Source organism: Bactrocera tryoni, unplaced genomic scaffold, assembly GCF_016617805.1.
Source record: "Bactrocera tryoni isolate S06 unplaced genomic scaffold, CSIRO_BtryS06_freeze2 scaffold_11, whole genome shotgun sequence".
Classification (NCBI taxonomy): Eukaryota; Metazoa; Arthropoda; class Insecta; order Diptera; family Tephritidae; genus Bactrocera; species Bactrocera tryoni.
Window position 1 is genome coordinate 529,683 of NW_024395824.1, and position 72,089 is coordinate 601,771.

Genomic DNA, 72,089 nt, shown 5'->3' on the forward strand with positions numbered 1-72,089 from the left:
TGTTTCTTACTTCTATTTATACTAACTAGTATGTTTAATTATTACTAGTTGATAGTTTGTCTAAATACAGATTGTATTATTTGTTTAGGTTTGTTTACATATGTATTGTTTGCCTAGATATATTTGCTTTGTTTTAAGATAAGGTTGTTGTGGTATTCAAACTCAATGTTGTTTTGATACTTGTTTGTTTAGGATTGTTTGTTGTAGTGATAGTGCATTTCAATTGTTTGAACTCAAGGTTGTTTTGATGCATTCTGTTTACTGAAACAAAAGGTTGTTTTAATGTTTGTTACTATTATAAGGAATACGTTCCTTAACTCGCTCATTCAGCAGTGTCATATAAAAAACGTATATCAGTCCTGCTCTAATATCCCCAATCGACGGCTGATGCGTTGTTGCATTTTCTCTTTTTAAACAGCTGATGCAGGGTTTCATTTTATGATTCCTGCTTTTAAAATTTCAAACAAAACTTTTTAATTTGTATTTTATTTTTTACATATTAATAAAATAATCATAAAATTTATTATAATTTATATAAATAAAAATATGTTTAATTTAAAAAAATAATTAATATCTGAAAAAAGATTTATTAAAGAGAAACATTGTTGATACGTGAAAATTAAAGACAAATATCTTAAAAATATAATAATAAAATGAAGGTTATTAATACCTGATAATAAATAATAATTACATTGAATTTGTACTATCTAAAAAAAAGAAAGATTAATTGTATAAAATGATAATAATATCTGAAAGTAAAGACTAAATTATCTGAAAAAATAAAATATATTAAATACAAATAGAATTTACTCTGAAAGCAAAGATTAATTAAATAAAAATAGTGATAAAATCTGAAAAGAAAGAAAAATTAAATAAAAATAATAATAACATCTGAAAGAAAAGATACATATTTTCTGATCATTTAAAATATGATTTGTTTTCACATATTATATTCAATTGTGCAGGCCGTCTTAAACGCATAAAATACATACTTATGTATGTAGTTATTTTTGCGTATTATATTGGACTGCGCAATCCAATTTCAAACACACACTTATTTTCACATACTTAACAATTTATATTTGCTGCTTCTGATGATATTGCTGTTGCTGCTATTTACAGTTCAGTTCTGATTTTCAATTCAATAAAAACAAATAAAGTAATTATTTGCAAATTATTAAAAAAAAAATCACATAAAAATCATTCACTCACCTTCTTGTTCTACGAGCCTCCTTTGCATAGAGAAAAAATGTGTAGTTGTATTGAAATATTAAAGAAAAATGGTTAGCCGTGGTTGGCAGGGCTTTATATGTACGTACACACATATGTGCGCATGACATTGCCACACAAATAATTCACCTACCTACATATATACTGTATATTTGTGTATCGCCCGCAAAAACTACAAATATTGTTCTACAAAAACAACAATCGTCTCAAACATCATCAACATACTTATATTCGTACACATGTAAATACGTGCGTATGACATTCCCACACAAATAATGTATACATTTTTTTTTGTTTTTTGTAAGTAGGGGGAAGCATCAAAAGCCGGAGTGCGGAACTTTAATCCGCTAAACCTTACATACTCCCAACTCCAGACTCTCCCACGGAACCACCTGATTAAGTATTACTTCGTGGGAGTGATAAGACATTTAAGTCTCTTCTATGGCACGAACTGACGGACGCCTACTCTGTTCTATATGTCTCAGTTTTTTCATGATTGAGGCTGCCGCTTCGCTGACAGCTCTCCAGTTCTCAGTGGACTAATACATGAGTGTCGTCAAATTTTCCACCGTAAAACTACCACCGAGTGTAGTTTTAAGTTTTTCCCTTGTACTTATAAAGCGCGGGCAGTAAAAGAAAACATGCTCAGAGTCTTCACAGCACTCTGAACACGACGGACAATTCAGACTAATGTCGTGCTGGAATCTGTACAGATAGCTTCTAAAGCATCCATGTCCACTTAGTATTTGGGTTAGGTGGAAATCCAGGTCCCCATGTTGTCTGTCGATCCATGAACGGATATCCGGTATGAGTCTGTAGCTCCCTTTGAGTGAGGTTTGCCACCGCTGCCGCCGTATAGTTAAGTTTTCACTCTCTCTCTTCTTTTGGCTCCTGTAGTTGGTTCTGATAATTTGTACACTCGCTCGTATTATTCGTCACCCTGGATGTCAATGGACATCATACTGGCTATTTGTACAGATTAAGACAGTCTTTGCTTAAGTCTGTACTGTGAGAGTTCACTTTTGACTCTGGTTTTCTTTATTAAAATTTCTTCCCTCAATACATTTCTTAATTCTAATTTCTTAAGTATTTTTTTTTTTTTTTTTTTTTTTACGAGGAGGAAGCATCGAAAGCCTGAACCCATGTCAGTGTGGAACTTTAATCCGAACTAAACCTCCTACTGTCTTGTACCAAACCCCCCGGTACCACCGTCAAGTATTACGTCGGGAGGAAGGTTGAGTATTACTCATACGTACGTGATGGTCTCAATGCATTCAGTAACAAGCTGCATTTACTTGGCCCTACCTCGGTTTGTCTTATACCCCCCTAGTACAGTGATTGTCACCAAAACCTTCTTGTCTGCTCCAGTCATAGTTTGTGTGTCGCGTCTTAGTTGTTCGTTGGAATTTGAGTAGTCTTCACGTTGTTGTTCTCCAGCTCTTTGTCGTTTCATGATTTTTGCTGCCACTTCGGACACGGCTTTCGACTTATCTAGGTGATTCTACCATTTGAGACACTAGGTTTTCTGGGGTTGGGTCTACCCCGAATGCGTTTCTCAAAGATTGCCTTTCTTCGTCGTATTTCGCACATAGGAAAATTGTGTGCTCCACATTCTCGATGATCTCGCCTCCGCAATAGTCGCATACATCGTTGTCTTCATGATTGAATCGCTTCAAATATGATTTGAAACAGCCGTGTCCAGTGAGAACTGGGTGAGGTAAAAATCTACTTCTCCGTGCGATCTATTAAGCCATAGTTCCAATTTAGGGATTAGTCGGAATGTCCAGCGGCCATTTCGGCTGTCTTCCCATCGTTTTTGCCAGCGCTTCACCGTATCTGCTCTGGCTTCCTCTTTTTTGGGTTCTGAGCGTTACTATCTCATTTGAACGGTATGTGAGCTCTTTGGCTAAGAGGTCTAGCGGGTGTAAGCCCGCGATCACTAGGGCAGCGTCTTCGGATACCGTACGAAACGCGGAGCATACTCTCAATGCGCATATGGTGTACGTGGAAAAATAGGCCGCGTCGGTATGATTTGACTTCAAGAGCTTTCTCCCATATTTGGGCACCAAATAGAGCAACTGACTTTAATACTCCGGCTAGTAGTCGTCTCCTATTTTGTTTTGGTCCACGGGTATTGAGCATTAGCCGGGTTAGAGCTCTGCATATTTTCGTAGCTTTTTCACTTGCATAAGCCACGTGTTCTTTAAACGATAGTCTTGCGTCGAGAACGATTCCCAAATTTTCTTAAGTATGTATATATGTATATGTGTGTATGCTTAGTGTGCATACACATGTGTAAATATGTATTATATTTTTATTGCATTTTTGAGATACCAACGCATTGATATTTTATAGTTTTTTAGATTAGTGCATCTAACGCACTTATACACATACGTACACACGCTTGATACTTTCTTATCTGTTGCTTGTGTGCATTAATATTTCGAGTATGTATATTTTGTATTTTAATATTAGTATTATGTATACTCTAATTTACTGTATACACTTTTTATTTAATTTATTGTTTACATGTATATTTTTATGTATTAATGTAGTTGTGTCAAAAATATAATTTTGTATATATAATTCTATCTTAAGGTTACAAAACTTTCATGTTCATATCTTTATGAACATTCTGCCAGGGGCCAAAGTTGTATCTTAACTTTACTTGTATATTATGTTTTATTATTAATATTTTTTAATTATGTCTAACTGGAAGTTCAAATGGAACAGTCACAGTTCTTGTTACACATTTGGATCTTATATATAAAATAGTAATGATTAATGCTATTATCAAAACTATTGTTAGCGAAACGTGACCACTTACGTGATGAAAATTTATACCTTTTAATTTTATATTTTCTGTTTTGAAGAGTTCTATTTGTTGTTTCAGATGTACGATATCTTTGGTATTGTTTATTAATGTTGAATCAAAAGGTTTTATTTGTAGTTCTGGAATATCTTCAATATCTTTAACCCAAGAAGAGGATAGCAATTCTTTTTTAATTTCAGATTGTATGTGATGAGATGCTGTTACAGTTACTCCTTCATGCCGGACTGTGCATCATTCTCTTATTGTCATAATGCCTTGACTAGGGATTTCTATATGCATTTGTTGATTATTATCACATTCTAGATATATCATTGCTTTGCTAAATAATTTGTAAAGCCACCGATTTTGAGAAGATAATTTTATCCAAACGTTTTCATTTGTAGAAGGTTTGAAATCACATGCTTCATTTTCTGATTGTTTTAAAGCTGCTACTTCACATGAATTATCCGTCGCTGATTTCCAAGCTAAATTTCCAGGACATTGGTAATGATTCTCTGAGTTAGTAGAACATTTATCTAGATCTACTTGGTTTATAAGTGAATATTGATTCAAATCAAACTTGTATATTAAATATTCTGCCTTTATTTCTGGAATAATCATATTCCCTTTGTAATTTATTTGAAGTGGATTAATTTATAACTAGCCGTGAATCAACAATTAAACCTTTAGCAGTCATCGATTTATAAATTTCTTTTAATTCGTTACCCGATTGTCTTCCAGGTAGTATTAATTTGTGTGGTAGTTTGTTTCTAATAAATTCAATTTCTTTATTAAGTTGCGAAGGCTTTTAATAGTTTTGGATTTATGCGACCATGATTTATGTCAATTAGAAGATTAATTATTGAAGTTTGATTTCTTCACATTCGTCCATAACTATTCCTATTGAAATGGTTAATACTTTGAAACATCAAGGTCATTCGTTCAGCATTTTGATCTTTTATTAGTTCGTTATAAAATTTATTAAGTTGTTGATTCATTTTCTCAAAATTACGGTTAACTTCATCTGTTGTCTTTTTTAATATATTTATGGTAGAATCAACTACCGATGTCTGCCTTTTAAACAATTTTGCTATATCTTTTTGGTTGTCGAAAATATTTCTAATATTTGATTCCATATTTTCTCGGTCATCAGCAACCATAATTCCGAATAATATATGGTAAATTGAACCAACGAATTCGAATGGTGCTCGCTTTTTTTATTTTGTTTTTTCATAAACAATTCATTATTTGTTTTAAGACTATTATATTTGTCATTTAAAGTTGCAGTAATCATTATGCAGGCATCTTCGTAATAGGTCAATATTTTGCATTGATTTTCAAGTCTGTTAATAAATTCTTGTATTTTATGCATCCGATCATAATAAGTACCTAATTCGTAATAGACTATTAAATTCCATTTTGAATTTATTATGTCCATTTTACTAATCGGTTCCAAATATATTGCTGTATTATTTTTTAGTTTAGTCACTGAAGCTCCTGATTTAGATGTATCATTAATGTATAATGACAGTTTGTGTTGCTAGCATGAGTATCGTTTAGAACCACATCATCAATTTGCTTGATTTACTCGGTCGTTCTGAGGTTGCAGTATTTTTTGTTATTTTCGAAGTCAGCAAACTTGTCACATGATTTGCTTCCTCTGCTCTACTGCTGTTTGTTACCTCCAGTGGGCATAATTTGTGAACGGGCCGTTTAAGTATGCCATTTTGTAATTTTAGAGTTACAACTCTTATATTTCCATCCTTTCCCGGATGAGTTTCAATAAGTTTTCCTAATGGCCATTTGGCTGGATGAGTTTCTTCATCTTTAATAATAACTATTTGTCCTTGTACGGGATTAGCTTGTTTGGTTTTCCATTTCATGCGTTGTTGCAACATTACAACATATTCGCTTTCCCATTGTTTCCAAAAGTCTTTTTTAAGTTTTTGTATTAATTTCCATCTATTTAATGAACCTATTTGGTTATCATTAATTGCTTCAGGACAATCTATTATTGGACATCCTATTAAAAAATGGCCAGGCGTTAAAACGTCTATATCGCTTTCACTTTCTATCGCACATAAAGGTCGTGAATTCAGTATTGCTTCAATCTGTGATAGCAAAGTAATCATTTCTTCAAATGTCAATTTAGTTTCGCCTATCACTCTTTTTAAATGATATTTCACCGACTTCACTCCTGCCTCCCAAACTCCTCCGAAGTGAGGAGCTGCCGGGGGCCCGAAATGCCATTGAATTTTATCTGCTTCTAATTTGGGAGCTACGGCTGAATTATTTTTGATTGCCATTTTAAAATCTCGGTCTAATCTTCTACAAAGCTGCGACAAAATTTGTTCCATTGTCCGAATATATATGTTGACTTTTACCTCTTCTAGCAAAAAATCTTTTCAAAGCAGCTAGGAACGCTTCGGTTGTTAAATCACTTACTGCTTCTAAATGAATAGCTTTTGTTGCCATACAAACAAATACAGCTATATATCCTTTAAATGTTTTTTGTCATCGTCCTTTTGAACATTTCATATGAATCGGTCCTGCATAGTCTATACCAACGTGTGTAAATGGAATTGACATAGATACTCGGAATTCTGGAAGATTTCCCATTAATTGTTTTGCTACTTCTTTGCGGTAACGTACGCATCTACTACAAGTTCGAATTGTCTTTTTTATAGAATTCTTCAATCCAACAATCCAGTAATTCCTTCTAATCATTGATTCCATTAACTTGTTTCCTCCATGTAAAGCTTTTTTTTCAATTATCAATGATGACAAATGTGACTTATTTAATATTATTGGGTGCTTTTGATTAAATTGAAGATTTGAATTACCCAATCTACCTCCTACACGAAGGATTCCCTTATTATCCAAAATTGGATTTAAGCTTGCAATGCTACTTTTATGATTAATTTCTTTTTTTATTTCTAAACTCTGAATTTCCTCTCTAAATTGTAATTTTTGCTGATATCTTATTAACATTTCTTCAGCTTCCTTCATTTCCGATTTAACTAAGTATTCAGGGCATTTTTTCCCCTCTTATTCTTTTTACAAATCGCAGAATATAAGCTACTACCCTTATTAATTTGCTTAAACTAGACTATTTAAGTATTACCTTATCCAAGAAATGTAATTCCTCTGAGGTTGTCACATACGTTGCATCGATTTGAATAATCTTCTTTATTGGCCAATGATGTTCCTCTTCTCGCAACCATTTTGGTCCCTTCCACCATCGATCGTGTTCTATTAGTTTGTTCGCCAGTACCCCTCTGGTTGCTACATCAGCTGGATTGTCCTTTGTTCCAACGTGTTGCCATTTCGCATTGGAAACAAGTAATTTGATTTCTTCTATTCGTGTTCTAATAAATCTGTCTTTACTTTGGCAATTATTTATCCATGCTAACGTTATAGTTGAATCGCTCCAAGCAAATATTTTCATTTCTCTGTTGATGACTGTTTTTATCCTTTGCAGCAATTTAGCAAGTAGGTGAGCCGCGCAGTTCCAGTTTTGTAACGTTTTCTTTATTTTTAATTGGATTCACTCTTTAGTTTTACCAGCAACAATTGTTATAACTGATCCAACTTTAGTATATACAACTGCTGCATAAGCTTTCTCTGAAGCATCTCCGAATCCATGTAGTTCAAATTTAAAGTTGTTTTTAGTTTCAAACCATCTAGGAATTTTTATTCGTTTTATCCCAGCGCTAAATCAGACAAAGCTTGTCTTTTTGTAACCAGCTTTTGCGTTGAAAGATTCGTATTAAATCCAAACATGTCTTTGGTAGGATCCCATTGAATACCCAATGTCTTTATTGTTTCGTCTTCTGCTATTTTTATTACTTCATTCGCGTTATTTACCGGAATTGTTGCTGTTGTTGTGTTGTGTTGTTGGAATCTGCTCCTGTCATTAAATCGTCCATGTAGAAGTCGTTTTCAATGATGTTTGAAAGCAAATAGTTGTGGGGCTCGCATAGTTTGGCAATTTCTTGTAAAGTTCTCGTTGCCAAAAAAGGAGCTGATGCTGTCCCATATGTAACTGTTTGTAGTTTGTATTCTTCTATCGGCTCTCCTTTTGTTTCTCTCCACAATATACGTTGGTAATCTTGATCACTATCTGTTATTTTAATTTATCGAAACATCTTTTCAATATCATTAGTTAATACATATTGCCAAAGTCTCCATTTGATTATAATGTCAAATATATCTCTTTGAAGTCTCGGTCCTATGAAAAGGATGTCATTTAAACTACTTCCATTTGTAGTTTTTGCAGACGCATCGAAAACTACTCGTAGTTTAGTCGTTCTACTGTCTTCTCGAATCACTGCTTGATGTGGCAAATAGTATTTTCCGCATTTATTTTCACTTGCTTTTTCCATGTGGCCCATTTCTGAATATTCTTTCATAAATTGCACATATTGTTGTTTTAACTCGTAATTTGTAGCGAACCTTTTCTCAAGATTAAGAAACCTCGCCATAGCTTGTTTGCGAGAATCGCCTAATTCTTTTTTTTTTTGTTTAAAAGGTAGATTGACGACAAATCGATTATTTCCATTTCTTACTGTTGTTTTTTCAAAAATTCTTAGGCATTCATCATCATCTGCTGTATCTGCTGGAGTTGTAGTGTCTTCTATTTCCCAAAACTTCTCCAATGTTGTAGTAACCGCTGCTAAAATTGTATTGTTTTTTCTCGGTTGTTGTAAAACTCCCGACAATATCCAGCCCAATTTCGTGGCTTGACCTAGTATTCGATCCTTTTTAAATATACCTTCTTCTAGTATGTCGGCATATATGTCACTTCCAATGACAATATCGATTCGATCTGATTTATTGAAATTGGGATCAGCTAAAGTGTAGTTTTTCAATTGTTCTATATCCCATTTAAACGTTTTGTCTGGTTGAGCACTCGCTAATTTCGGCAAAATTAGTGCTTCGACATCGTACGCCTCGTTGCTTAGGAATCTCGGCTTGATTTTAATGTTGATTTTAAATTTGGACACTCCCACTGTGGTATTTCCTAAACCTTGTAGCTCAGTTACTTCTCTTCTTCTTGGTAAATGAAGTATTTGAGATACTTCTTCGGAAATAGTAGTTTTTTGGGATCCTTGATCGATTAGAGCTCGCAATGTCACTCTCCATTTGCTGCCTTCACCCTTATCTGTGCTGTTGCTAGGAGTATCGCCATTTCTGAATGTTTCGTCATCATTGTGGAAGATGTTTTTGTGACATTTTCTTCACTTCCTCCTTTTCCTTTTTGGAATTCATTGAAGTGCAATAAATTATGATGATTTCTTTCACACTTATTGCACTTCTTTTTATTATTACATTTTCCTTCATATACGTGATCAAGGCAAATGTAGCATAACTTGTTGTTTGTTATGAATCTTCTTCGATTCATCGTAGTCACGTCTGAAACTTTCTGCATTCACCAATTTGATGCCCAGGAACCTTGCAGTATACACAATTATTTTGTGCCGCTGTATAAAATGTAGGTGTTCGCTGTGGCTGCTTTTTGATTGTTCCATTTAGTTGGTTTTCTGTCGCGTCATATGCTTCTAGAGCTTGATATTGCTGTTCCAGAAAACTGAAGACGTCATCTAGGCTTTGTATATCCTTTACTTTTTTTTACGTTTTGCTCGTATAAACGTAGACTTTCTTTGTCTAGTTTTCGAACCACTATCCGAGCTATGATGGCTTGTTCGTCATTTAAATTTAGATTTAGCCCTTTTAAAGCATAAATGCATTCTTTGGTGGTATCTAACAGCTGCTTCATGCTTTGTGTACTTTCTCCATTTGCTGTCGGTTGATCAAGTAGTCTGTCTACTTGTGCTGTAAATTGTAGCCTTCTATTCTCATACCTTTCCTTGAGAATTTGCCAAGCAGCTTCATAATTTGTTGCTTTTACTGGTAGATGTTGAATTAATCTACCAGCTTCTCCACCTAATGATGTCTTCAATCGGAACATCTTTTCCACTTCTGTAAAGTGCTTTGAATCATGCACCAAACTTTTAAAAAGATCGTGGAATGACGACCATTGTTTCATTTCACCGTAAAACATCGGAATTTTAATTTCCTGCAGTTTTATATTGGAATACATTGTTTGTGGTGAATTATAATTATTTTATTTCTCCGTTATCCTTTCGATGATGATTTTGTATTCTTGACGAAATATATCTATTTGTTCCTCAATAGATTCTTTAGTTGTTTCAACTAATTTGATATTTTGAGTTTCAAAATATGATTCTTCAACATTTTCAAATTGTATTTTAAGCTTGGTTTTGAATTCTCTCATTTGCTCGAGAGAATCCAATGCATTTCTTCGTATTTCATCCATCGTGCTTTTGAGCATTTTTGCTCGACGTTGATATTTTCTTTCAACGCCAGACGCGGCTTCAGGTGATGCGACCTGAATAGTTTGTGGCGTAGATTCTATTTGCCACATGCTGCTCACTGCTGAAACACCTTCGGCAGTACTTTGAATTCTTAAAATCTGAATAGAATTCTCCATTGTTTGCATTACATGCTCGAAGTAGTTCTTCGCAATGTATTCCTCAGCTTCTTGACTCTTCTTAGCCATTATTTTATTATGATTTGCAGTAAACTCTTTCATAACAGTCTGAATATGAGCCATATATTCCAGACATGAAGCCTTTCTTATTTTTCTGCTCAGGATTTTCTGCTCCTCCAACGCAGCTAGATCTCCCAACTCCTTCTGTCGTGTTAGCAAATTGTTCATATTTGCTTCTTTATAGATGGTTTTGTATATATATATATTTTTTTTTTGCACTGTTCTTGTTGTTATAGCCACAAGGACGCTTTAAAAAATTTTTTTTTTTTAATTTTTACTAAAAGTAATTTTTATAAATGCGGGTAGTCTTTGCTATTCCGGCTTACATTTATTTTTACTTGGCTAAGTAATGCTCTTTTTCATTTAAGAGGCTTCTAGTACTTGCACTTGCTCGATTCTTTTTCAATAAGAGGATTGAAGGACCAAATTTACAGATTAAGACAGACTTTGCTTAAGTCTGTACTGTGAGAGTTCACTTTTGACTCTGGTTTTCTTTATTAAAATTTCTTCCCTCAATACATTTCTTAATTCTAATTTCTTAACTCATTACATTCACCGTCGAACTGTCATCGTAACCGGTTGCTTTTCGCTCTGTGCTTATTGAGTTTGTTAAAACGGTATAACGGTTTGTTCTGCGTTTATATTACGCTCGTGCTTTGTTTGTGAATTAATTTTTTATCGTTTTATATCTTTTCAATCACTTAATTTCTTAATTTGTTAAACTAAAATTCGCGTTTACTATGGCCCCTGGGGCCACCAAATTAGGGGATAATAGGTTTTCCCTATTATCTCCAATAATGAAAAAGAAAAGAAAAAAACCAAATCCGATCCCGTTAGACCAATTTCCAGAATTACCAGTCTCAAACACGGATGATCCAAAATTTTTGGTCATGTCATCGCTGGACGACAACAAGCCACTTAATTCGTCATCATGCTTCGCTACGTATAAAGGTATTCAAGCAATCAGTAAGGAAGTAAGTAAAGTTACTGAGCTACGTGATGGTAGCCTACTGCTCTTTGTAAATAACAACAAAACAGCTAGCAAATTTCTTTCTGCAAAAATTTTACCTGGCGGAGGTCATATCAATGTCAAGCTTCATAATACTTTGAATACGGTTAAAGGCACCATATACGCCCCATTCCTGAATAACTTATCAGAAGAAGATATTGTTGATGGTCTTAAGGAGCAGGGTGTTTCTGCTGTACATAAGTTTTCACGAATTGCTGACGGCTCCCGTAATCCTACGGGTGTAGTTTTATTAACTTTTGATAAATACAAATTTCCTGAAAGAATTGATGTTGCCTGGAGGAACCTCACTGTCCGTCCGTATTACCCTAATCCTATGCGTTGTAAGCAATGTCAATTAATTGGCCACACAGCAAAATACTGCCGTAATTCACCTTCTTGTGTCTCATGCAACCTCCCTTCCGATCATACCCCACCTACTGAATGTAAGAGAATAATGTGTGTGCAAATTCGTATCACAAGGCGACCACCCGGCATCATCTAATACTTGCCCTAAATATCAACAATCCAAAGAAATATTAAAAATTAAAACTAGTATTTATAAATGTAGTATGCGTGAAGCTGTTACCAAGTATAAAATTCAATTTTCTCATACAACTTCTAATGCAAACTCTTTTGCCTCTATAGCTAAAATTTCTAACAATACTAATCAAATCAATAATGAAACAACACCTAATAACAAATCCAACAATCCTACCAAAACTAATCTAACAACAACTACAGACATCAATTCATCTAAACAATCCCTTTCAACCCATCCTACCTCCTCTTCTGTCACTTCTCCTTCCCCTCTCTTTTCCCCCTTTATCCATCTCTGACTCTCTCCTCAATATCCTTTCCTCCTGTCCTATCACACCCTCCCCACCTCTCCTGCTCACAAGATCCTCTTGCATTACCCAATTTTCCTTCTTACAATGAAGACATTTAGTTTAAATAAAATATTCGTAGCTTAACTTTTTTCTTTTATAAGTTTACATATGATATGATTACACTTCTTCAATGGAACATTAACGGTTATGTTAATAATTATATTAACTTAGAGTTACTTTTATGGGATCGTACAATCCATCTATTATCCTGTTGAATGAAACTCACCTATCTTATAATGCTCTAGCTTTTACCCCTAGGGCTTATGTGGGATATTTTATTAATCTCCCACATAACACCACCAACAAGCAGGGAGTTGCCATCCTAGTTAAAAGAAATCTACCTCACGTATTACTTCCCATACCCCTTTCAATTTTTTCTTCTGTAGCTATTGAGATCCTCGCCCCCTATAAAATTTCAATCATCTGTGCTTATTCCCCTCCTGATCAATCATTTTCTACTACTGAATTTTTAAATCTTATTCCTTCCGGTTCAAATCCTTTTATCTTTGTGTGGTGACTTCAATGCTTGGAGTCCCTTTGGGGCTCTGCTTCGGCTAACTCAAGGGACGTAGCATTGAGGATGCCTTACTAAGATCCAACTGCATTGTTTTAAATGATGGTTCCCCCACCCATTTTTCCACTCACTCTACCTTCACTAATATTGATCTTTCCATATGTTCTGCCTCCCTCTCCTCAAAAATATCCTGGTGTTGTATTGATGATCTCCATGGCAGAGTGATCATTTTCCCATCCTTTTCCAAAATATCTGCCTTCTCGCCCTCATTCATTTTTAAGCCCAGGATTCGGTTTAAAACTGATTCGGCTGATTGGGATAGGTTTGAAGAAGCCTGTTTTTCGCATTCACGATTTCCTTTTCTTCCAATATAAATCAAGAGGCTTCTAGAATCCAAAAAATTATACGTTCTGCTTCTAACTATTCTTTTCCCCTTTCTTCTTCTAAACCAGTCAAGCTTGCTCCTCTTTGGTGGAATAATGAGCTTTCTGCACTAAGAAATCTGAAACAGATCGCATGGCATCAATTTAAACGTTTACGTTCTAGTGCAAACTTAATAGCTTACAAAAAATCCAATGCACTTTTTCGCCATAAAGCTAAGGCTGCTAAGGTTCATTGTTTCCAAGAATTTACAGATATAATATCACTTCTTCTTCGGATTCTAGAAAAATCTGGACCGATATGAAAAGACTGGCTGGTTTATCACCTTCTTCTCCTATCACTTATTTAAATACTTCTCGGGGCACTCTACTATATCCCAAAGATATAGCCTTAGAGTTTGCCACCCACTTTTCCAATATTTCTTTGGACTCCAATTTCTCTTCTGATTTTTCCTCTAGTAAACTTTCTTCTCTTTGCTCTCCTTACCTTCCTCCTTCTACCTTATCTCAATCAGCTGAATATTTAGATGCCGATATATCTGAACTTGATTTTAATTTAGCCCTCTCGTCAGTCAAGGGCAAAACTCCTGGCATTGATAAAATCTCTTACCTTATCATCAAGCACCTTCCTCCATTCCTTATATCCCGTCTAGTCAAACTTTACAATAGTATTTTTCTCAGTGGCAACTACCCTGTCCTCTGGAAGACTAGCGCGATTATTCCTATTTTAAAACCTGGTAAACCTCCTGGTGTGGTCAGCAGTTATCGTCCCATTTCCTTCTTCCTTGCCTTGGTAAATTGATTGAAAAGATTATTGCTACTTAGACTCGCCTGGTATGCTCAATCTAATAATCTCATTTCGCACAACCAAGTTGCGTTCAAGAGGGGGCAGGGTACGTTGGATGCTCTCCTGCACCTTGATCACTTTATCTCTGATACTCTGTCCCACAAAATCATGTTTCTATTCTTTCTTTAGATTTCCTAAAAGCATTTGACAGGATTGGGATTCATGTAGTGTTAAGACAGCTTAGTAGGTGGAGAGTGGGTTCTCGTATTTTTAACTTTGTCAAATCTTTCCTATCCAACCGTAAATTAAAATTGTTATCCATATCCAATGTTTCATCCTCTGTTCTACCATTAGATAATGGTACCCCACAAGGGTCACCGCTCTCGGTGATCCTATTTACTATTGCATTTGATGAAATCAGTACCATTCTATCAGATTTTGTTACTATCCGGCATCAGATTTATGCTGATGATTTAATTTTATTCTCAAAAACTTCAAATTTGACTTCAGTAACAATTACTTTCTCTGAAATTTTATTGCGTCTTTCTCGTTGGTCCTCTACTTCAGGCACATCAATATCTTTTCCTAAATCGAAACTTTTTCATATTTGTAAAAAACATCAATGTACTATCCCAACGCTCACATTTGATAATACAAACATTTTGTGTACAGATAGTATTAAGTTCCTTGGTATTGTATTAGATTCTAAGTATACATAAGACTTTTTGTTAATTTAAATATTATTAAATACCTCTCATGTAAGCGCTCACTCATCGGCTCGGCTTTACTGGTCAACGTCACTAAAGCCCTCATCTCATCTGTAATTAATTATGGCTTGGAAATTTATGGACATCATTCTAAGAATCATCTAAAGATGCTTGCTGCGCCCTATCATTCTTCAATTCGTTGTTCTCTTCGAGTGTTTCCAACATCGCCAATTAAAAAACATACTGACGGAAGCTGGCCTACCTTCTCTAAAAGATGCAGTGGAAGATAGCTTAAAATAAGCTTTATTCAAAACTCATACTCAGCAAGAATTTTACTATGCAAAAAGGACTTTCAATCATCACTTTGCAGAAAGAGGTCTCCTAAAATACCGTCTTCTATTTTTAAAAGTGCTTTGTTTGCTAAAACCAATGAGTTGCCGCTTAAAATATTGCTGCCTTGCAGTAAATATATTCCACCGTGGAAAGTAAATGAATCTTCTTTCATTAGTGATCTTACTTTTCTTCGCAAATCCATCACTCCAAGCACTGTGTATAAATCTCGATTTTTGGAATTATCTGCGCACTTCAAATCTTTTGGTTGGCAGTTTATATATACTGATGGCTCCAAATCGTCGCATACATCTTTTGCTGTAGTTGATGATAACCAACAAAGAATATCCATTATGGTTTATTATGCTGCATTTTGTTCAATTTTTACCGCTTCGAAGCTTCTGGCAAGGTATTCTCAAAGAAAAACTGTCCAGTATGCCCAGCTAAAACCTTGGTAAATTCATCATCATGTACAGATAGTCCTATCGTGTTTTCAAGCTTTAAAAAACCACCAGCAACTACCAATGGCAATCGTTATTGGCATTCAGATCGCTGTTGTTTTCGTTAGCACATAGACTAAAAATAATGTGGATACCCGGTCACTCTGGAATCATTGGAAATACTTTTGCGGACTCGGTGGCTAAGGAGGTGTGCATCACTCCAACAACTACATCTGCCTTGTTTGTTAAGAGTGATATAAAACGGCTTATTATTCAACAAAGATCCACTAAATTGGCGCTTGATTGGATGAATTACAGACACCACTACTCTAGAATAAATTCAAATCGTATCAAACCATCCTTTCCGTCATCGCTTTCATCTAATTATATCATTCCATATATCAGACTTCGCATTGGCCACTCCATTATCACACACGCTCACATACTAAATGGCACTCAGATCAACCAATGCCCATTTTGTGATTCAGATTTAAATCTATTGCATCTTCTGCAACATTGTCCAGCACTTCAAACTCATAGACTGTCAAACTTCAATAATACTGATCCAATAATTTTATTGATGGATCCCTCAAGCAACAACATTTCGAAAATCTACAACTTTTTGAAAGACAGCGACCTTCTTCGACGCATATAACATAACCAGTCGGCCGATAGCCCATGATGCTAGTGCTGCGTATTTTCTTAAGTTTGTATAATAATTGTATTATTATGTAAGCTTTTATAAAATAAAAAAAAAAAAAAAAATAAAATTTCTTAACTAAGTATATATGTATATGTGTGTATGCTTAGTGTGCATACACATGTGTAAATATGTATTATATTTTTATTGCATTTTTGAGATACCAACGCATTGATATTTTATAGTTTTTTAGATTAGTGCATCTAACGCACTTATACACATACGTACACACGCTTGATACTTTCTTATCTGTTGCTTGTGTGCATTAATATTTCGAGTATGTATATTTTGTATTTTAATATTAGTATTATGTACATATACTCTAATTTATGAGTTTTCTTTTATGTGCAATGATTTTCACATTTTTATGAGCAAGTCTCATATTACAATTTTGTTGCTTACCATTGCACTTGACATTTAGTGGACTGTATATACTTTTTATTTGATTTATTGTTTACATGTATATTTTTATGTTTTAATGTAGTTGTGTCAAAAATATAATTTTGTATATATAATTCTATCTTAAGGTTACAAAACTTTCATGTTCATATCTTTATGAACACTATTACTTCAGCCGCATTGCTTGAAACTGTTCGAAAAGCACTGATAACTCTTAGTGCCGACAACCCTGTGCACTGTGTTTATTTGTCTGGCATATGCTTTAATGCCTAGCGCCTGGATCCACATTGGAGCCGCATATAATATAACCGATCTCATTACCTTTGCAAGTAAAAACGCCGGCTGGAACGCACGCAGTCTTTATTTGCCATCATTCTTGATAAGGCATTCAGGATTTTATTCGCTTTACCCGCAGTGTATTCTAGGTGGTCCTTAAATTTGAGCCTTGAGTCTACTACTACTCCCAGATATTTTAGGTGTGGCTGTGAATGAATCTGGCACTCCCCTATGGTGAGAGAAATACTTTCCTTCACTTTTCTTGTACTTATGAGCAAGACTTCAGTCTTCTGCTCCGCCCGTTCTAAACTCATTAAGAAGAACCATTGGCGCAGACCGTTTATGCACTCGTTGCATTTGCTCCGGAGGTCATCGAGGTGTTTAGCAACTGCTACCACAATAAGGTCGTCTGCGTATGCAACTAATTTAATAGCTTTTGGTTGGTGTCTCCTTAGTACCCCATCATACATTATGTTCCATAAAAGGGGGCCTAGTACGGTGCCTTGCGGTACTCCACTCGAGATAAAGTAGCTCTTGGTGCCTTCATCTTTATCGGATAAAAGTCGCCTGTTTTCAAAATAGCTTATGACAATTTCCATAAGATATTGAGGAGCGCGCATGTCGTACAGAGCCTTGATTATGTTTGCCCACTTTGCTGAGTTGAAGGCATTCTTCACATCCAGGGTGATCAGCGCACAATATTTTTTTGTTCCGCCTTTCCATCGCTTGCCACTTACTGCGCATTTCGCAGTATCAACGGCATCGTATAATACGTCAATGGTGGACCTCTTTTTCAAAAAGCCGTATACTATGCTTTCATATACTTTGCCAAACGTGTCAAGCATGCACAGAGGTCGATATGATGAAGGTTCCTCCGGAGGCTTTAGGAGTAGAACCAAACGCTGGACTTTCCATGGGTCGGGAAATATTCCTTCTTTTAAGCACGCATTATACATTTCTGCATTTGGTTTCAAAGGCATGGCTTCCTTTAATGCTCTGTTTGGTATGCTCTTTGCTGCTTTTAATTTTTTCAGTTATGGCCAATATTTCTTCTTCACTAACTAACAGTGGTGTCTCTACGACTTCGGTTCGGGGCTTAGCATAAGAAATAGTGTGGTGTTTTGGGAACATGGTTTCCACGATATTTCTCATAATGGATGCGCTTTTGGGTTGATATGCCTTATTTTTAAATTTAGACATACAGATTTTGTATGCTGTTCCCCAGGGGTCTTCGTTTGCTTCCTCACAGAGTTTTTCAAAACACTTCTTTTTACTACGGCCAATGGCTGATTTTAGAAGCTTCTTCTGACTTTTAAATATTTATCTGAGACTGCTTTCATTTTCTTCCCGTTGATTTCGTTGTAAGCGGCGTCTAGCTGAATGGCAGAGCTTTCTAAGTCCAGCTATTTCTTCATTCCATCAATACGCTGGCTTCCGGTTGTTGTGGTGTACTGTCCTACGCATGGTTGCGTCGCATGCTGTGAACAGTTCTTTTCGCACTGAGGATACCAAGTGCATGGCGTATTCGCCTTGTACATTTGCAGAACTCCAGACCACCTCAAAAAGTTCGGCATCAAAATCGTTTTGTTTCCAGTTTCGTTTTTGGCATGTGCTCCTGCTGCGGCGTTCCGTTCCTCCGGCATAAGAGACTTCAGCAATAATATGCATGTGGTCACTATATGTAAATATGTCCGTCACCGCCCACTTAATGCGCCTGCTAAGAGCGTCGTTGGCGAACATGAGGTCGATTATAGAGCCTTTGTTTCCCTTTTGAAAAGTATTTTGCGTTCCGCTATTGAAGATCGTAAGATTCGTTTGGCCGAGGAGTTCAAGTATCAGACCCCCACGATGGTTCGTGTGCCTACTACCCCAAGCGGTCGACCGCGCATTGAAGTCACCTGCGAATATAATTGGTGATTTGCCTCTGGTTTCTAGAGCAAGTTCCAGGAGGAAGTCTTCAAAATCTTTAATTGTTGCGCTGGGAGTAGCATAGCAGCTAACAAAGTATATGCCTCGTATACTTGCCCATGTGAAAAAATTATGGCCTCCGGAGCGAGACCTAAATGGTTGTCCTTTACATGACCATATTGCAGCCTTGCCAGATATGTCTGTAGTCCAAGCGCTTTCCGAACGCTGAGAGTATTGTTCGCTTAGTAAGGCGACATCAATGCTTTTTCAAATACTGTCTGTTTTAGTAGCTCTTGTGCTGCTGCGTAGTACTCAAAGCCGAGTGTGCTCCTTTGCAAAGCATGCAGCTTGGATTGTTAGTACATCACTTCGCTACATGTCCACCGGGTCCACAACGTGAGACATAGAGACGACCTGTCCACGGGGTTGGAACATTTGTGCGCATGTGCCCCAGATGGAAACACCTGAAGCAGCGGGGAATAGGTGAGTATTCCCGGAGGCGACATACAGACCACCCGATCTTTATTTTGCCTACCTTGAGCGCAGTCTTGGCGTCCTGTGCGCGCAGGCATAAGACAGCTATTTGAGACCGCTTCGGGTCTTTCGCACACTCTTAACGTTTATTTTTCCCAGATTTTCTATTCCACACTCTTTTTGTATGGCTTCGCAAACCTCTTCTGGAGAAGTTATTTCATCCAAATCCTTGCAAATAATCATAACGTTGTGGGTTTTGGGCTGTATCACAGCCATTTCACCGACCACTCCTTCTAAGGCACTTTGGAACGCTTCGGCTCTCTTATCCGCTTGGTTCTTCAGCTCTAATAGCAGGTCTCCTTTCAAGGTTTTTCTTATGTACGTGACGCTTGAGCCCAATTCCTCTAAGCCACTGTCAACTTTTATTTTTCGGAGAATATCTGCGTATGATTCTCCATCCTTTTTCGTGAGTATGATGGCGTCTGGCCTCGATCTAATTTTCTTTTCGAGTGGTCTTCGCTTTTTTACAACGTCCACCCAAGCTTCGCCTGCGCTGGGTCTAACCGTTGTATTGGCTTGCATCAATTTCGCTGCCTCGCTGTAGGTGGGCAGCTCCATTTTATTTGTATTATTCGGCTTTTTAGTGGGAGGTAGAAAGCTTATTGTCTCACGCATCCTTTTCGGGCTATTTACCTCTTTAGCCATTGAAGAAACCTGGGATGCTTTTCCTACCATAATCCTTTTAGGTAGGTTTCCGCCTCTTTCAGCCTTAGCATGTAGCGCCACTATGTTGCTTACTAGGTGGCGCATAGCCTGGTTTATGTGCCTTTGGCCAGCCATCATGTTCTCCAGTTCTTTTATTTTACAACCCAACTGGTTAAAGTTTTGGGTAGTTTCGCTACTTCGCATTTTTTCCGAGAGTTTGCCACCTTCAATTATGCGGTTGGCATTTTCGCATTTTCGCATTTTCTCTTTGATCCAGCACTGGGGGATAGATCACTTTTTCCATTAGGAGGCGTTCTAATAATTCTTGAGTTTCTCAATGAGAAAATAGTTCGAAGCTACTGGCAATAAGTATGTTCAGTCACTGCCCCTAAAACCTTGCTTATATTTTTTGTAGTTGGCAATGCCAAAACCAAAGGGAATACGAAAGAGGAGAAACAAAAAGGAGAACAGCTGAGTGATCAAAACAAAAACGGCAATGCAAAAATATTAGCACGCGTCTTGTTAGGATTGCTGTTTTAAGGGGAAAAATAATATGTTTTGAATAAAAAAACGCAAAATATATGCGGGTAAGTGCAAATGAATTTTAATTAAAAAATACAAATTGTACTTAACTTGCTTTCGAAAAGCGAAAATTGCTAACTATTGGTGTGAAAAACTAGGAATTCCTCACAAAACCCCAGGACCGCACCAAAAACACGTCTCAAAGAGCATCAGAAATCAATATGGCAGCCAAATTGCTGACGTCAAAATTTAAATTATGCAACAACAATTTTTTCATTTATGAACGTTAGCGCACATTCAACGAGCAAAGTTGATTCATTCATAAAACCAATTCTGTATACTTCTCCCCGAGTATGCCTTTGCCTACAAGCGATTTTTGGCAATGACATTTTCGTCGTCCTGACATTGCCGTTACTTTGCTACTATTATAGATTATGAGCGAAGGGCGCAAATGAATTCATAAGAAATCAATACCGACATTTAATATAAAAAAATAGCGGAACAACTGGAGTGTTGACATAAAGGCACAGAGCAGTGTAATATTTAAAGGGAAACGATGAAGTATATGCGTACATTTATAAACTGATCCTTTCTCAAAAATAGTTCTATTGCTAAATATTGGGAATGGTAGAATAGAACTGCAACCAAATACACAGTGCAATGAATAAAACTGGCTCCGTAATCTTTCGATGAATAATAGCACGACGAATGCGTGACAAAAGACGCTTCATAACACCAAGGTAAAACACAGCATTAATCGTTTGGCCAGGTGGGACGAACTCTCGGTGTCCAATACCCTCGGAATCGTAAAAACAAATCAGCATTGTCTTTATTTTTGACTTCTAAAGACGACCGACTTCTGATTGTCACAGAGGCCCTCACGACCTTCTTGGAATCGCTTAAACCACTCATGCACATTACTACGGGATAGGCACTGATCACCATAAACCTTTTTCATCATTTGAAATGTTTCAGTAAACGTTTTCCCAAGTTCAAAACAAAATTTAATATTTGCTCTTTATTCAAAATGCGTTTTACGACCGATGACCAAAAGCTGCTGTCACTTTTTGATCGATAACATCGATTGTAGTTATTCAATTGTCTTAAAATTTTTACGAAATGTCAACAAGAGATCAAAGTTTTTATTTCATATACCCACCAATAGGTGGCGCCACCAGAAATAGTTATATTTAAAAAGTTCTGTTTCTTTTGCGGCAGACCTTGTAGATGGTATTAGTAGTACTACCTATGTATCAGCCACAGTGAAACGTGGACGGGTCGTCTAGTACATAGAATAAAACAAAGCCGCTTTTTTGTCCCTAACTAAAACTACGCAATATATATTTTTTGTACATTTTGGAATTCACTTTTGGTAAAACTTTGTTGTCACATGGTTGTGATTTGATGTTCCAAATTTGTTAAACTTCGTTTCGTCACTAAAAATTACTTTCGAGTGAAACTTGGTACCATGATTTCTTTGCGAACTCCAAACGCTTTATTTTTTACATATAAACGGCTTTATTCCTAGAGTATGCCCATATAACCAGCATATATAAAGTAATACATGATACTAAGTGAGGCTTTGATTACTTTCGAGAATTGAAGTAAGTGGTTTTTCTTTTATTTGTTGTTTTCTTTCTGATCGCTGCACCAACTTCAGCGAATTCCTATTCAAAACGCTGCGGATGGTTAAAACACTTCTATTGGTAGATTTTTACAAGTATATCTTCTAATACGTAATTCCTTTTTTCCGAAAGGTAAATATTTTGTAAAAGTAAATATTTGTTAAAATACAACGGGAATACAAATTATTACTTCTAGAAATATACTTTTGGAGTAAAATTAAAATTTTGAAGCGTTTTCCTACTTTTCAGTAATTGAGTTTTTATCCACAACGCACAAATATGGTCTTCATAATATATAATATATTTGAAGACGTTTTTTAGTTTTTTTTAACTACATATATTCTTTCTTCGATTTTGTTTTTTTTATACATAATTGAAGGCATTTTTCTCAAAAAAAGACAAAATGACCGTTCAGGCTGAACATAAATTGCTACTGACAGCTTAGAACGTCGGCAATAATAAAGGAACTTTTGCAAAGCCTGCTAGAAACTAAATATCCGAATACTTGCAACAAAATTATTATACTCTGTTCAACATGTGCAAGAATAAAAAAAATAAAATTTTATAGAATTGTTTTCTTTCTTATTTTAGAGATGAGGTTACTATATTGGAACCAGAAAGGTATCAAAGCAGACACTTACACAAGCAAGCCATAACAGCTTCAGGTACCGCCAATACCAAAGGGTACCAATAGATGAGAGCAGCTGTTCCAGAAAAAATAATATTTTCAGATTATTAAAACTTTCAGCTTCTAAACTTGTGAAATATATATGTGATGCGGAAATTAAGGAAAAGGTCATACAAGTAAAACCAACAACATTATCCAACGATAATTACCAATTACCTGTTGAAGTAATAGATATTAAAATGACTTCGGAAGACCTTTTGCAACCAGGTCACGTGGTCAAAGAACGATGGAAAGTATGTTATCAGAATAATATATTTTTTTTTAAATTCAATATCCTTTGTATTAGGTTGTGCGAAAAATAGGTGGTGGGGGGTTTGGAGAAATTTATGAAGGGCAAGACTTGATAACTCGCGAACAAGTTGCGCTAAAAGTGGAATCAGCACGTCAGCCAAAACAAGTTCTAAAAATGGAGGTAGCCGTTCTAAAGAAATTGCAAGGCAAAGAGCATGTTTGCCGCTTTATAGGTTGTGGACGAAATGACCGTTTTAATTATGTTGTTATGCAACTGCAAGGAAAAAACCTTGCTGAACTACGTCGAGCACAACCTCGTGGAGCATTTTCGTTGAGTACTACCTTGCGACTTGGACTGCAGATATTAAAAGCTATAGAATCCATACATTCAGTAGGATTTTTACACCGTGATATTAAACCTGTAAGTACACTTAATTTTTTAATTTATCTTGTACGTGTAATTGTTGAATTCAAGATTCACTATAGCACAAACGTAGTTTGTCTGTATTAAATGCATAAGTCTATTTCTTGTTATTACAATAAATTGCTGTTGAAAACATATGTACAAATTTAGCAAAATGTATTTTCGTTTACGACTTAATAAGTCAATTGAAAAGTCGTCGGCCTACCATAGTAAAACACATTTTTGGCAAAATCTATTTTTTTTATTTTTTTGCTTCATAATAAATCTCAGTTTTGGCGATCATTCTTTAGAAGAAACTTTTTTCCCAGCGAGCATTCTTTGATTTCTGAGAATAGGAAATAGTCACTGGGGCCAGATATAGAGAATACGGTGGATGCTCCCAATCATCACCTCGTCGCTGTTTTTAGTAAGCTCGCGTTGCATCCACTTGGTACAGAGCTTTCTCATACTCAAATATTCGTGAATGATATTATGTACACGTTCAGTTGACATTTCTAGAACGCCTGCTGTCTCGAACAACTTAACTTTAAGGTCATCCAAAATTATTTTGTGGACTGTTTTTGATGTTTTCGTCGGCAACAACCAGTTTTGGGAGTCCATTGCGTTCACCGTCTTTAGTGCTCATTTTACCACGTCTAAACTTAGCATACCAATCCTTGGTGTTTGTTTTTCCGAGGGCAGTGTCCGGAAACTCGCCATTAAGCCATTTTGGTTATGATAAATTAAAACGTCAGATTTTGGGCGTTGCTGACTATACCTGACTGCACCAGCTCCAACAACTAAATCAACACTGCTTCCAGTGTTTTTGCAAATCATTGCAATTATTTTTACTAATTTTAATTAAAAATTTACTACTAATTTTAATTACAAATTGTAATTTAGTTTTTAACATGGCGATGTGTCTTGTCTATTTGACATCTACTTTGGTATTGATGAATTTGGCCGCGTTGCCAACTGTACCTGACTATGCTCCAACAACTAAATCAACACCGCTGCCAGTGTTTTTACAAATCATTATCGCAATGCAATCAAAAACGGCTCCTCGGGTCTAAGTAAAAACTCTTCTTTACCAGTTTCTTGTTCATATTTAGAATATTCTTGTTGATTGGGAAATTTTGGCGCCAACATTTAATTTTCAGAAGCACTAGCTTAAATTTTCTTTATTAATGTAAATGTTATATACCCATTGTATTTGTTATGAAATTATAATTATTCCTTAGAATGTTAAGTTTTAAATTTAATAATTTTTTCTGTTAGTAACTATGTGTTCAGTTTGTATGGCAGCTATATGCTATAGTTAACCGATCTGAACAATTTCTTCGGAGATTATATTGTTGCCTTAGAGAATAACATATATCAAGTTTCGTGAATATATCTTGTCAAATGTGAAAGTTGTCCGTACAAGAACTTGATTCCGATCGTTCAGTTTGTATGGCAGCTATATGCTATAGTTAACCGATCTGAACAATTTCTTCGGAGATTACATTGTTGCCTTAGAAAATAACATGTACCAAATTTCGTGAATATATCTTGTCAAACGTGAAAGTTTTCCATACAAGAACTTGTTTCCGATCGTTCAGTTTGTATGGCAGCTATATGCTATAGTTAACCGATCTGAAAAATTTCTTCGGAGATTATATTGTTGCCTTAGAAAAACACATATGCCAAATTTCGTGAATATATCTTGTCAAATGTGAAAGTTTTCCATACAAGCATTTGATTCCGATCGTTCAGTTTGTATGGCAGCTATATGTTATAGTGGCCCGATATCGGCCGTTCCGATAAATGAGCAGCTTCTTGAAGAGAAAAAGACGTTTGCAAAATTTCAAAAAGATATCTTAAAAACTGAGAGACTAGTTCGTATATATACAGACAGACATACAGACGGACATGGCTAAATCGACTCAGCTCGACATACTGATCATTTATATATATACTGTATTGGGTCCGACGATTCCTTCTGGGTGTTACAAACTTCGTGACAAACTTAATATACCCTGTTCAGGGTATAAAAAGTTCGAGTTCGTAGATAGGCGTAATCAGACCACTGCCACGCCTACAAATTGCCATTGACCGAAAACTTATATAGTGCCTTATCTAAGCACTAAATTAAGATATAAAACTGATATTTGGTATAGGGTATAGCAGTAGCCAGGGGCACCTGTGGGAAAAAACAATTTAGACCCCGGCACCTATAGTTAACTTTTGATCAAAATGACGGTCAATGTGTGATATATACACATGTAACTGAAATAATCCGTCTCTTACAATGGTATGTCTATATATCAAAGACGGATTGAATCGGACCTGTCTTCCATATAAGCGGGAGATGAGTGGGGGAAATGTAGAATTTCCGATACTTTCTTGTATATATATACACATCCCTCATGTGAACAAAACTGTTATACTCTGCATCAACATGTTGCAAGAGTATGAAAACAATAAAGAAAGTAATGGGATATAGTCAAACCTCAATAATAAATTATCTCTCGAATTGAAGTGGTGTTAATGTCGATTCAAACAACTAATTAACGTTGGATAAAGATGGTAAAAGATTTAACTATCAAATAATGTACATGCATGAGTTTTACCTAAAAATTTGTAACTACCAAAATAAAATGGATATTGTCAATTAAATTTTCGTTAAAAGTTGCAACAAACCAATCCAATGCAAAAAAGCGGGAAAATGTTTAATTATGAAATTGCCCTTGGGAAAAATGAAAAACTATCACAAATTAAGGGGTCAGAGGGTAGTCAGAGGCACGAAAAAATGAGAATTTTCAGTACTTTTTTTTTTTTGCTATTAAATCGTGTTACTTTAAAAAAGTAGTAATATGGCATTATTATAGAATGTGTTGACTTGAAGTCACGTATATTAAAAAAAAAATAAAAATTTAGTTTCCAAAGTTATAGGTTTTTGTGTTGACCCAGTTCCTAAAAAAGGTACTTGCGGTGGCAACCATAAGTCCTTGGGGATTTATCTAAAATCAATCGGACAAAAAAGATTAGTTTTATAAATAGATAAGACGAAGTGCCCGAGCACTCTTTTTTATTTGTCGAATAACTCAAAAACTAATTATCGGATCATCGTGAAATTTTCAGAGAATATTTTTAAGATATTACACTTAACGAAAATGTAAAAAAACAATATTTTTTTGAAAATTCTGACTACCCCTAACCTCTGAATTGAAATTAATCTAAAAAAGTCTAACTCACCAAAATAAAACGAAGGATATCACAGGTTACATCCATTTCAGTGTGTTTTTTTCCCAAAAACAATACTTGAAATTTAATTTTTTGTTTTCAATATTTCATAATTTATTGGTTCTGATTGGTAAAGCCTAACAATAAGTATTCAAATCTTAAATCTGTTTAAAACTAAAGAAGCTCAAGAATGAGGTTGAACACGCAAAGTCCAAACACAATTAAAAGTGGAAAAAATCGGAACCACAAATCTGTGATAAACGATACACATTTATAAAATATATGTATGTACCACTAATACATTTGGGGTACTCACAACGTGCCATAAAGCATCGTAAAATCATAAAATCATAAATTTTTATACTAGTTTAAAAAATTTGTTGTTGCATTGCATACTGAAATAAGTTTACGCAAATACAACTCTGAACGCTATGTTTTCGGATCGTTATAACTTATAACTTTATGAGGCTATGTGAAACCCCTAATTGTTAGCGTTTCTTGTAGATATAAACTTATATCTAATATATTTAGGTGATACAAAAACCGTTAGTTGAAGAAAACGGTTATACTCTTTAGCAACATGTTGCAAGAGTATAAGAAATAATAAACAAGAAACGTAATTACCAAAGCGTTCAAGCTACAAAATAATTACAGCAAACCAGAAGTGGGTTGCATATTTGCTGATACCCTGCTGATATGTAGACAAAAATTTAGTGTTGCCAATTTTGTGCCTAAATTTTAACCGCAACCGTGATGGTAAAAAGAGGCATATTTAAGGCAATTTATGATTGCCAAAAATCGAAATTGCTAGCAATATGAGTAACGGAACTGCGCATTGCTAAAGTTTAGTAATTTATGTCTAAATATATTTCATGCCATGTGATATCACACCGTTAAACTTTTTCCTGTGGGGATATGTAAATTATGATATTGTCTATGCGGTCAATTCCTCTTCAATTCAGGCCTTGGAGCAAAACATCGTGCATGTCGTTCCCCAGTTACGAGTCGAAATTCTCGAACAAGTCATCGAAAATTGGACTCAAGGGAGGAATCATCTGAGACGTAGTCCCAGCTAACATTCGAAAGAGATAGTCTTCATAAATTAATGCCAACGAGTGTTCTTCTTCTTCTTAATTGGCGTAGAAACCGCTTAAGCGATTATAGCCGAGTTAACAACAGCGCGCCAGTCGTTTCTTCTTTTCGCTACGTGGCGCCAATTGGATATTCCAAGCGAAGCCAGGTCCTTCTCCACTTGGTCCTTCCAACGGAGGTCTTCCTCTTCCTATGCTTTCCCCGGCGGGTACTGCGTCGAATACTTTCAGAGCTGGAGTGATTTCGTCCATGCGGACGACATGACCTAGCCTGCATACCCGCTGTCTTTTAATTCGCTGAACTATGTCGATGTCGTCGTACATCTCATACAGCTCATCGTTTCATCGAATGCGATATTCGCCGTGGCTAACGCGCAAAGGACCATAAATCTTTCGCAGAACTTTTCTCTCGAAAACTCGCAACGTCGACTCATCCGTTGTTGACATCGTACAAGACTCTGCACCATACAGCAGGACGGGAATTATGAGTGACTTATAGAGTTTGGTTTTTGTTTGTCGAGAGAGGACTTTGCTTCTCAATTGCCTACTCAGTCCGAAGTAGCACCTGTTGGCAAGAGTTATCCTGCGTTAGATTTCTAGGCTGACATTGTTGGTGGTGTTTACGCTGGTTCCAAGATAGACGAAATTATCTACGACTTCAAAGTTATGACTGTCAACAGTGACGTGAGTGCCAAGTCGCGAGTGCGACGACTATTTGTTTGATGACAGGAGATATTTCGTCTTGCCCTCGTTCACTACCAGACCCATTTTCTGTGCTTCCTTGTCCAGCCTGGAGAAAGCAGAACTAACGGCGCAGGTGTTGAGGCCGATGATATCAATATCATCGGCATACGCCAGCAGCTGTACACTCTTATAGAAGATGGTACCCTCTCTATTTAGTTCTGCGGCTCGAACTATTTTCTCCAAAAGCAGGTTGAAAAAGTCGCACGATAGGGAGTCGCCTTGTCTTAAACCTCGTTTGGTATCGAACGGCTCGGAGAGGTTCTTCCCGATCCTGACGGAGCTTTTGGTGTTACTCAACGTCAGTTTACACAGCCGTATTAGTTTTGCGGGGATACCAAATTCAGACATCGCGGCATAAAGGCAGCTCCTTTTCGTGCTATCGAAAGCAGCTTTGAAATCGACGAAGAGGTGGTGTGTGTCGATTCTCCTTTCACGGGTCTTTTCCAAGATTTGGCGCATGGTGAATATCTGGTCGGTTGTTGATTTGCCAGGTCTAAAGCCACACTGATAAGGTCCAATCAGTTTGTTGACGGTGGGCTTTAATCTTTCACACAATACGCTCGACAGAACCTTATATGCGATGTTGAGGAGGCTAATCCACGATAGTTGGCGCAGATTGTGGGGTCTCCTTTTTATGGATTGGGCATAGCACACTTAAATTCCAATCGTTGGGCATGCTTTCGTCCGACCATATTTACAAAGAAGCTGATGCATGCACCTTATCAGTTCTTCGCCGCCGTGTTTGAATAGCTCGGCCGGCAATCCGTCGGCCCCTGCCGCTTTGTTGTTCTTCAGGCGGGCAATTGCTATTCGAACTTCTTCATGGTCGGGCAATGGAACGTCTGCTCCATCGTCATCGATTGGGGAATCGGGTTCTCCATCTCCTGGTGTTGTGCGTTCACTGCCATTCAGCAGGCTGGAGAAGTGTTCCCTCCATAATTTAAGTATGCTCTGGGCATCAGTGACTAGATCACCTTTGGGGTTCTACAAGAGTACGCTCCGGTCTTGAAACCTTCCGTAAGCCGCCGCATTTTTTCGTAGAATTTTCGAGCATTACCTGTCGGCCAGCTTATCAAGCTCTTCGTACTCACGCATTTCAGCCTCTTTCTTCTTCTGTCTACAAATGCGTCTCGCTTCCCTCTTCAACTCTCGGTATCTATCCCATCCCGCACGTGTAGTGGTCGATCGTAACGTTGCGAGGTAGGCAGCCTGTTTTCTCTCCGCTGCGACACGGCACTCCTCGTCGTACCAGCTATTCTTTTGCACTTTCCGAAAACCAATGGTTTCGGTTGCAGCTGTACGTAAGGAGTTTGAAATTCCGTCCCACAGTTCCCTTATACCAAGTTGTTGACGAGTGCTCTCAGAGAGCAGGAGTGCAAGCCGAGTAGAAAATCGTTCGGCTGTCTGTTGTGATTGCAGCTTCTCGACGTCGAACCTTCCTTGTGTTTGGTGGCGCGCGTTTTTTGCTGCACAGAGGCGGGTGCGAATCTTAGCTGCAACAAGATAGTGGTCCGAGTCGATGTTAGGACCTCGGAGCGCACGCACATCTAAAACACTGGAGACGTGTCTTCCGTCTATCACAACATGATCGATCTGGTTGGTAGTTTTTCGATCCGGAGACAGCCACGTAGCTTGATGAATCTTCTTATGCTGGAATCTAGTACTACAGATAACCATATTTCGGGCCCCGGCGAAGTCAATCAGCCTCAACACATTAGGGGATGTTTCGTCGTGGAGGCTGAATTTACCGACCGTAGTGCCAAAGACACCTTCTTTGCCCACCCTGGCGTTAAAGTCGCCAAGCACGATTTTGACATCGTGGCGGGGGCAGCCTTCATAAGTGCGCTCCAAGCACTCATAAAAGGCATCTTTGGTCACATCGTCCTTCTCTTCCGTCGGGGCGTGGGCGCAGATCAGCGATATGTTGAAGAACCTCGCTTTGATGCAGACTGTGGCTAGACGTTCATTCACCGCAGTGAATGATAGTACTCGGCGACGGAGTCTCTCTCCCACCACGAATCCTACACCAAACTTGCGCTCCTTTATATGGCCACTGTGGTAAATGCCACAAGGACCTACTCGTCTCTGTCCTTGTCTCGTCCATCGCATTTCTTGGACGGCGGTGATGTCAGTCTTTGTTTTTACGAGGACATCAACCAGCTGGGCAGCGGCACCTTCCCAATTAAGGGACCGGACATTCCAGGTGCATGCCCTCAATTCGTAGTCCTTATTTCGTTTGCCATGGTCGTCATTAAAAGGGGGGTCTCTCATCCGAGGCTGGTTATAGCTCTTCACTGGGGGTGTTTTTTTACGTGGCGGGTCCCAAACCCAGCGCACAACCCTTGTAGGGAATGTTTCGCCTTCACACTTAGCTCGCCTTCGAACGGATGTTCTTAGGCTACGTGATAATAATCATTTCACAATAAATATGAAGTCTCCGTGTTTTTTATTTAAAAAAGTAGGGAACCTTCAAAGGGGTCACCCTTTAGAAGACATTCCTTCAAATGGTGACAAATTGGCTGCCGCAAGCCACCTTATTGCTCAAAATCTTTATGTAGTATTTTAGTAAAATATTTGTTTTGTTTATAGCTGAATTATTTTACAAATATTCCCAAGTAGCCTTCCAATATTAACAAGGGTACCTTCGAGATGGAAATCACTACAGCAGTGTTGCAAATTTGGCAAAGTATCATGTTCTACTGGAATTTTCGCAACACTTGAAACAATAACACGTTCCGTCGGATCCCCACATGCAATGTACATTGCTAACAATCTGCCATATACATTCCCATTGAGGTTGGCAATGTTCTTGTGTGAGCATTTGATATTATGAAATAATCATTCTCGAAATGGCGTCGGATAGGTAGCTTCAAGCTGATATGACGGATGTTTGAGCTCTTGAACCGTTAAAATTTTTATGAGGATGATAAAATTTATATGCAAAATGAAAAGAAAAGAAATATAGTTTTTTCTACAAATGTACTTTTTGGAAAAAAATGATATCCAATGTGTTTGATCGCTGTAAGTCGGCGCGGGCGGAACGCTTTCGATGTGTATATAAACGAATGTGATGAATCTTGTTGACTTGCAAGTGTGGTGAGTTGTGTTGTGTACGAGTGTGGTTTCGTCAACTATCTTCTTCTTAGTGGTTGAGTGTGATGTTATTCTTAGGTGTGGTGTATTGTGGTGTGAAATGCAAGGGTGCGCCAGTTTTTTCCGGGTAAAGTGGGGGAGGCTTTACCCATTTAAACACACACTAATAAAAAAATTCTTTGTAATCCAAAACAATTTTTGTTTTATTTCAAAAAGCTTTTGTAGCGCTCTCATTGAAAAACCCATACGTCCTGTCAAGTATTGAGATTATTGCCTTAAAGTTTAATGTGTTTTACTTCATTCACCGACTTGCCGTTCTTCCGTTGTGACAGCGTAGTTGCTATTGTTCTAATTTCACAAATATTGCAGTTTCAATGTAATTGAAAACTCAACACCACTTCTACCGTGCATGTTTGCGCAAATTGGATTAATTTCGTACAATCGAGTTAGCTCTCTTAAACGGTTGTCATTCTCGTCTGTTTCTCCTCAATGAAGTTGCATGAGACGCAAGCGTCGATATCGAATTGCTGTATCATATACCTGCCATACAAACTGAACGATTGGAGTCGAGTGCTTGAATGGAAAGCACTCGTCTCATTTGATGAGATATATTCAGAACTTGCCATGGGTAATTGCCTAAAGTAATGGTGTAATCTGGGAAGAATTATTGAAAAAAACCTCAATTCTTTGAATATTTTGGTAAAATAACCAAACTAAAAAATATCACATATCATATATTTGTATAATACATTATATAAAACTACCTTGCATATTTACGTATAAAAGCGCACAACTTGAGAAAAGTTTTCCTAATTGTAACTAAAATGAATTTTTACAACTGGCATCATCACCATTAACAGTTTTATCACATTTACATACATTGGTGTGAACAAGATAGGAACAACAATATGGTATTGTGAAGTTTTAAAATGTGCTGTTTTCTTATTAAATAAAATTGTTTTTAGATACAAGTATAACTTATATAATTTTTTCTTAACAGTGATTAGAATTTCCCACCATACAAAGGTAAATTAAAACAAATATTAATGCGAAACTCTAAAACCTGCAAAATATTTTTACCTCTTTTTGTTCACACAACTGTACAATTCCGATATGAAGAAAATTTCCGCTCTTTAATTTGTCCACAATGTCAGTATCGCCGCAACCATTGTGTGGTGAACATCAAGTTTCGGAGGAATGTCATTGATTTTTTCGCAACTTTTTATGCCCTTCTTACCGTAAACTGATATTCCCCTCATCTAGCCCTCGGTCGCATTTTACGGGCTAAACATTTGCCCATCCCTGTAATAAATAATATTTTTTATTTGTGAAGTTATAGTAAACTTTGGTTCCCCGTTTTTCTTGTTTTATTTGAACTGAACAATGTTAAAAATTTGAAATTAGAGCCTCTTTACAATGTTTTGTTAGAGTTCGCTTTGTTTGAGAATGCTGTGGTTTCTCGTTTACCTCTGTAACATTTTGTGATATATTGGTCAAAATATGAAAAACAGTGTAAATAAAGCTGTCTATAATAAACTAATCTTAGCCGTCGCCTTAAAGGATCACCTAATCGGTCGGAAATGATTTTTCAGCAGCAGGTTCGTCAAAATTAAAAATTTTCACCAGACAAAAGATCCTTCTACATCTTTGTTCAAACCCTAAATTTGTAAGAAAACACTAAGAAGCAGATTAGGTATAGCTTGATAGAAAGAATCACGTTGTTATTTAGCTGTATTTAGGGTATACATGTGGACATATTTATATATAGTGGGTATATGATTAATTTGTCGGACTTATTGCCTTCGACGACTTCATAATACATTTCTTTTTACAATGAGCATCATTATGAATGGTCTGTCGTTCAGTTTAATTTTTCCGTACTGGTGCAACGTTTTGAGGAAATTGGAAATTGTATTATATTGTGAATTGTCTATCTGCAATTCAGTTTCCCATAATTAAACCGATATTTATCTCCCATAAATTTTCTCATTCCAGTGGCAATCTACTATGCTGCACAATCACCTTTACAGTACCAATATTGTGTTCAAAATATGAAGTACTGCTAATACAATTTTTTGAAAGAATTCAGATTTTGAAACATACTCTCAATAACACTATTCTTGAAGGTTAAAAAAGTATTTTTTTTTTCAAATTTTAGCATTCGAGTGTTATTATTACTTTTATTTTGAGTTTAAAAAAATAATAAAACTAGAAACTTGGCGTAATTTTCCGAATTCCTTCATTAAACAGTGTGCGAATTTTTCGTTGTCAAAGCTATTTGGTTTTGGTTTAACATACAACGGTTAACATAAGCACTAGGGGTATAACTTTTTTGCAACATAATATTTACATGGCCGTACATGATGAGCAATGGTGAAAAAATATTAACTGCGTTTTTACTTTTTTGTTTTCTTTCAACGCACCAACGCTATTGAATTTTTTTTATTTTGATAAAAAAAAAAAAAAAATTGCAAAAAACGCGTTTAAAGTTTTCAAATCCCTTAAGCCTCAATGTAAAAATTTGCACTAATTTGTGGATATCTCAGAAACCATGCATGATATAGATATAACATTTTGATACGATATAAAACACTATAAAATCTATGTTTCGGCATCATTAACTCAAAAAAGTTTTTTTTTTGATTATTTTGCAGCAAATATTATTTATTATTATTTATATATGTATAAGAAAAATATAGTTTTTGTTAATTCATTTTCTTTTTTTTTAATTACACATATATTTTATTTAGAGTTAGAAGCAATAAACTTAAGATTTAAACTGCGCTTAGATTTACATTTCGGATAAATGTCTTGTATCAATTTGATGGCTCGTTCTGCGCATATATTCGAGCGCTGTTGGTTTGCAATAAATGAGTCTTACTTCACTCAGTGTTTTAAAAAACATTCGTGCTCTGCTTTAAAAGGCTTTACCGATGTTTCTAATTTTGTGAAGTCATTTACATGAAAACGGTGGTCGGAAAACCATACGTCATACCAAGCGCCGCATATCAATTGACATATAGGCAACAGTTTTGTTCGGTGTTTAGCAATGAGTATGACTGTCAAAATGCAGAGTATAGCCCTTGAGTTCCAACGGGCGTTGCTTAGCGATAGTAGAGTCTTAAATTTTATATAAGGAAAGATTTTATTTTTTTCATAATATTTGAACGCTTATCCCAGCTCATACAGATACTGCATGTCATCGCGCCATTTGATGCATCTTACTTTCAATTTTTCCTTGCCTTGAGCGAAACTTTGTTTTAGAGGATCAAAATTATTGATCATTTCTGAAAATATATCGTACGGAATATTTGGCGATATTGATTTTCCATCCAGTGACTCATCCATTACATGTCTTAAAATCAGATCTAAAATATGATGTTGACAGCCGACATATTGCGGTGAATGTAAACCTTTTGTTGAAAAGTATTTTTGGAGTGAGATAACAACTCCATTTTTATGTCCTGTATTGACGGTTGTTGTATCACACACAATCATTTTGATGGAGCCCCACAGTTGAAAATTATTGAGAACTTCCTTGATGCCTTCAAATATGGTTGAACTTCTTCCATTATCAAGATCCAAGACCGCCAATCTTACTTCTCTGAACTCATTTTTTAGCACCACGGCCTGTATTTCTCTTTTACCGAATTTATTCCCATCAAAATGAAGACACCAAATATTATTCTTGAGTGAAGTCTTATAATCTTTTTCCAAACGTTCTGCTGCTTTTTTTTACTGCTTTTAAAATTCCTGGTTGTATTGATGTTGTTATATTAACTCCTGATTTCGCCAATTCTTTGCATATTTTAGCAGCATTTTTGGTGGTCACATTGGAAGTTGTTACTATTTTCACTGCTGCTTTTTTTGAACAATTCGCTTGTTTAAGCCTTGAAGGTACTTCAAATTCTTCATAATTCGGGACGCAGCAATCATCGTTCCCGTCGCTTGATGATATTGAAGATATTGATGAGTTTAATATACTATTATTTTAGACGGAGGTATTTTCTTTCATTTTAAAAGCTATGGATGGGTGAAGCTTTACATCCTTAGTAGTTGTGTACCCAACTTCTCCGTTCGTTCTTATTTGGAGTTCATATAGCTCTTTATCTTCAGTACCAAGCCACATACCGTTTTTATTCTTTACATCAAATAATTTGTTGAATGAGATTACCATGTTTGTACCACTGCGTTTTTTAACGATTTCTGGTATGTTTCTATGAGTTTTTGCATTTTACGTTCAAGGGATACTTTTGCTATGATTGGAAAATTAAGTTTTGACCACAAATCAATCAGTTCTTTTCCAATAATCTTGCACCTCTTCACTTTGCTTTTTTCAATTTTTGCCAATGCATTGTATCTTCCAATTATAGCGGCCTGCTTCGGAATTTTGGACAATTCGGTTAAACATTTTTCAATGTTTAGTATTTCACGTCTTTTCGTTGTACTTTTTTTAAAAGCAACTAAATTATTTGTCCACATTTTTGAATTTTTAAGAACATCTTTTTCACTCTTTTTAAAAGACATTATGTTTTTGATGTTAAATAGTTATTTGTCCACATTCAATAGCTTTCGCGATACTGGCTAAACCAAGACTGGCAAAGAGTAGCAATATAAAGACAATGTTACAGTTAGTCGACGCTTATCGCATATTTACGTTATATATGAGGATGAGAAGCAACGACAGTGAATACAAAAGCAATTGAATTACTGGGAAAATATTACAGTTAGTCGACGCATATCGTAAAGTTTTGTTGTGTGGATTTGCGTTCTTTTACGTATTTGATAATATTCGGTGATGTTTTTTTTCTATTTATGGGTGTATTATTTTTTTCACAAAACGTAGAAATATTTCTTCTATTTGTGCGTTTTCTTATCGGAATATTGCTCCCAATAAAGAAAACAAAAAAAAAAAAACGTTTTTTGTGTTAATGATGCCGAAACGTAGATTTTATAGTGTTTTATATCGTATCAAAGTTTTATATCAATATCATGCATGGTTTCTGAGATATCCACAAAATAGTGCAAATTTTTACATTGGGGCTTATGCGATTTGAAAATTTTAAACGCGTTTTTGCAAATTTTTTTTTTTATCAAAATAAAAAAAAAAATCAATTGCGTTGGTGGGGGAACTTTTTGAAGGAAAACAAAAAAGTAAAAATGCAGTTAATATTTTTTCACCATTGCTCATCATGTATGGCCATGTAAATTTTTATTTTTGAAAAATTGTTAAAAGTTATACCCCTAATAAGCACTGGTAAAGATATATTTTAATATAATGTCATTTTTTAAAAAAATGTGTGAAGTTGTAATAATATGATATATTGTTCTATTACCATTTAATTTTGTACTTAGAAATGGCTTTTCCTTGATGTAAATTTTAAATTTCCCATAATATATAACGTTTAAATGCGATAGAATTTCTTTATTTTATTCGTGTTATTAGTTTAATTTCTGCATATAAATTAGTAACGGTATTTTCAGAGCAACTTTTCTATTGGACGTTTACCCTACAATTGCCGTCGGGTATATATGTTGGATTTTGGGCTTGCTCGTCAGTATACGACAGGTACAGGAGAGGTCCGTTGTCCCCGTGCTGCGGCTGGATTTCGGGGCACTGTACGATATGCATCTATAAATGCGCATCGAAATCGTGAAATGGGACGTCATGATGATTTGTGGTCCTTATTTTACATGTTAGTTGAGTTCGTGAACGGCCAATTACCGTGGCGTAAGATTAAAGATAAGGAGCAAGTAGGCTTTACGAAAGAGAAGTATGATCACCGCATTTTACTAAAGCACTTGCCTTCCGATTTAAAACAATTTTTGGAACATATACAATCGCTCGCTTACGCCGATCGCCCCGATTATGCGGTAGGTATTTGCAATAATCAAACTTTCTTAATTTTTATATTAAAGTAATGTATTGCTAATTTGTATCAATTTACTCTATTAAATATATTTTAAAAAGTTGCAATATGAATATATGAGAAATTACTACAAAATATACGACTGAATTTTGATAATCTATTGAAAAAAATACTATTATTGAATCGTTGGCCATCAATTTTATTTTATGTATTTCGTTTTCTCTCTTTTAGTGAAGATGGTAATTTTAAATAATTAATTTTCGTTTAACAGATGTTGATCGGGTTATTCGAGCGCTGTATGAAACGTCGAGGAGTAAAAGATTCTGATCCCTATGATTGGGAAAAGATAGATACTGTTAATGCAACTACTAGTCAAACAACAAATACTGTTCAAATACTGGGTAAAAACGAATATGCACATGGAAATACTACGCAGATGACAGTTGCTGCGTCAAATGTTAGCGGGACAGAATATGTAAGAAATTTGTTTTGTGTTGAAGTGTATATGCAATATTTTCAATAATTTTTAGCCACGTCACCGTAATGATATGGACACAGCATTACTTGCTTCAACAGACCCCATAAATGGAAAGGAAAAAGTATTAAAGATTCAAATTTTTCTTTTATTGTTTTCTGAAGACTAATATTTTGGGTTTTATATTAGGTTGACAAAAATTGCAACGCACCCTTACCACAGATCGACGGTCTTTTGTTGAATATGAGCTCCTGCAATCAGAACACTTTTCAGAAGACAAATCCAGGGCAAACAGCAAATTTAACAGGTTCTGCAAATGCCCATTGCGTTAAAACAGTTGACCAAACTCATGATCAGAAAACACAACCAAAGTTACCATCTCAACCACACTTGAATGCACCCCAAATAACTTTATTTTTGCCGTCAGCAGCACCAAATTTGTCTAATTCCACTGGTGTAATAAAACCATCTACAGTTACGGGCTCCAATCGTTCAGATTGTGCTGGTTCGGTTACAGGCTCCACACCTCCATTGAACAGTCACAAACACCATCCAAAGCAGCAATTTATTCACGGACATTCACACGTTCAAGCTAGATCAAATTCACCTTCCGCGCAAACTGTACGCAAAAATTATTCATCTCCTATACAGGTACGTTAAGTCTATGTCAATCGCTATGTGTCTATGTCTATGTCTCTTTGTATACTTAAATCTTTAAAATTACGCAACGGATTTTGATGCGGTTTTTTTAATAGAGTGACTGAAGAGGAAGTTTTATATGTATAATAACATCCATTAAATAGTGGAGAAATACTGTTATTTTTAAAGTTTCTAATGTGATGTCGTAAATAATTACATTTTTCCGCTTACATTGCAAACGTAGGCTGAACCCTACACCCTGATTTATTAAAAGAGTGTACTAAGTATTGTATATATACATATATAAGTACCCATTGATAAGGTATACAGAAACTCCGCGATGATACATGTCGATCGCTTATAGATCCAACAATAAAATTTTTTAGCATTTACTTTTTCGACAAATAGTGGCTTCTTTTCGAAGCGATTTTAACAAATACAGTATAAATCCTTGTCCATTTAAATACCTTAAATACATTATAGATTAAATATGGATCTATATGGTCCTTTAAGAATATAATTTAAATTAACATTTTCGAAGATAGTACAGATTTAAAAATTGAGGGACATAGCGTTTGCGGCGGTACTGGCCTATAAATAGCGCGTCGGAAGCCGCTCTCTAACGAGGAATATTAAAACGAAAACGATGAAGTATATGCGTACAATTTCAAACTGATCCTTCCTAAAAAATAATACAATTGCTAAGTATTTGGAATAGGAGAATAGAACTGTTACCAAATACGCAGTGCAGTGGTTTATAACTAGCTCAGTAATCATCGTCTTTACACGCTTGAGAACCGGTTCATCACGTGCAGTTCACTAGAATGACGTCGATTGGACTTCATTATGAAATGATGGAACCATATTAAAGAGCACTCAAATACTCCTCATAATCAGCAATTGTTTGTTTTTGTTAGGTTATGAACTTGCGAGGCACCCACTTTGCACATAGCTTTCGCTTCTTTAGGGCGTCATTGTCCTCGGTGGTCATTTTGCCTCTTTCCAACTTAGCAAATCTCTTCTCAACGGTGGATTTCCGTAGTGCAGAGCCAAAATTCAACAGCATTTTCTCCCAAAAAGCAATGCTTTACCAATACACGAAATGCTTTAGTATGTGCGATGCTGTTACCCCTATCACCTGATATTGCTAATTCCCTATATATTATCGTTGGTCTTGTAGTTCGCATAGTTATTTATATGACGATGTACTGATTGTTATATTGAATTTAGAAAGAAGTTACAAATAAGTAATGAATGGCTCAGAAAATAAAATATCAATATGTATTTTGATATTCACAACACAAAACTGTATGAGAAAAGTTGTTGAAATCAAAGGAAAGTAAAATATTATATCGGCATTATGAGGGACATGTGAATTTAAAGTAATTTGTACTCAATCAAATCGTAACAAATTAAAGGCTCTCATCTAATCCTATTATTACTGTCCGATATATACTCATGTTAGTTGACTGTCGACGCGGATAGACGTGCGTGCGCATCGTTGCGATATTTTCTTAGTGTGATTTTTTCGGTGATTTTTTTTTCGATTCCATTTTGTGCGGTCGTTTGTTTACGCAGTTTTGCAGGCACCGTTATTGCCTGGCGCGTGTGTTTAGCTTGCGGTGAAATTGTTTGTGCGATCGCGTGTTGTGAGGGTCGGTGACCGCGAGTGTTTCGTGCGGTTACACATTTTTGCGCAATTTTGTGCAATTTTTGTGTACCAACTCGTGAATATAGCGGTAAGTAATTTAATTATTACTATTGTATATACGGACAACGTGGTCATCCACGTTGTTGTTATTGGCGGAAGCTTCGCACGGTTCCAGTGTAGCTCCGTGTTGTTGGCACGCTTGCTGTCTGGACTGCCTGCCAGTAGTTCTGTGCTGAGCATCTGGCGTTTAGTCGGCTCTGTGTCAAAGGAGTCTGGACAGGATTGCCCTAAGGGTGCAAGCGTCTGTCCAGCGTTGGAAATTGCGACTCCTGTAAGGACCAACGATCGTAACAGCGTTACCGTTTAGCCCCACATCGGTCGACTCTCGGACCGTTACGGGGACTTTGTCCGGCCAGCGGCCAATTGAGTGGCCTCAATCCGACCACTGGTTGGGGTTGTGGGCTGTGCCACCGCGAGCACGCCATAATCGACCGCTTGGGTGGTCGCTGTTATTGAGCGGGCCCTTGCGTGGGTTGCACTTTTCGGCGCGTTCAGACGCACGTACCTGGAGAGCAGCTGCTCCAGAGTCTTTCTGTCCGTGAACCGTCTACGCTAGTGGTACGCCAGCGGATCAGTCCGACTGAAGGGTTAGTTGGAAAGCGAGATGCCTCCTGGACGGAAGAGGAGGACGAAGGCCCTCGCTGGAAGCGGAGAATCCGCCGCTTCCACAGTCGTGGATGACTCCACGTCGGGCTGGCGAGGGGGAAACGACGGAAGCGACGGGAGTAAGGTCTCCACCGCGGAGCAAGGCGCGTTTGGGGTCGCCGCGTAAAGAGGGCGGAAGCGAGGGAGGGAGCGAGAGCTGTGGCGGGAGTGCCACCGTGGCCTCCGTCGAGAAGGTGGTTACGCGTGCTGGGTCGCCGCGTAACGTAGGGGGTACAGAGGGAGGGAGCGGGAGTTGTGGCGGGAGTGCCAACGTGGCCTCCGCTGAGAAGGTGGTTGCGCGTGCGGGGTCGCCGCGTAACGTAGGGGGTGTTGAGGGAGGGAGCGGGTGTTGTGGTGGGAGTGCCTTAGTGGCCACCACCGTGAAAGCGGCTGCGCGTACGGGGTCGTCGCGTAACGAGGAAGGTAGCGGTAGTGGGAGCGTTGCCCATCCGTCTAGTACGGTGGGCAAAGGAGTGGGCGTCGCGAAGGAGGGCGCTGCGAAAGTTGTCACTCGTGTCGCGAGTGGCAATAAGGAGGGAACGCGGGCTCTTCCAAGGGGAGCTGTTGTTGTTGGGGGTGGGGCAGTCAGCCATGTGGCGGCTGCAAAGCGTATTACTGGGGAGCTCAATGAGCTGGTCTTTGAGGCCAAGGGCTTTGAGAGGGAGACCGCGAAGGGGCTGTTGGAGCTTGCCTCAAAGTATGAGGCGCTCCTGATGACGGTAATTACCGAAAATGCCCATCTTCGCGGTCAGGTAGATGCCCTTAGGGGAAGTTGCGGGGGCCACCCCTCGACGCCGAGCAGGTCAATGCCGGCTCCGTCGGCACCGATGCCTCCGCCTCCTGCACCTGTGCTGGATGCGATCACACCGGTGACGCCGAAGCCTGTGGAGACCTGGTCGGTTGTGGTAAGGAGTAAAGTTCCCACAACTTCCTCTAAGGAAGTAGTTAATAAAGTGGTGAAGGAGGTGGGTCCCTCACTTGGTGTGAGGGTCCACGATGTTAGGCCCATAAAGGGTGGCGGGGCGGTTATTCGCACTCCCTCTGTTCTTGAGAGAGAGAGAGTTGCGAGTAACAAAAAATTCGGGGAGGTGGGGTTGGACGTCTCCATCAACCGGAAGTTGGGTCGTCGGGTGGTGGTCCAGGGGGTTCATACGGCGATCCCCCATGAGAAATTCATGGAGGATCTGCTCGAGCTGAACCTCAAGGACTTCAGCCCGGCAGCCCTGAGGACTGACGTGAGGATGGTCAGTCGCCCCTGGAAGGTGACCGCTGACGGTAGCACCAACGTCGTCCTGGAGGGTACGGACAAGTTGATGTCCGCCCTCTTGGAGAAAGGTGGCTGCTACATAAAGTGGTTCTACTTCCGGGTGCGACCGGACAGCCCCGTCGCTGGCTGCTTCCGGTGTATGGGATTTGACCATAGAGTGGCTGAGTGTAGGGCCAAAGCAGATGTCTGTCGGAGGTGCGGCCAAGAAGGCCACAAAGCTGCCAGTTGCGTCAATGCTCCTCATTGTCGCAACTGTGAGTTTAAGGGTAGACCAGCTGGGCATCTGATGATGTCAGCTGCCTGCCCTATATATTGTGGCCTTGTTGAGCGCGCCCTCGCCAGACACTGATGGGTGGGATCATCCAGCTTAACTGTCAGGGCTCTTTTGCCGTGATGTGTGAGTTGGGGGGTTGTATGGTAGAGGATGGGTGCAGTATTGCTCTACTCCAGGAGCCCTACGCCACCAATGGTGTGGTTCGGGGTCTTCCTGGGGGTTTTAAGGTCTTCACCGACCTTAGAGCTAACGCTGCAATAGTTGTGAATAATCCACGCTACGATTGCGTAGTTGTGGATTCTTCACAACTGGGTATATGTGTAGCTTTAGAAGGGGAGTTCGGTAGGATGATTGTAGCTAGTATTTATTGTAAATATAGCGAGCCCCTAGAGCCCTACCTGGGCTACATGGATAAGCTGCTACTACTTGCGAGTAGCAGTCCATTTATCCTAGGGCTGGATGCGAATGCCTCGTCCTCGATGTGGTTTAGCAAGGTATCCCGGCATTCGTCTGGATACCAAAGCCACAGTCGAGGCGAGGCATTAGTGAATGGGTGGTGGCTAAAAGCCTCCACATTTTGAATGAGCCGAGTGAATGGTATACGTTTGAAGGGCCTGGGGGCGTAAGTGACATTGACGTGACGCTTATGAACGAGGCAGCAAGTAGGGCTTTTAGTGTTAGCTGGGAGGTTAGGGGGTGGGGATTGAGTGATCATAATTTGATTCAAATTATGGTTACCCTCGATCCCTCCTCGCCTTATGAGAATGGCGATGCCCTCCCTCTGGCCAATATGGACTCATTGGGAAGCGGTATTGCTTAGTGAGTTTGAGAGTTGGGGTGGACGAGCAAATTGCTCGTCTCTATGAGGTAGTCTGGGGGGTGAATGATAGGGTTTTTCGTAGGTATGACTGTTCTAAGGTTAGTAAAATCAAGTGGTGGACGCGTGAGCTGACCTTGAAGAGGAGGACTGTCAGGCGATTGAGGCGAAAGTTTCAACGCGCCCGACGGTCCAATTCTGATAGGCTGTCCCAGCTTAGGTATGAATTTAGTTGTGCGGATAGGGAATATAAGGAGATGCTGGTGAAAAGCAAAGAGGAAAGTGGGAGGAGCTTTGTGGGAGAGAATAGGAACGACCCTGGGGTCAGGTCTATAGGATCTGCCGGGGTCGTAGGAGGAAGATATCACCTCTCTTCGCGTCGGTGACACTCTGTTGTCGTCGTGGAGAGAGTGTGCGGGGGTTCTGTTAGGTGCGTTCTTTCCTAGGTCGGAGGTGCAGGTACCTCAAGCACAAGAGGTGCCTGTCCCTCCATTAGATGATGGGGAGTTGGGGTACGCCTTTGGCCTGGTTAGGTCTAAACGGTCCCCAGGTTTTGATGGTTTGAACGGTGAGATGTGTAAAAGCTTATGGAAGTTCATTCCGGAATACCTGGAGGCCATTTATGATAAGTGCGTCTGGGAGGGATATTTTCCACGCGAGTGGAAAGGTGCTAGGGTTGTTCCTCTCCTGAAGTCCCCTGATAAGGTCAGGAGCGATCCTCGATCTTATCGGGGCATCAGTCTCCTTCCAGTACTTGGAAAAGTGCTGGAAAGAGTCATGGTGGAACGGCTTCAGGAGCTAACGCGTGGTATGTGGTCGGATAGGCAGTTTGGGTTCAGGAAAGGACGCAGTATAGAGGATTCGTGGTTTTTTGTGCAGAATGTTGTTAGGGAAAATGTCAAAAAATATGTCCTTGGCATATTTGTTGACTTCAAGGGGCGTTTGATTACCTAAGCTGGGATCGAGTGGTGCAACGGCTGAAGGAGCTTGGCTGTCCGGAAATTACTCTTTGGCGGAGTTATTTTTCGGACAGAAATGCCTCTCTTGTCGGCATGAATGGGAGTGTGGAGATCGGAGTTGTTCGAGGCTGCCCGCAGGGTTCCATCTGTGGTCCATATATTTGGAACCTTATGATGGACACTCTGCTTGGGCAGCTCGAGCCACTCTGTAAATGTTGTGCGTATGCGGACGACCTTCTTCTTATGGTTGAAGGTCGCTCGAGAGCGGAGTTAGAACGGGCGGGAGGAGATCTCTTAGAGATCGTTAATTCTTGGGGTTTAGGTGTGGGGTCGACATATCGATGGACAAAACGGTGGCAATGCTGCTGAAAGTGAGATTGTCATCGGGTCGTCCACCGATTGTCCGTGTGAATAGGGTCAGCATCAGATACGTGACGCAAGTCAAATATCTGGGACTGACCATGAGTGAAAGGATGTGTTTTACTCACACTTGGCGAAAGTGAAGGAGCGACTGCAGGCAACTGTAGGCAAAATACGACGCATTTTGAGGAGTGATTGGGGTCTCGGACGTCGTGCTGTCCGCACCATATATCGTGGCTTGTTTGTGGCCTGTGCCACTTATGGAGCCCCTGTATGGTGGGAGACAGCCACGACTGTCTGGGGTTCTCAAAAACTCCTCTCAATCCAGCGTTGCATGATGCTTGCATGTTTGCCTGTATGTCGCACCGTCTCAACGGATGCGATGCAGGTTTTGTTAGGTGCACCCCCTCTTGACCTGATTGTCATACAGCGTGCTGTTGCATTCAGGTTAAGAAGGGGCTTGAGTGTGTCATTGCTGCGGAATGACTGGATTTCTGACGATGATGTGGAGAGGGAGGGATATCTAGGGAGCAAGAGGCTCCTAGATGATAGGGTTAGGTGTAGGTGGCAAGAACGTTGGGACAATAGTCCTAACGGCCGAGTGACGTATGAGTACATTCGGGACGTGGGGTTCGTTGTGGATAACCCAGACTTCAGATTTTGTCTGAGTCTGGGTTTCCTGCTTACGGGGCATGGGCCTCTGAATGCATTTTTGCATCAGAGGCACCTTTCGGATACGTCGGGGTGTTTTTGTGGGGCAGTTTTAGAAAACTGGTCGCATTTAATTGCGGAGTGCCCGATGTACTCGAACATTAGGGATCTGGGTGGTATGGGGATTAGCTGGACTGATGGACGATTAGATGTTAGTGGTGTGATCTCCACTAGTCGGAATACCGAATAGTTAGGGTCGTTTGCGCGTGAATTATTTAAGCGGCGAAGGCGGTTAGCTGGAAATTAGGGTTTTAGTTTCTGTATGACTGGTGTGTGTAAGGGATGTGTATATGGGGTAGAACCCCTGGCCACCAGTCCAGAGCCGTATGGAAGCTCAACTGGTAGTAGTTTCGGCTACGAGGTTTGACCGGAGACTTAATTCTGGTACCACGGGGAGCAGGAGCCCTTGGAGTTCGCTCCAACCTGCTCGTGCGGACTGGCCCCTCGGGGAGTATCGTGGTGGTTGTGGTTAAAACCCAAATCGCGGGAAGAACTGACTTTGTCAGTTGAATGTGGAGTTGCATTGCAACCGGGTGCCGGACCCAAAGCACGGCAGAGGAGTTTTAGATGGGCCTCGAACCCTACCAAGGTGGTTAGTGTGTCCATTCCACACTGCCTTAATTGGTACTGAAAATGCTTTGCATTCTCAGGGCGCTGATCAACGCATTGATTTGATCCGCTGTGCTTTTGAGCGCCGTGGAGTAAGGCTGTCGTCAGCAGGTGCCCACGTAAAACACACCGGACGTTGTCCGATATATACTCATTCGTTAGTTGACTGTCGACGCGAATCGTTGCGATGCGCGATGCGTGAGCATCGTTGCGATTTTTTTCAAAGTGTTTTTTCTGCTATTCTCTTTTGTGCGGTCATGTTTACGCGATTAAGCCGTTATTGCCTGGCGCGTGGGCGCAGCGGTCGGTGGGTATTAAGGTGAGTGACCGCGTGTGTTTTTGTGCGGGTACACATTTTTGTGCATTATTGTATATTTTTATGCACAAACTTGGCGCGATATAATCGGTAAGCAATTATTATTACTAGGTAATATACGGGCAACGTGTTCATCCACGTTGTTGTTGTTGGCAGAAGCTTCGCACGGTTCCAGTGCAGCAACGTGTTGTTGGCATTCTTGCTGACTGGACTGCCTGACTGTAGTACTGTGCTGAGCATCTGGCGTTCAGTTAATTCAGTGTCAGGAGGATATGGACAGGATTGCTCAAAGGGTGCCAGTATCTGCCCAGCGTTGGAGATTGCGACTACTGTGCGAACCAACGTCCCCCTGCGGGTACGGGGGGAGCCTTCCGGGTTCGAGGGGAAACCGAATATACCCGCGGTAAGGCATGCCTGTCATAAGAGGCGACTAAGATCCTGGGCACCAGTCCAGGGCTGTATGGAGGCTCAACTGGTCGTAGTTTCGGCTACAAGGTCAATACCAAAGACTTTAACCTGGTACCACGGGGAGCAGTAGCCCCTGGAGTTCGCTCCAGTCTGCTCATTGGGTTTGGCCCTTTGTGGAGATTCGTGGTGGCTGTGGTTAAAACCCAAATCGCGGGAAGAACTGACTTTGTCAGTCGAATGTGGAGTTGCATTGCAACCGGGTGCCGGACCCAAAGTACGGCAGAGGTTTTAGATGGGCCTCGAGCCCTACCAAGGTGGTTAGTGTGTCCTTACCGCACTGCCGATTGGTACTGAAAACCCTTACCCAATTTTCAGGGCGCTGATCGACGCATTGTATTGATCCGTTGTGCTTTTGAGCACCGTGGAGTTAAGCTTTCATAAGCAGGATCCCACGTAAAACACATTGACAGTTGTGCGAACCAACGATCGTAATAGCGAACCGTTAAGTTCACATTGCGATTCGGTGCAGCTCCACATCGGTCGACTAAGGACCGTTACGGGGACCTTGTCCGGCCGGCAGCCAATAGAGTGGCGTCAACTGGTTGGAGCTGTGGGCTGTGCCACGGCGAGCACGCAATAATCGATCGCTTGGATGGTCGCTGTTACTGACGACATTGGTGCTACCATCAGGGGCCATTCGCGTGAGTCGCACTTTTCAGTGCGTTCAGATGCACGCACCAGGAGAGCAGTTGTTTTAGAATCCTCTCTGTCCGTGAGCCTTCTGCGTCAGTGGTACGCCGGCGTATCAGTCTGATTGATAAGAGATCGGGAAGCGAGATGCCTCTTAGACGGAGAAGGAGGGCTAAGACCCTCGCTAGAAGCGGAGAATCCGCCGTTTTTACGGTGGTGGATGATTCCACGTTGGGTGGCGACGGGACGTCCGCTAAAGTTCCCACCGCGGCGTAATGCGCGTACGGGGTCGCCGCGTCTAGAATGCGAAATTGAGGGAGGGAGCGGTAGTTGCGGTGGGAGTGCCAATTTGGCCACCGCTGAGAAAGCCGTTGCGCGTACGGGGTCGCCGCGTAATGTGTGCGAAAATGAGGGAGGGAGCAGAAGTTGTGGTGGAAGTGCCAGTGTGGCCACGGCTGAGAAAGCGGTTGCCCAACCGTCAAAATTAACGGTTAATAACTAAGTGGGTTGGTGTTCGATGCCAAGAACTTATTACCGAGAATGCCCATCTTCGCAGACAGGGGGGTACAAGGCAGAGTGGGAGATATGTTGCCTGGTTGAGCTCCTGACCGTGCAGGTTCTCTGGCGCTCTGGCGGCGCGGCGCGCGAACTATGTGCAGATTGCACAGTGTCGCAGTATTGCGTTGGCAACATGGGGCCACGTAAGTCATGGTCTACTCCCTATGTGTCTTAAGGCCTGAGCAGGCCTGTAGTAATTGCCACAAGTCCCTACTCGCCTCAGTCCTTGTCCCGTCCATCGCATTTCTTGTTATCAGCCTTCACTCTAACGAGGACATCAGTCCCTTTGAACTCTACTTGACCTTAAAGTAGCGTAAGGAAAAACTATTTGCCACAACGCCACTAGAGTCAATGCATATATTGCATTAGAGCAATATCTTAGACAAGATTTCCTCCCATTTTCTTTTGCATGCTTTTAAGTTTTTCTTCTGCTTGAGAGCTATGATTGAAATCCGCATTTCGCTATAAGCTCCGAAATCTCAGCAAAAACCTTTATGTCATCAACAACGCATAAGTTTAGGGTATCAGACACACATTATTCGTGGTATGCGCATTTACTATCGTAACTATTTTGTGAAACATCGTAAAAAAATTTTTTTAATTCTGAGGCTATATTTTGTGCAGTATGTGAGCCGAATGCTTCTTTAGTTGATTGCAGAGGTCAGAACAGACAGATATGTCAGAAGTCCACATATTTTTTTTTGTTTCCGCAGGGGGAATTTTCCAAAGATACTTCCCGTGGGTAAAACTGTCCGCTAGAGTACACCTCATTTGAGACCACTCCCAGACAGTATAAAATAACTAAGATGGATTTGCGAAACAGTATGCACCTTAACTTCGGCTGTTGTAGCTTGTATTTGGACCTGCGGGACCGCCGTTAAGCACTACTTCGCACGATCACGCTGGGCGGTAAATGCCACATCAGATTCTACCTCCAGGGTTATTCTTGTGTCCTTATGCTTTTTCGCTAGCTTTCTTTCATTCTAAGTTCTCGGAGCACTATTGCGGCCCACTCTTTAATTTTAGCCCAAACCATCTCTGGTCGTAACATGTGACTCACCATGTTGTCGGGTGTGATCCTTTCGCATGTTAGCTTTTCTATGGTGGTTCTTTCCATAAGCAGGACAAAAAGATTTTTTTGCGTTTTCTGCGGCCTTTCCGCAGAATGAGCATTTTGTTTCGTCATCGTGACTAAATTTGTGCAGGTATTCCGTGAAACAACCATGGTCCAATAAGAACTGCGTTAAGTAGAAGTCTGTCTCACCCTGTTGTCTGTCAGTACAGGCCGGTACATTCTTAATTAGTGTACATGTCTATCTTCCTTTATCTGCCGCATTCCATTGCTATTGCCACTCATTGAGACTTGTCTTTCTCTCCTTTTTGCGCCGTCGGCTCGGGATAAATACCGAGAGTTGAAGGCAAAAAAAGAGTGAGGCCGAAATGCGTGAGTACGAAAAGCTTGACAAGCTGGCCGACAGGGGTACTGCTCGAAAATTCTACGAAAAGATGCGGCGACTAACAGAGGGTTTCAAGACCGGAGTATACTCTTGTAGAACCCAAAAAGGTGATCTAGTGGCTAATGCCCAGAGCATACTAAAATTATGGAGGGAACACTTCTCCAGCCTGCTGAAAATATAACGCAAGGAGAAGGTGAATCCGATGACGATTGAGCAGACGTTCCATTGCCCGACCATGAAGAAGTTCGAATAGCAATTACCCATTTGAAATACAACAAAGCGGCGGGGGCCAATGGATTGCCGGGCGAGCTATTCAAACACGGCGGCGAAGAACTGGTAAGGAGCATGCATCAGCTTCTTTCTAAAATATGGTCGGATGAAAGCACACCCAACGATTGGAATTTAAGTGTGCTCTGCCCAATCTACAAAAAGGAAGACCCCGTAATCTGAGCCAACTACCATGCGTCTCCTGAACGTCGCGTATAAGGTTCTGTCGAGCGTATTGTGTGAAAGATTAAAGCCCACCGTCAACAAACTGATTGGACCTTATCAGTGTGGCTTTAGACCTGGCAAATCAACAACCGACCAGATATTCACCATGCGCCAAATCTTGGAAAAGACCCGTGAAAAAAGAATCGACACGCACCATCTCTTCGTAGATTTCTGGGCTGCTTTTGACAGCACGAAAAGGAGCTGCCTTTATGCCGCGATGTCTGAATTTGTTAACCCCGCAAAACTAATACGGGTGTGTAAACTGATGTGTAGCAACACCAAAAGCTCCATCAGGCTAACCTTGGCTAGCAGGAGCCATGTGGTACGCCACCTGTCACCATGTAGGGTTTTGGACCTGTATCGGTGTCGTACAGCAGTAGTCTGTCCGACAAATGGATGCTAATTGTCCTCAGCAGATACCCCGGGGTGTTTCTTGCCTCTAATGCCCTCAATAAATAGGGCCAGTATGCCGAGTCGAAAGCCTTTTCACGTCAGGCGTGATAACTGCGTAGAATTTCTTACATCCATGCATCCATCGGGTGCCCTCTATGGCCTTGGCCACTGTTTCTTGTTTTGGGGGGGAATCTTCGAAAGATACCGTCATTTTTCCGGACGGTATGCACGATTCGCATTGGCCGCTAAAGCGGAGACACCAATACGCCTACGTACCTTAACTCCATTGTCTTTGCTTGTTCATTTGCCCCACGGAACTGCCGTTAAGCATTACATCGTGAGGCCAAGCATAGCCATTCGGCTCGTCAGTCACGCCATTCAGGCCTACTCCTCATTCATCCTTGTGATTTCACTCCACGTAACCCTTATGGAACTGAGCCGCATTGAAAATTTCGCTTTCTTAGCATACGTCTTCTGTTGTAGTGGTGGTCCACCAATGTTGACCATTATTCTTGATAGGGCGGCCGTTACACGTGCTGCTTTCTCACATACCTTTTCGATGTGCATCTTGTAGCTAAGTCTATTGTCAATAAGCACTCCTAGGTACTTTAGTGCATTCTAGGTCATTATACAATGTATGGCTGTCAATATTTAATTTTATGTCTTCGAGCTTTTTTGCCCAGCGAGTTGAAGTTTTGTTGCCGTGAGCCACTCTTTAATCGTCAACGCCGCTTGATTGCGGGGGTACTCAAGTTGTCCCAGTTCTTTTGCTACTACTGTTATGGCAATATCATCCGTCATTAACAACAAACCTGACTACTGCGCAGTATTCCTTTGTACCATACAGCCATCTTGTACCCTCTATTGCCTTGTTAGCTATGTCAGTAATCTTTTTAATCGCATCAGTGGTGGATCTCTGTTTGCGGAATCCATATTGGTTGTCAGACAGACCAGACAGACAAATTTTTGATACGAACTGTTCGTCGAATAGTTTCTGCTGTAGATTCCGATTTGTTTTTAACAATTCGCAATATAAAATGCTCATCATTTTCAGTTAATATTTTCCCTTGGCCTTTTCTTTGCCAAACTTTCTTACAATATTGTGGATAGTAGAAGTACTTTGCATTACTACAAGTATATTTGATATTTCTTTTATAGTTTTTCCGGTTTTTCGAAGTTGTGTTATTAAATTTATAATGTCAGTAGATGTCTGAACACGTGTCGGAGCCATAGTTGATATAACTACACATCAACCAATGCAATTTACAACTGGTTCAATGTGAGAATAAGCACTACATATTTTTACAGAATTTTAAATGGAGTAAAGGTCCCGTTACTTTACCGTAGGCTTCTATTGGTTTTTATCCGGTTAGTCGTGTGAGATGAATTTGAAATGTGTATTGGACTTTTGTGTTTATGTTAAATATAAAGTAAATTTTTTTTTTTGGGGTTACGCAAAAAGTGCATCAGATTTCCTTTTTAATGATATACAATATGTTAAGCTAAATTATCATTTCAATAGCATTACTCACATCCAAAGTTAAAGCTGAGTTCATCCGATTGGTCGTGTGAGTATATAAGGTATTAAATTAAAAAATTGCCATGTATATGAACTCCTGTTCCTGCGACATGATTATTTTATGTTTTTACTTAATATATAATTTCACAGTTGTTCAATTTAGCCTATTATGCGAGTTCAAATGTATATTTGTCGGCAAGTTTTCATTTGCCTTTTTCAATGTTTTGTCTGAGCTCAATTTTTTGCTCCGCCCCGTCTTCGCGCAAACTCGCCATTACTTCCATGGTCATAGACCTTTCAACGGATGAGTTTATCCTATTATAATAATGCTTAAGTTCTTTTGAGAAATACTGATACCTTACAGTTTATTTACATAATATAATAATATTTACGTAAAACTAAAAATATACATAAATGTATACTTATTTTAAAATGTTTTAAAGAATATCTATTAATGAAAAAAAAAACTAAAATTATGTGGCATTTCGTCCCCTGACCCCTCCGTTCAACTGTTCCGTTGTTGAAAGCGAAAGTGCAGAGTTTGAAATATTGTTTGCGCGAGGCAAGGAGAAGTTAGCGACAGCGTACATATACATATGTAACAAGTAAGAAAGCGCTAAGTTCTTGTGCACCCGAACATTTTATACTCTTGGAACTTGCATGAATCAAAGCCAGAGAAATCCTTTAAGGTGAAAAACCAATCAGGTGTCAAGGTGCAAAGTCAGCCGGATGTTTGAAAATGCTGATATTTGTTATATAGGGCCTAGGCCAAGATTTCGCTCAAATTTATCTATTTTTGCCACAAAGGCACACTGTTATGAATAAAACACGCTCTTTCTTATTTCATTGGGATAATTCACATATTGGCCGATATACTTGTATGCGGTACAAAGTCAACCCGAAATTCGAAAATTTTTATATTATGTATATGGGGGATAAGAGAAGTATTTGTCCGATTCAACCCATTTTTGTCATACAGACATACCATTATAAAGGAAGAATTATCCCTTAATTTCAATTATATATCTTACACATTGACCGACATTTTCGATCAAAAATCATCTCGGTACTTATAGGTCTAAATATTCGGTACCTAGGGGCTTGAACAGATTTTGTTGGTTTTGAACTAAAGGCATTATTTGTGCAACGTTTTATCCCGTTCTATTATTATCTTCTTGAATCAAGAGGAATTCAAAATTGTGCTATATGGGAAGTAGACATGGTTGTTGTTCGACACCAACTTTGAGGGAATTATAGAATTCTACTGGGTATATAGTTACGCGTTAGTTGACATCACCGTGTCTATGTTAAGTCCACCGTTATGAGATATACGTTCTCCTTGCTCTAATATGCTTTTATTAGTTTTTTCATACAATTCCGACCTCCTGATCATTGAAGAAATGGACTCTCGTGTTAGTGTTCATCTGTAACCGCTCTACCTTAGCCTACATCGGCGAAGTATTAAAACATGCGTTTATCTCGTGTGCGGTGGTAGTTCGCTCGATAATCGGCAACGTCTGTAAGCAACACTTACCAGCTAGGCGACCACTCCACCTTCAAGATTATATTACCTAACCTAATCGCTCGCTTGTGCGACATTATGCATTCGTCCCACATGAGCACTTCTCAAGGTTACCGAAGTTTTGCCCGCGCCTCGTCAATGATATAAATGTTTTATTTGATATTTGAAGCTTTTTGTATAGTTCATTTAAAACTTGACACAAACCTGTAAAAACATAAGTTTTCAAAGCCACATAACATCCATTAATTATTGGCATTGTTCAATTGTTCCTTCATTCTATATAAACAGCATGATTTCTTTCCAACAGTCAAAAAAAGTCTTACAGTACGTTATTGTAACTCAGCCAGTGGATATTATTTTACTTCAGTAATCCGTTATACGCTGAGTTGACTTCATCCAATAAATCATCGAACCCTGGAAGCGTGAGTAACTCTTGCGTAATATGCGGTAACCAACCCGTGTGGAGCCAGGAGTTTGCTGAAGTCTAATTGCAGCATATTTTCACCAGAGATGCAGCTGCGAGCGTGCGGCGGTCTTGAAACAAGCTGCTCGCTATATAAGTATGTATAAAACTTTAAGCTACTCGCCTAGCGAAGTTTTGCTCTAGGTTTGGTACCCGCCGCGTAGAAACCACTTCCAATGAAAAAGAAGGAACAGCCCTGGATGAAAGAACCCACTTTTGATGACGACCAAGAATAATAATAATAAGAACTATGACTTACGGCATGCATCTTGAACGTCCGGTCCCTAAATTAGGAAGGTGCCGATGCCCAGCTGGTTGATGTCCTCGTTATAGGTAAAGGATGACTTCACCGGCGTCCAAGAAATGGAATGGACGGGACAAGGACGGAGACGAGTAGATATTTGTGACATCTTTACAGCGGCCATATTAAGGAGCGCAAATTCGATGCGGCATTCGTGGTGGGAGGAAGACACAGTAGTTGAGTCCTGGCATTCACTACAGTTGCTGAGTGTATAGCCACCATCCGCATCAGAGCAACATTTTTTACCATAAAACTTATTGCGCTCACGTCCCGACGAAAGAAAAGGACGATATGACCAAAAATGCTCTTATGAGCGGCTAAAGTGCGCTCAGACTAGACGACTCCCCCCCCAACGATGTAAAAACTGTACTTGAAAATTTGAACGCCAGGCATTCTTGGTACAACAATTCGAAAGTTTAGCCTACATGGCGAAAACTCTCCAAATGGGTTGGGGCTGATCGACTTTACAGGGGCCAAAAATATGGTTGTCTGTAGTACTAGATCACAGCGCAGGTGAAAAATTGGTAGATTAAGCAAAAAACAAAATAAATCTGTTAATCCAGAATTAAGAACAGAAAAATTAGAATAAAAGTAAGGAAAAAATATTTACATAACTACATAATTATTCGTCGCTACTTGATAACAAGCGCAATTGTTTGCGACGAACTGGACTAAAGTCGGTATCATCGCTGGAGATATCCATTTCAGCAATGTAAATATCTTGCGAACAAAATGTGTAGGTAGGAGTTATCGAATAAGTTGATTTCCCAGTTACTATTATGTATGTTCATTTCAGCAGTGGTGCTGAGTGTGGTAAAAACAAAGATAATTACAAGACAGTGATTTTGAAACTGTACTAAATCAAACGTTTTTTTTACAAAAAAAAAATTTTTTTCAACCGTGTAACTTCAAATCCGTGTAAAAATATACCGTGTAAAAAAAGTTGGGTGTATATATAGAGTTGGCCCTAAAACATTGATCTGTGGTACATATGTTCATCAGATATAAGATTTCCTACTTTAACCATAACTTGTTTATTTTTTAAATAAGACTCCAATGTTTTATACAATTCTAAAGGTACAATGATCTTAATTATCAGTATAAATTATAAAACAAAGTCACTTTCTCTGTCCTTATATCCTTATGTTTGCATAAATCTTTAAAACTACGCAATGGATTTTGATGAGGTTTTTTTTTAATAGATGAGAGTGATTGAAGAGGAAGGTTTATATGTATAATAACATCCCTACAAAATTTATCAAAATAATGTACTGAGTATTGTACACTTTGAAAATGTCTACAGAAAGCTCCGCGATGGTATATGTCAATTTGTTATGGATATTCCACAATAACATTTTTTTGTCATTTACTTTTGACGACAAATAATGGCTAATTTTCCCTGTAGCACTTTGAATTTAGCAGAGATCAGACGCATTTATTATCTGAACTCTCTAGCGAGGAAAATAACAATCTTTGTGCAGGAATCAATAAAGTTTACGTACACCTAGTTTTATTAAATTACGACACGTTTACTTGTTTTAAAATGAATAAATTTTTTTATTTCTATGCATTTCAAAAGATGTATGTATATTTATCATTAAATATAGCATATCAAAATATTTTTTTTTACACAAATAAAAAAAATTAATCCTAAAAATTCATGTAGGAATCATTTGAAAATTTTAACACTTCAAAAAAATAAAAAAAATAGCAACACAGAGCTAACGCCCTTCTTATAGAATTAACTGCATTAATCCCGATTAATTCAGGTGAAGATAACTCCGTTGCTAACTCCCATTTAATTCTCAACATTTTTGAGAGTTAGCTGCATTTTCGTTGGCAATATTGTTAAAAACGGCCAATTTTAATCTATTGTGAATGAAAAACAAGCTGACAGTGTTTTCAAATCTTCAATAATAAAACAAGAAGTTTTAAAACTAATGTGTTGATATGTTTTTTGTAAAAATTGGTCGGCTAACAACCACATAATATTATAAAAACAACAATCAGCTGTTTACGAGAGTTTCATACTCGCATAGCTGCTGTCTGTCACCTACAAATATAGATCTGTTTAAGTGCGCAGTTAATCCGGATTAACCCTGCCGTTTGTCAAAGCTATTTTGCATGCATACTTACATATTATAAGGGTTATACTGATTGTTGCTCCTAAAGAAGGCAGTTTTTTTCAAGTCCAACCCCCCAGATATTTTTAATATCACAACAAAAAATAGCATTGACATTTTCATGATAGAAACTTTTTATATTGTATTGAGTAAAGAGACCTCAAATACTCTTCAGAATCAGCAATTCGTTGTTTTTGTTGGATTATGAACTTGCGCGGCACCCACTTTGCTTTCGCGTCTTTAGGGCGTGATTTTCCTCGGTGCTCCTTTCTCTTCTTTCCAACTTAGCAAACCTCTTTTCAACGGTTGATTTCCGTGGTGCACAGCCCAAATTTAACAATATTTTTCCCCCCAAAACCAATGCTTTAGTAACGCACGAAATGCTTTTTGATTAATTTTTTTGTAAACTAACACAAGTTGCTCCGCCAAAAATGTTATAAATATCTCAATAACTAATAGTTATAATCTAACTAATAGAAATCATATACATAGATGGTATTAGTAGTACTATCTATGTATCAGCCACAGTAAAACGTGAACGGGTCCTCTAGTTATGGTATATAAAAGCACTTTCTTGTCAAACTAAGTTTAGAGATTTTATTTAAAAGCCAATTTAAATTTGCTCTTATCTTCATGCAATGTATTACTAGATATATGTATGTTTTCCCCACTTAAGTCTTTTATCTAGGTGAATACCAAGATAAGTTACTCCATTCGCTTGGATTACTAAAATATTGTTAATTTTTACTGCCGGGCACATTTTTCTTCTGTAACATGCTTACACTTTGATTAGTCTGTATGAAGATGGCTGTGTTAAGTCTTTCACAGGCTTAACTATTAAGATAATTTCAGAAGGTGAAGTCTTAAAAAGGCTCGAGTGACTCGTTAACTGTGTTGGGTAAGATTGAAGTTGTTCTTTGGGCAATTAGGTTAAAATACCTTTTCTAGGTAATTTGCAAACCAATTAGCTGTTTCCTCGTCACTACGTGGCCAATTTCCACCCAAGTCTCGTAAAGGTATGTTGAAGTTGACTGGTGGTTTTATGGACTTTTGGGCTTTCGAAAGGAAATTTTGCTTGATTGAATTAGGACCCAGCTTCCTTATATACATTTCAGTGTTAAATTCTTCCTCGGGTTTAAACGTTTTTTTTTTTTAATTTACGTACAGCAGATTTCAATTGAAGCTGAGTGAAAGGGGAGCGATTTATCTGCCATTTTCGTCTTGCACGTCTTTTTTTCATTTACAAGCTTTGCTATTTCACTTTTAATGATTTTTCTGAAACCATGCGGCTTATAGCTTTTGTTTGGTGTTGCTAAGAGAGCTGCATTAGGTATTATATCATTGAGTTCTCTTATGCTTTCGTCAATATCTCTTCCAGTATTTATACATTAACGTGACTACTCTCATTTCTTTATATTTTAAACAATTCGTTTTATAAGATGCTAGACCTACTTTTGGTCAACGAATATGGGTTATTCACATATCTTTATTAGAACAGGAGAGTAATCAGAAGATAGGCCAGTGCATGTAACAACTGTTATTTGCCATTTATCTATGTTTTTTATTACTGCAAAATCAATTAAACCTGTTATTTTTTACGATCACTAGGCCAATATGTCGGCTTACCAAGAGATATTATGTCAAGGTTATTGTGCCTATTTGTAATAGTGTGTCACAGCTGACGTGCTTTCGGATTAATTAGTCGTGAGACCCAAAACATGTGTTTTGCATTGTAATATCTACCTGCTAGAAATCCATGACCTAGCGTTCCAAAATTTTTTTTAAATTGGATGTCTGCATTTTTAATTCGAGGCAGGGCAGCAGGTTTAAGTCTCTACAGAGATTTTTTATAGATATTGTCGTAGCTTGTAACTGCGCTATAGCATGATATTCTAATGCGTGATCGTTTAATCGTTTTCTAACCAACACTGCTGTTTCAACATATGCATTTCCATCTGGCTTGTTTGTGACAATAGCATAACATTTAGATTATTTACATCCAGAAATCTAATAAGCTCCAATGTATGTTGGTTAACACCGTTAGCCTTCCATATACGAATATTCAATAAGCTCATTTTTTACTCAAAAAAGTTTTCAAAATTTGACTTTGATTTTACTTTGATTATCTCTTGAATCATATTTTGCATTGTAGACATAAATTATGTCATACATTGGGTAAGGTTGAAAATCACAGTTTCAACGCTTCCATTTGGTTGGTTTAGGGGCAGTTGGATTTGTGTCTTTCACCACATTTGCATAGCTTCTTTGTGTAATATTGTCTTCAAGATTTACAGGTTTTGAAATATGGACAGGGATTTCAGTAATTTTATTAGGAGGAACATTTAACATTTAGTTACGACGTTCTTGAATTCCGACAGACACTTTTATATACAGGGCAACTCCTATAGTATGCAGTGTGATTTCCCCAACAATTACTACATTTTTTATTTAAATTTTCTTTTTTAAGAGTACATTTTGAAGTAACATGTAGATCACTACACACCACACAGACACTGCGTAGGGTGTAATATACTTTCGTGTGTCGATTTCGTTTTTACATTTATGTAGCGATCAATACCAATCCTTTTTTGCTTGGTACATTCACACCTTGCATTTTGCTTTCCTTCGCTGTCCGAGTGCTTGTTGGTACCTGCAGACTGGTTGCTGTCAACGCATTTGTTGTTGTCCGATTGCTGTTCACTGCTGCTTCAGCTGACTGCGCTTGCTTAACTTCCATTTCACCTGATTGCTGCGATGAATCATTTCTCAGGCGTGGTTTTCGTTGGCTCTAGGGAATGCCTACAGCTTTGCTGGTGAGGCTGCGAAGCACTCATTCTTCTTCTTCTTAATTGGCGTAGACACCGCTTACGCGATTATAGCCGAGTTATCATTTTTGTTTATATTTATGTATTTATTTCGTGCACTATTTGTTTATGTTTATGTCAATAACTTGTGTGCACTGAAGTGGTGAACACAATGACTGCGACAGACTGCAGCAGCACGACAGTGAACTGAAAACGTCGTTGTTCATCTTACTACATGTACATTTTGAGAAGCAACAACAACACAATGGCCGGCAAGTACACAAAACAACGCAGTTGTCCATTTTGTATGTACACAATTTCGTTGTGGTCATACTAATTCCTTTCACTTCAATGAAATTTAAATATTTTGTTCAAAGTGAAATTTTTTATGCAAAAAATAAGTAAATAGGTCAATATTTTTGCTTTAAATTATCAATTGTTATTACAAATGATATAATAGAGCTATAATATAGCTATATTTGTAAAATAACTTCAAGTTTGTTAGAGCTGTGAATAATTTTGCATTTTACATATTAGTGGCATCACCACTCTACCTCCTCTTTCTATCTTCCATTCTACTGTCAACTCTACTGTCGTCCTACTGTCGTTGGCAAATGTAGGAGGATATTGAAGTTAGCGAGAACGACAACTGTCGGCCTGCAGTCGTGTAGTCATGCAGCTGTCAAAATAAGACTGCCCATAAGAACGTGTGTATTTTAATATTTGACAGATGTAGTTTGCAGCCTGTCGCTCTCTATGTGTTCAGCGCTTGATTTATACTTGATTATATGTTTTTATTTTATTGTTTGTTTTTTGCAAGATTTGAATACCCGGAGCAGATTAAAATACACGCCCCTACAGCTTTACAACGTGCGTTCCAAAGTAAACAGGACTTAAAAAAAACAGAACAAATGGTTTTCGGCAAAATTAATTTATTTTATTCAAAATAGTCTCCTTCTGCTTCAATATGTACAGCTTTTTGCATGGTCTAAATGCATGTCGAACGATATTTTATCTCGTTGGCCGGTATGGCCGCCAGTATGCGGGTGCAAACCTTTGAATGGGCAAATGCATTTTTCCAAAAAGGAAGAAGACGCACGGTGCCATATCAGGTGAATACGGGGAGTGGTTAATGGTTAAAATGTGATTTTTGGACCTTTTTAATGAGGTCTTTCGAATGTTGGGGTGCAGTCCATATAAATGGCGCCACCAGGATGCGCTAGGTTCAAAAAGTACTGTTTGCTTTAGAACGCACCTTGTATGTATTTGTATTGCATATATTTCACCATATTTATCTTGATTATTTTTAGGCGATACACACAATAGATGAACAAAATTATTTGTTATATGTAGAAACATTTTGTTTGCGTCAACGCAAACGAACTTTTTGTTTAATTAGCCATTCTATGTATTTAAATAAAATCGGTGAAAATCATGTTATGGAGATAGGTAATTTCACATGGTATTAATGTAATAATTATAATTTAATGATTATATAATAATTTTGAGTAAAATACCAAGAAAGCAAATAAGGAAGGCCTAAGTTCGGATGTATCCGAACATATCACATTTTTGCATTAGGTTTGAGAGTTATATGGTGTTTAGGGCACGTTTTCACGCATTTTTTTATGCACAAGGATGCACCGTTATTCGAAAATCTCTAAATTAGCGGCCTAAAGAAATGATTGATCTGATTTAACTCTTTTCTGGCAAACAGGCATACAATTATTAGAAAAAAGGTTCTCTCTGATTTTCAATAATATATTTCAAAGATTGACCGATATTTTCGATAAAAGGTTCGAAATTGAAACATTGATCCTCATTTTCGGTATCTGAGGGTTTTTGGTCATAAGGTGATCCACTGCAAGCGCACTATTCGTGCAAAGTTTTATCCCGACACATTTATTGGTAATTGATGTTTTGCATACTGGAAAGTGAAAGAATTAGATAGAATTTTTATGTTATATGGGGAGGTTGTAGTCCGACTTCACCCATTTTCGCTCGGGATAATACGAACGTCAAGATTATGTTACATACTAAAATTAGTCCATATAGTTATGTTTATGGATTGAAACGCTTTCTTTGCAGTTTGAATCATAACAACTTTATTTCGTACAACTTCTTCCTTAAATAACGAAGACTTATTTTAGCAAGTTCTATAGCACCAGTTTTATCTAACCAGTACTATTGATTTGATCCACCTACGTCGAATACTTTAGCCGCTAGAGCGTTTACAATGTTGGAACAAAATGTGATTTTCTCAAAAACCTACATTTGTTTAGTGAACGCTATTACCACGCTCCTGGTAGGGATAGAGCATAGGTTGAGGGCTTTTCTTAAAGCCCTTTAAATTACTCTAACCAGTACTATTGATTTGACCTAACTACGTCGAATACTTTAGCCGCTAGAGCGTTTATAATGTTGGAACAAAAATGCGATTTTCTCAAAAAACTACATTTGTTTGTGAACGCTATTACCACGCTCCTGGTAGGGGTAGAGCATAGGTTGAGGGCTTTTCTTAAAGCCCTTTAAATTATCTAACCAGTACTATTGATTTGATCCACCTACGTCGAATACTTTAGCCGCTAGAGCGTTTATAATGTTGGAACAAAAATTTGATTTTCTCAAAAAACTACATTTGTTTGTGAAAGCTATTGCCACGCTCCTGGTAGGGATAGAGCACAGGTTGAGGACTTTTCTTAAAGCCCTTTAAATTATCTAACCAGTACTATTGATTTGATCCACCTACGTCGAATACTTTAGCCGCTAGAGCGTTTATAATGTTGGAACAAAAATGCGATTTTCTCAAAAAACTACATTTGTTTGTGAACGCTTTACCGTGCTCCTGGTAGGGATAGAGCACAGGTTGAGGGCTTTTCTTAAAGCCCTTTAAATTATCTAACCAGTACTATTGATTTGATCCACCTACGTCGAATACTTTAGCCGCTAGAGCGTTTATAATGTTGGAACAAAAATTTGATTTTCTCAAAAACCTACATTTGGTAGTGAAAGCTATTACCACGCTCCTGGTAGGGATAGAGCACAGGTTTAGGGCTTTTCTTAAAGCCCTTTAAATTATCTAACCAGTACTATTGATTTGATCCACCTACGTCGAATACTTTAGCCGCTAGAGCGTTTATAATGTTGGAACAAAAATTTGATTTTCTCAAAAACCTACATTTGGTAGTGAAAGCTATTACCACGCTCCTGGTAGGGATAGAGCACAGGTTTAGGGCTTTTCTTAAAGCCCTTTAAATTATCTAACCAGTACTATTGATTTGATCCACCTACGTCGAATACTTTAGCCGCTAGAGCGTTTATAATGTTGGAACAAAAATGTGATTTTCTCAAAAACCTACATTTGGTAGTGAAAGCTATTGCCACGCTCCTGGTAGGAATAGAGCACAGGTTGAGGGCTTTTCTTAAAGCCCTTTAAATTATCTAACCAGTACTATTGATTTGATCCACCTGCGTCGAATACTTTAGCCGCTAGAGCGTTTATAATGTTGAAACAAAAATGTGATTTTCTCAAAAACCTACATTTGGTAGTGAAAGCTATTGCCACGCTCCTGGTAGGAATAGAGCACAGGTTGAGGGCTTTTCTTAAAGCCCTTTAAATTATCTAACCAGTACTATTGATTTGATCCACCTACGTCGAATACTTTAGCCGCTAGAGCGTTTATAATGTTGGAACAAAAATGTGATTTTCTCAAAAAACTACATTTGTTTGTGAACGCTATTGCCACGCTCCTGGTAGGGGTAGAGCATAGGTTGAGGGCTTTTCTTAAAGCCCTTTAAATTATCTAACCAGTACTATTGATTTGATCCACCTACGTCGAATACTTTAGCCGCTAGAGCGTTTATAATGTTGGAACAAAAATGTGATTTTCTCAAAAACCTACATTTGGTAGTGAAAGCTATTGCCACGCTCCTGGTAGGAATAGAGCATAGGTTGAGGGCTTTTCTTAAAGCCCTTTAAATTATCTAACCAGTACTATTGATTTGATCCACCTACGTCGAATACTTTAGCCGCTAGAGCGTTTATAATGTTGGAACAAAAATGTGATTTTCTCAAAAACCTACATTTGGTAGTGAAAGCTATTGCCACGCTTCTGGTAGGAATAGAGCATAGCTTGAGGGCTTTTCTTAAAGCCCTTTAAATTATCTAACCAGTACTATTGATTTGACCCACCTACGTCGAATACTTTAGCCGCTAGAGCGTTTACAATGTTGGAACAAAAATGTGATTTTCTCAAAAAACTACATTTGTTTGTGAACGCTATTACCACGCTCCTGGTAGGGGTAGAGCATAGGTTGAGGGCTTTTCTTAAAGCCCTTTAAATTATCTAACCAGTACTATTGATTTGATCCACCTACGTCGAATACTTTAGCCGCTAGAGCGTTTACAATGTTGGAACAAAAATGTGATTTTCTCAAAAAACAACATTTGTTTGTGAACGCTATTACCACGCTCCTGGTAGGGATAGAGCACAGGTTGAGGACTTTTCTTAAAGCCCTTTAAATTATCTAACCAGTACTATTGATTTGATCCACCTACGTCGAATACTTTAGCCGCTAGAGCGTTTATAATGTTGAAACAAAAATGTGATTTTCTCAAAAACCTACATTTGGTAGTGAAAGCTATTGCCACGCTCCTGGCAGGAATAGAGCACAGGTTGAGGGCTTTTCTTAAAGCCCTTTAAATTATCTAACCAGTACTATTGATTTGACCCACCTACGTCGAATACTTTAGCCGCTAGAGCGTTTACAATGTTGGAACAAAAATGTGATTTTCTCAAAAAACAACATTTGTTTGTGAAAGCTATTGCCACGCTCCTGGTAGGGATAGAGCACAGGTTGAGGACTTTTCTTAAAGCCCTTTAAATTATCTAACCAGTACTATTGATTTGATCCACCTACGTCGAATACTTTAGCCGCTAGAGCGTTTATAATGTTGAAACAAAAATGTGATTTTCTCAAAAACCTACATTTGGTAGTGAAAGCTATTGCCACGCTCCTGGTAGGAATAGAGCACAGGTTGAGGGCTTTTCTTAAAGCCCTTTAAATTATCTAACCAGTACTATTGATTTGATCCACCTACGTCGAATACTTTAGCCGCTAGAGCGTTTATAATGTTGGAACAAAAATTTGATTTTCTCAAAAACCTACATTTGGTAGTAAAAGCTATTGCCACGCTCCTGGTAGGGATAGAGCATAGGTTGAGGGCTTTTCTTAAAGCCCTTTAAATTATCTAACCAGTACTATTGATTTGACCCACCTACGTCGAATACTTTAGCCGCTAGAGCGTTTACAATGTTGGAACAAAAATGTGATTTTCTCAAAAAACTACATTTGTTTGTGAACGCTATTGCCACGCTCCTGGTAGGGATAGAGAATAGCTTGAGGGCTTTTCTTAAAGCCCTTTAAATTATCTAACCAGTACTATTGATTTGATCCACCTACGTCGAATACTTTAGCCGCTAGAGCGTTTTTAATGTTGGAACAAAAATTTGATTTTCTCAAAAACCTACATTTGGTAGTAAAAGCTATTGCCACGCTCCTGGTAGGGGTAGAGCATAGGTTGAGGGCTTTTCTTAAAGCCCTTTAAATTATCTAACCGGTGCTCTTTATTTGACCCACCTACGTCGAATACTTTAGCCGCTAGAGCGTTTATAATGTTGGAACAAAAATTTGATTTTCTCAAAAAACTACATTTGTTTGTGAAAGCTATTGCCACGCTCCTGGTAGGGGTAGAGCATAGGTTGAGGGCTTTTCTTAAAGCCCTTTAAATTATCTAACCAGTACTATTGATTTGATCCACCTACGTCGAATACTTTAGCCGCTAGAGCGTTTACAATGTTGGAACAAAAATGTGATTTTCTCAAAAAACTACATTTGTTTGTGAACGCTATTGCCACGCTCCTGGTAGGGATAGAGAATAGCTTGAGGGCTTTTCTTAAAGCCCTTTAAATTATCTAACCAGTACTATTGATTTGATCCACCTACGTCGAATACTTTAGCCGCTAGAGCGTTTATAATGTTGGAACAAAAATGTGATTTTCTCAAAACCCTACATTTGGTAGTGAACGCTATTACCACGCTCCTGGTAGGGATAGAGCACAGGTTGAGGGCTTTTCTTAAAGCCCTTTAAATTATCTAACCAGTACTATTGATTTGATCCACCTACGTCGAATACTTTAGCCGCTAGAGCGTTTACAATGTTGGAACAAAAATGTGATTTTCTCAAAAAACTACATTTGTTTGTGAACGCTATTACCACGCTCCTGGTAGGGATAGAGCATAGGTTGAGGGCTTTTCTTAAAGCCCTTTAAATTATCTAACCAGTACTATTGATTTGATCCACCTACGTCGAATACTTTAGCCGCTAGAGCGTTTATAATGTTGGAACAAAAATGTGATTTTCTCAAAACCCTACATTTGGTAGTGAACGCTATTGCCACGCTCCTGGTAGGGATAGAGCACAGGTTGAGGGCTTTTCTTAAAGCCCTTTAAATTATCTAACCAGTACTATTGATTTGATCCACCTACGTCGAATACTTTAGCCGCTAGAGCGTTTATAATGTTGAAACAAAAATGTGATTTTCTCAAAAACCTACATTTGGTAGTGAAAGCTATTGCCACGCTCCTGGTAGGGATAGAGCACAGGTTGAGGACTTTTCTTAAAGCCCTTTAAATTATCTTACCAGTACTATTGATTTGATCCACCTTCGTCGAATACTTTAGCCGCTAGAGCGTTTACAATGTTGGAACATAGAGCACAGGTTGAGGGCTTTTCTTAAAGCCCTTTAAATTATCTAACCAGTACTATTGATTTGATCCACCTACGTCGAATACTTTAGCCGCTAGAGCGTTTACAATGTTGGAACAAAAATGTGATTTTCTCAAAAAACTACATTTGTTTGTGAACGCTATTACCACGCTCCTGGTAGGGGTAGAGCATAGGTTGAGGGCTTTTCTTAAAGCCCTTTAAATTATCTAACCAGTACTATTGATTTGATCCACCTACGTCGAATACTTTAGCCGCTAGAGCGTTTATAATGTTGAAACAAAAATGTGATTTTCTCAAAAACCTACATTTGGTAGTGAAAGCTATTGCCACGCTCCTGGTAGGGATAGAGCACAGGTTGAGGACTTTTCTTAAAGCCCTTTAAATTATCTAACCAGTACTATTGATTTGATCCACCTACGTCGAATACTTTAGCCGCTAGAGCGTTTACAATGTTGGAACAAAAATGTGATTTTCTCAAAAAACTACATTTGTTTGTGAACGCTATTGCCACGCTCCTGGTAGGGATAGAGCATAGGTTGAGGGCTTTTCTTAAAGCCCTTTAAATTATCTAACCAGTACTATTGATTTGATCCACCTACGTCGAATACTTTAGCCGCTAGAGCGTTTATAATGTTGGAACAAAAATGTGATTTTCTCAAAAAACTACATTTGTTTGTGAACGCTATTGCCACGCTCCTGGTAGGAATAGAGCACAGGTTGAGGGCTTTTCTTAAAGCTCTTTAAATTATCTAACCAGTACTATTGATTTGATCCACCTACGTCGAATACTTTAGCCGCTAGAGCGTTTACAATGTTGGAACAAAAATGTGATTTTCTCAAAAAACTACATTTGTTTGTGAACGCTATTGCCACGCTCCTGGTAGGAATAGAGCACAGGTTGAGGGCTTTTCTTAAAGCTCTTTAAATTATCTAACCAGTACTATTGATTTGATCCACCTACGTCGAATACTTTAGCCGCTAGAGCGTTTATAATGTTGGAACAAAAATTTGATTTTCTCAAAAACCTACATTTGGTAGTAAAAGCTATTGCCACGCTCCTGGTAGGGATAGAGCACAGGTTGAGGGCTTTTCTTAAAGCTCTTTAAATTATCTAACCAGTACTATTGATTTGATCCACCTACGTCGAATACTTTAGCCGCTAGAGCGTTTACAATGTTGGAACAAAAATGTGATTTTCTCAAAAACCTACATTTGTTTGTGAACGCTATTACCACGCTCCTGGTAGGGATAGAGCACAGGTTGAGGGCTTTTCTTAAAGCCCTTTAAATTATCTAACCAGTACTATTGATTTGATCCACCTACGTCGAATACTTTAGCCGCTAGAGCGTTTATAATGTTGGAACAAAAATGCGATTTTCTCAAAAAAAAACATTTGTTTGTGAACGCTATTACCATGCTCCTGGTAGGGATAGAGCACAGGTTGAGGGCTTTTCTTAAAGCCCTTTAAATTATCTAACCAGTACTATTGATTTGATCCACCTACGTCGAATACTTTAGCCGCTAGAGCGTTTATAATGTTGGAACAAAAATGTGATTTTCTCAAAACCCTACATTTGGTAGTGAACGCTATTACCACGCTCCTGGTAGGGATAGAGCACAGGTTTAGGGCTTTTCTTAAAGCCCTTTAAATTATCTAACCAGTACTATTGATTTGATCCACCTACGTCGAATACTTTAGCCGCTAGAGCGTTTACAATGTTGGAACAAAAATGTGATTTTCTCAAAAAACTACATTTGTTTGTGAACGCTATTACCACGCTCCTGGTAGGGGTAGAGCATAGGTTGAGGGCTTTTCTTAAAGCCCTTTAAATTATCTAACCAGTACTATTGACTTGAACCACCTACATCGAATACTTTAGCCGCTAGAGCGTTTATAATGTTGGAACAAAAATGTGATTTTCTCAAAAAACTACATTTGGTAGTGAAAGCTATTACCACGCTCCTGGTAGGGATAGAGCACAGGTTTAGGGCTTTTCTTAAAGCCCTTTAAATTATCTAACCAGTACTATTGATTTGATCCACCTACGTCGAATACTTTAGCCGCTAGAGCGTTTACAATGTTGGAACAAAAATGTGATTTTCTCAAAAAACTACATTTGTTTGTGAACGCTATTGCCACGCTCCTGGTAGGAATAGAGCACAGGTTTAGGGCTTTTCTTAAAGCCCTTTAAATTATCTAACCAGTACTATTGACTTGAACCACCTACATCGAATACTTTAGCCGCTAGAGCGTTTATAATGTTGGAACAAAAATGTGATTTTCTCAAAAACCTACATTTGGTAGTGAACGCTATTACCACGCTCCTGGTAGGGATAGAGCACAGGTTTAGGGCTTTTCTTAAAGCCCTTTAAATTATCTAACCAGTACTATTGATTTGACCTACCCACGTCGAATACTTTAGCCGCTAGAGCGTTTATAATGTTGGAACAAAAATGTGATTTTCTCAAAACCCTACATTTGGTAGTGAAAGCTATTGCCACGCTCCTGGTAGGAATAGAGCACAGGTTGAGGGCTTTTCTTAAAGCCCTTTAAATTATCTAACCAGTACTATTGATTTGATCCACCTACGTCGAATACTTTAGCCGCTAGAGCGTTTACAATGTTGGAACAAAAATGTGATTTTCTCAAAAAACTACATTTGTTTGTGAACGCTATTGCCACGCTCCTGGTAGGGATAGAGAATAGGTTGAGGGCTTTTCTTAAAGCCCTTTAAATTATCTAACCAGTACTATTGATTTGATCCACCTACGTCGAATACTTTAGCCGCTAGAGCGTTTACAATGTTGGAACAAAAATGTGATTTTCTCAAAAAACTACATTTGTTTGTGAACGCTATTGCCACGCTCCTGGTAGGAATAGAGCATAGGTTGAGCGCTTTTCTTAAAGCCCTTTAAATTATCTAACCAGTACTATTGATTTGATCCACCTACGTCGAATACTTTAGCCGCTAGAGCGTTTATAATGTTGGAACAAATATTTGATTTTCTCAAAAACCTACATTTGGTAGTGAAAGCTATTGCCACGCTCCTGGTAGGAATAGAGCACAGGTTGAGGGCTTTTCTTAAAGCCCTTTAAATTATCTAACCAGTACTATTGATTTGATCCACCTGCGTCGAATACTTTAGCCGCTAGAGCGTTTACAATGTTGGAACAAAAATGTGATTTTCTCAAAAAACTACATTTGTTTGTGAACGCTATTGCCACGCTCCTGGTAGGGATAGAGCATAGGTTGAGGGCTTTTCTTAAAGCCCTTTAAATTATCTAACCAGTACTATTGATTTGATCCACCTACGTCGAATACTTTAGCCGCTAGAGCGTTTACAATGTTGGAACAAAAATGTGATTTTCTCAAAAAACTACATTTGTTTGTGAACGCTATTGCCACGCTCCTGGTAGGGATAGAGCATAGGTTGAGCGCTTTTCTTAAAGCCCTTTAAATTATCTAACCAGTACTATTGATTTGATCCACCTACGTCGAATACTTTAGCCGCTAGAGCGTTTACAATGTTGGAACAAAAATGTGATTTTCTCAAAAAACTACATTTGTTTGTGAACGCTATTGCCACGCTCCTGGTAGGGATAGAGCATAGGTTGAGCGCTTTTCTTAAAGCCCTTTAAATTATCTAACCAGTACTATTGATTTGATCCACCTACGTCGAATACTTTAGCCGCTAGAGCGTTTATAATGTTGAAACAAAAATGTGATTTTCTCAAAAACCTACATTTGGTAGTGAACGCTATTACCACGCTCCTGGTAGGGATAGAGCAAAGGTTTAGGGCTTTTCTTAAAGCCCTTTAAATTATCTAACCAGTACTATTGATTTGATCCACCTACGTCGAATACTTTAGCCGCTAGAGCGTTTATAATGTTGGAACAAAAATGTGATTTTCTCAAAAACCTACATTTGGTAGTGAAAGCTATTGCCACGCTCCTGGTAGGAATAGAGCATAGGTTGAGCGCTTTTCTTAAAGCCCTTTAAATTATCTAACCAGTACTATTGATTTGATCCACCTACGTCGAATACTTTAGCCGCTAGAGCGTTTACAATGTTGGAACAAAAATGTGATTTTCTCAAAAAACTACATTTGTTTGTGAACGCTATTACCATGCTCCTGGTAGGGATAGAGCACAGGTTGAGGGCTTTTCTTAAAGCCCTTTAAATTATCTAACCAGTACTATTGATTTGATCCACCTACGTCGAATACTTTAGCCGCTAGAGCGTTTACAATGTTGGAACAAAAATGTGATTTTCTCAAAAAACTACATTTGGTAGTGAAAGCTATTGCCACGCTCCTGGCAGGAATAGAGCACAGGTTGAGGGCTTTTCTTAAAGCCCTTTAAATTATCTAACCAGTACTATTGATTTGATCCACCTACGTCGAATACTTTAGCCGCTAGAGCGTTTATAATGTTGGAACAAAAATGTGATTTTCTCAAAAAACTACATTTGTTTGTGAACGCTATTACCATGCTCCTGGTAGGGATAGAGCACAGGTTGAGGGCTTTTCTTAAAGCCCTTTAAATTATCTAACCAGTACTATTGATTTGATCCACCTACGTCGAATACTTTAGCCGCCAGAGCGTTTATAATGTTGGAACAAAAATGTGATTTTCTCAAAAACTACATTTGTTTGTGAACGCTATTACCACGCTCCTGGTAGGGAATAGAGCATAGGTTGAGGGCTTTTCTTTAAGCTCTTTAATTTATCTAACCAGTACTATTGATTTGATCCACCTACGTCGAATACTTTAGCCGCTAGAGCGTTTAAAATGTTGGAACAAAAATGTGATTTTCTCAAAAAACTACATTTGTTTGTGAACGCTATTGCCACGCTCCTAGTAGGGATAGAGGATAGGTTGAGGGCTTTTCTTTAAGCTCTTTTAATAATCTAACCGGTGCAATTTGTTTGATCCACCTACGTCGAATACTTTAGCCGCTGGAGCGTTTAAAATTTGAAACAAAAATGTGATTTTTCTCAAAAAACTACATTTGTTTGCGAACACTATTGCCACGCTCCTGGTAGGGATAGAGGATAGATTGAGGGCTTTTCTAAAAGCTCTTTTAATTATCTAACCGGTGCAATTTGTTTGATCCACCTACGTCGAATACTTTAGCCGCTGGAGCGTTTAAAATTTGAAACAAAAATGTGATTTTTCTCAAAAAACTACATTTGTTTGCGAACACTATTGCCACGCTCCTGGTAGGGATAGAGGATAGATTGAGGGCTTTTCTAAAAGCTCTTTTAATTATCTAACCGGTGCAATTTGTTTGATCCACCTACGTCGAATACTTTAGCCGCTGGAGCGTTTAAAATTTTAAACAAAAATGTGATTTTCTCAAAAACCTACATTTGTTTGTGAACGCTATTGCCACGCTCCTGGTAGGGATAGAGGATAGCTTGAGGGCTTTTCTTAAAAGCCCTTTAAATTATCTAACCAGTACTATTTGATTTGATCCACCTACGTCGAATACTTTAGCCGCTGAGCGTTTAAATTTGAAACAAAAATGTGATTTTCTCAAAAAAACTACATTTGTTTGCGAACACTATTGCCACGCTCCTGGTAGGGATAGAGGATAGATTGAGGGCTTTTCTAAAAGCTCTTTTAATTATCTAACCGGTGCAATTTGTTTGATCCACCTACGTCGAATACTTTAGCCGCTGGAGCGTTTAAAATTTGAAACAAAAATGTGATTTTTCTCAAAAAAATACATTTGTTTGTGAACACTATTGCCACGCTCCTGGTAGGGATAGAGGATAGATAGAGGACTTTTCTAAAAGCTCTTTTCATTATCTAAACGGTGCAATTTATTTGATCCACCTACGTCGAATACTTTAGCCGCTGGAGCGTCTAAAATTTGAAACAAAAATGTGATTTTTCTCAAAAAACTGCATTTGTTTTTGGACACTATTTCCACGCTCCTGGCAGGGATAGAGGATAGATTGAGGGCTTTTCTAAAAGCTCTTTTAATAATCTAACCGGTGCAATTTGTTTGATCCACCTACGTCGAATACTTTAGCCGCTAGAGCGTTTAAAATGTTGAAACAAAAATGTGATTTTTCTCAAAAAACTACATTTGTTTGTGGACACTATTTCCACGCTCCTGGCAGGGATAGAGGATAGATTGAGGCCTTTTCTA

General features: G+C 38.5%; 2 protein-coding genes across 4 annotated transcripts; both read left to right on the plus strand.

Moving 5' to 3' along the window:
• The first annotated feature begins 22,870 nt into the window (after positions 1-22,870).
• LOC120779595 (tau-tubulin kinase homolog Asator-like) lies at positions 22,871-39,264 on the plus strand. Of its 3 annotated transcripts, none has more exons than XM_040111938.1 (7): positions 22,871-22,963; positions 23,028-23,200; positions 23,254-23,619; positions 37,239-37,628; positions 37,896-38,099; positions 38,155-38,223; positions 38,289-39,264. In XM_040111938.1, the coding sequence occupies exons 2-7, from the start codon at positions 23,147-23,149 to the stop codon at positions 38,757-38,759; spliced, it is 1,554 nt and encodes a 517-aa protein (XP_039967872.1). In that variant the 5' UTR covers positions 22,871-22,963; positions 23,028-23,146; the 3' UTR covers positions 38,760-39,264. The 3 variants fall into 3 exon arrangements, with proteins under 3 accessions (XP_039967872.1, XP_039967873.1, XP_039967874.1); XM_040111939.1 differs by having other exon boundaries at positions 22,871-22,944; positions 23,011-23,200; XM_040111940.1 differs by having other exon boundaries at positions 22,871-22,944.
• A 1,862-nt stretch (positions 39,265-41,126) lies between these two features.
• Positions 41,127-42,010, plus strand: LOC120779522 (uncharacterized transmembrane protein DDB_G0289901-like). The gene is made up of 2 exons (XM_040111851.1): positions 41,127-41,846; positions 41,897-42,010. Exons 1-2 carry the CDS (start codon positions 41,127-41,129, stop codon positions 42,008-42,010), a joined length of 834 nt encoding a protein of 277 aa, XP_039967785.1.
• The last annotated feature ends 30,079 nt before the right edge of the window (positions 42,011-72,089 follow it).

What these genes read in the sequence shown, in the direction of transcription:
- LOC120779595 (XM_040111938.1), top strand. Translation starts at nt 23,147, where the DNA reads ATGACTTCGGAAGACCTTTTGCAACCAGGTCACGTGGTCAAAGAACGA. An exon ending in TACACCGTGATATTAAACCT is followed by an intron (nt 23,620 to 37,238) that starts GTAAGTACACTT and finishes CGGTATTTTCAG; the next exon opens with AGCAACTTTTCTATTGGACG. An exon ending in CCGATCGCCCCGATTATGCG is followed by an intron (nt 37,629 to 37,895) that starts GTAGGTATTTGC and finishes TTCGTTTAACAG; the next exon opens with ATGTTGATCGGGTTATTCGA.
- LOC120779522 (XM_040111851.1), top strand. Translation starts at nt 41,127, where the DNA reads ATGACTCCACGTCGGGCTGGCGAGGGGGAAACGACGGAAGCGACGGGA. An exon ending in ATGCCCATCTTCGCGGTCAG is followed by an intron (nt 41,847 to 41,896) that starts GTAGATGCCCTT and finishes GACGCCGAGCAG; the next exon opens with GTCAATGCCGGCTCCGTCGG.